At 38.1% G+C, this 71,326-nt stretch overlaps 4 protein-coding genes across 10 annotated transcripts in view; 3 read left to right on the top strand and 1 right to left on the bottom strand.

Annotated features, from left to right (window-relative positions):
- Window positions 1-14,194, bottom strand: part of ZBTB49 (zinc finger and BTB domain containing 49) — a 20,379-nt gene extending 6,185 nt beyond the window's left edge. The window contains exons 1-5 of one of the 6 annotated variants that reach the window (XM_086747338.1): window positions 14,125-14,185; window positions 13,292-13,389; window positions 12,377-12,489; window positions 9,189-10,294; window positions 2,105-2,151 (exon numbers count right to left, since the gene is read on the bottom strand). In XM_086747338.1, the coding sequence (XP_086603464.1) occupies window positions 2,105-2,151; window positions 9,189-10,294; window positions 12,377-12,447 (1,224 nt within the window). In that variant the 5' untranslated portion in view covers window positions 12,448-12,489; window positions 13,292-13,389; window positions 14,125-14,185. The other 5 variants (XM_086747336.1, XM_086747337.1, XM_086747335.1 and 2 more) reach the window with 5 other exon arrangements.
- Window positions 14,195-14,261: 67 nt separating this feature from the next.
- Window positions 14,262-25,026, top strand: LYAR (Ly1 antibody reactive). Its single transcript, XM_086747705.1, has 9 exons — window positions 14,262-14,354; window positions 14,847-15,035; window positions 15,976-16,090; window positions 18,121-18,228; window positions 19,673-19,756; window positions 21,606-21,942; window positions 22,202-22,306; window positions 23,330-23,415; window positions 23,730-25,026. The coding sequence occupies exons 2-9, from the start codon at window positions 14,914-14,916 to the stop codon at window positions 23,862-23,864; spliced, it is 1,092 nt and encodes a 363-aa protein (XP_086603831.1). The 5' UTR covers window positions 14,262-14,354; window positions 14,847-14,913; the 3' UTR covers window positions 23,865-25,026.
- Window positions 25,027-37,343: 12,317 nt separating this feature from the next.
- On the top strand, window positions 37,344-45,710 carry TMEM128 (transmembrane protein 128). 2 transcript variants are annotated; one of them, XM_086747746.1, is made up of 5 exons: window positions 37,344-37,492; window positions 38,782-38,923; window positions 40,849-41,010; window positions 42,204-42,312; window positions 43,966-45,710. In XM_086747746.1, exons 1-4 carry the CDS (start codon window positions 37,372-37,374, stop codon window positions 42,301-42,303), a joined length of 525 nt encoding a protein of 174 aa, XP_086603872.1. In that variant the 5' UTR covers window positions 37,344-37,371; the 3' UTR covers window positions 42,304-42,312; window positions 43,966-45,710. The 2 variants fall into 2 exon arrangements, with proteins under 2 accessions (XP_086603872.1, XP_086603873.1); XM_086747747.1 differs by having other exon boundaries at window positions 37,357-37,492; window positions 38,785-38,923.
- Window positions 45,711-48,195: 2,485 nt separating this feature from the next.
- Window positions 48,196-62,252, top strand: OTOP1 (otopetrin 1). Its single transcript, XM_010122206.2, has 6 exons — window positions 48,196-48,481; window positions 54,225-54,361; window positions 57,248-57,306; window positions 58,974-59,104; window positions 60,754-61,694; window positions 62,082-62,252. Exons 1-6 carry the CDS (start codon window positions 48,196-48,198, stop codon window positions 62,250-62,252), a joined length of 1,725 nt encoding a protein of 574 aa, XP_010120508.1.
- The last annotated feature ends 9,074 nt before the right edge of the window (window positions 62,253-71,326 follow it).

Raw genomic sequence — 71,326 nt, 5'->3', positions numbered from 1 at the left:
TGTCAGTGAAAGAAAAAAAATGCTCAGAAGAATCCTCTTACTGATACTGGTTGCATACCAGTCCTCACAAATCTGAAGACTAGAGAGATATGCTAGACTTAATCCAGTTGTAACTTGCATGCTTTTAAAGTGAAGGAACTAACACATAAGGTCCCCCAAAAGAAGCTCTGCAGAAGGAGGTAGTCAGGAGGTATAACGCGTTATTCTGAATCACCAACCAGAGAAGGACGACATAGCAACAGGCTGCGTACTAGTAGTAAGGGAGGATGCAGGCCTAGAAGTACAAAACAAACTTTTTTTTTCTCCAAAAATCAAAGACATTTATGATTATTTGTTCCAGACTATTAGTTCCTGTGTTAACTTTTGCTGCTTTTTTCATTTTCTGTTTCACATTCCACACACGGAACATCAGTTACCTTCAGCAGGAGCAGACATACTACTGGGCACAACAACTGCAGAGTCTCAAAAGCACAGAACATGAAGGGCTGAATAAAAAGTGTTACTATTTCTGTGCCTGCAGACTGAGAAGATTAAGAATGATATTGGAGATGGTCTTTTAAGCAAAAAGTAGACAGTAATTATCCTTGCATCTTACTTTCTGGTAGGTGGAGTCTTAGTTGCACGAATCAAAAGCAAATACCTCAGAAGTATGCAAGTTCCTTTTCATGACCAGAGAAAGAACTGCAGCACAGAAGCTGAATGCTATGGCTCATATTCCAGACATGTAAGTATTGTCCATCAATAGGTACCTACCTATACCTTCTGGAAAGTGAGGTAACAGGGAGGGAAGAGGAGAAGAGGGAAGCTGCTTAAGATTGTTTAATTAAAAGGCAGAAACTTCCAGTTTTGTTGGGGTTTTTTGTCTGTTTGTTTTTATTAGAGACGAGCAATGCACACTGCATGTGGAGGCTGTCATACCTGTCATACACTCCGAGCATGTGAAGCTTTTTTATTCCTTCTTCCCCCACAGTAATGGTACAGAATACCACTGTATTTGTCAAAAGTACTTCTAATGGAATTTAGAAATATCCATTTTTTTCTTTTAATAACCAGAAGTTCAACCATCAAAATGAATGAAAATGCACTTTCTTTGCCTAACAAGCAGATCAAGTTTTGCTGAAATGGCTTGATATGCATGATGAAACAGTACTGCTCACTGGATGCAGTGTTATATTCATAGTTAGTGACAGAATGGAGGATGCAACTGCATCCCATTCATGGGTCAAAGAAGTCCCACCAGTGGACTGCAAAACTGGAGCAAGAGAAGCGCAAGCACTGGTGGATGGATAGACAAAGACCACATAACTTTGGTCTTTCTTGTGATTTAAGGATTAAAGTTTTTCAACGATAATTATTGTTTAATCTTAGTATAAAATTATGCACCTATTGGCTCCTGTTCTTAGGTGCACATATTCCAACAAAGAGAAGAGATGTTTGGAAACATAAGACAAACCAGACACCAAATTTGTAGAAATACAAATTAATTGTACCCAGAATGGGAAGCAAACATTGAAGGGCAAATTAAGATAGCTAAAGCTTAGGCCCTGTATGTAAGTAAGGAATTTCACAAGTATTTTTTTAAATAATAGCTGAGTTTTGTCACTTCAGATAGACTGTGCTGTTCTTCACTGAAGGAAGCTGACTCAAAAAATTCTGCTTAATAATTTATGCCATTTAGGAAGATGAAACTGTACTGGGAATACAACATTATACACAACTCTAACATGTATTTTTTTCAGACACTTAAAAATGCTATTCACGACATATCCCTCAGCAGAAGGCAAAAGCACAGTTTGAGAATGAACGTCCTCTGCATTTCAAATATAGTTGTGGCTCTGTATAGTTAAACATTCATTTGAAGGTAAAATACATGACACATCTACTGAGAGCAGACAGACTCAAAGGTACAAAACATATCAAAAATCTAAAACATTTAACATATTATTTTCAAATAAGACATTTTAATATTTTATCCCTAAAGTAAAATCTGTCTTTAAACAAAAAGTATCTAATCTGTAGACTTAAAACCAAGTTTATTTTTACAACCAACACATAGATGCATTTCATTTTCAAATGTAAATGCCATAATATAAAATATTCCCACCTGTGAGAAGTGTTTCCCACAAATGTTACACTCAAAAGGTTTCTCACCTAAAAGGAGAAGAAACAGAAAATAGAACTTCTAATAGTTGCAATGAAATGCAAATATTTTAAATGGGTACGCTTCCTTTTAAAACATGTAACGTAAGAGGAAAAATATCCCCCAAAGGACACTTACCTGTATATTTAAGAGGAAATTCAAGAGGGAAGTACAGCATTTACCATTAAGCTTGTAAGGCAGACTTGCTCAGAAACAGAATTTATCTTTCAAAACAAGTAGGTAGAAGAGTTTTGATATGAATGGGAGTGTTTTGTAATTTTTTTTTTAAATACTTTTTTTCCTACATCAAAGGGTTACCATACCTCCAGGAAGCACAGAATAGATTAGAAGGTCCAACAACAACAAAAGCTGTGGAAAGTGCATCAGTTTTTCCACTTGTACACACAAAGGCCCACTCTTAAACAGAGTAAGGAATGCAGAGAAGCTAATTTGGAAGGGTTCTGTTTCTGTTCAATATGTACCACACATCTCTGATCAGAAGATAGCTATTCACTTCCAGCAAATAAATATTTGCCCTCAAATGTTCATTCTATATACGAGTATCTGATAATTAACTCAAGTAGTTTGCTCCAAAATTCTGAATTTATACATATAAGACTTGTATTCTTGGATCTCCAAAAACATACGAGCAACTCCAGTAAAAAACTAGTCTAGCCCACTTTAGCTGTTCAAAATACCTTGACTCTCAGTCTAGAATGTGACTGCATAATACTTCAATTCTCTAGCTGCAATGTGAGACATATCTTTTTCTAACCACTACTTCTCCTCTACAGTATTTCATAAAGGTATTTTTTTTTCTTCACTTAGTTCTTGGTTTCCTGGTCTGTACACTGTTGATAAAAATCTCTGAGCATCTTCTAGCATTTTTAAAACAATAATAATGCTCAAATATCACTGAATTCAATGACTGTCAGACTTCTAAAGATATTTCCATGACTCTAACTGTACATTAAAAGTATATACATAATCTAGCCCACAGGTGCAGAAAAACAAAATTAGCATAAATCCTTGTGATTTTGAATGCAGATATTTCCAGAAGGAAAAGATCTTACATTGTGTTTCATCTTGGTGCTGATTCAAAATCTGTCCAAAGACATTTATTTACTTTTCTACAGAATACCTCTTGGCTATTTGTAGCCTTCTCTTCCACCAAGCTGTGTGGTGCAGTCAACACGCTGGAGGGAAGGGATGCCATTCAAAGGGACCCTGACAGGCTGGAGAAGTGGGCTGATGCAAACCTCATGAGGTTCAACAAGGTCAAGTACAAGGTCCTGCACATGGGTCGGGACAATCCCAAGCACAAATACAGGCTGGGCAGAGAATGGATTGAGAGCAGCCCTGAGGAGAAGGACTTGGGTATGTAGGTGGATGAGAAGCTCCACATGAGCCAACACTGCATGCCCACAGCCCAGAAAGCCAACCACATTCTGGCCTGCATAAAAAGGAGCATGGCCAGCAGGTCGAGGGAGGTGATTCTCCTCCTGTACTCTGCTCTCGTGAGACCCCACCTGGAGTACTGCGTCCAGTTCTGGAGCCCTCAACATAAGAAGGACATGGACTTGTTGGAGTGAGTCCAGAGGAGGGCCATGAGAATGATGAGAGGGCTGGAGGACAGGCTGAGAGAGTTGGGGCTGTTCAGCCTGGAGAAGAGGAGGCTTCAGGGAGACCTTATTGTGGCCTTCCAGTACCTAAAGGGGGCCTACAGGAAAGATGGGGAGAAACTCTTCAGCAGCACCTGTTGCAACAGGACAAGGGGCAATGGTTTTAAAATAGAGGGAGGTAGATTCAGATTAGATATTAGGAATTTTTTTTTTACAGTGAGGGTGGTGGAAAACTGGCATAGGTTGCCCAGAGAGGTAGTTGATGTCCCATGCCTGGAAACACTCAAGGCCAGGCTGGATGAGGCTCTGATCAACCTGATCTGGTTGGAGATGGTTGGACTCCAACCATGGAGGCTGGAGTCCATGGAGGTTGGACTAGATGACCTTTAAAGGTCCCTTCCAACCCAAACTATTCCATGATTGTAACTATTCTCTACATCAGTATTCTTCCTCCATCCTTGGAAGTGTTACAAGCAACATCTACGATATCCAGGTGTTGAGGTTTCATTTTCCTTCCCTGCTGCCAAATACAGGTGATATCCTTTCAATATATTTCAAAATCAAGGACTAAATGCAGAGTAAACATACATAGTTATGTGGCTTCACAGACAGCAATCTTACAGTTAGTCTGACAGCTTGAGGCTACATCTACTTTTTCTGGAGATCTTATGGCTTTTGCTCAATTAAAAATAAAAATTAAGAAACCAGTAACTCAACTATAAAGAGCACTGAGGATTGATTTCATTATGGCTCTAAATTTGCAAAACACGAAAAATTCTGGTACTGACAACACAGATATAAATGAAACCAAGAGGGAGCCAGATCTCTGGCAGCTGGGAAGGCTTCTGACAACTGTAAAAGCATCAAGGTAATTTGAAATGGAGGATAAAAAAAACACTAGCAGCAATTTCTGCAGAAATTACCTACACTAAAAAAAAAAAAGTTACTGTTGACACAAAGACTGAACAGAACTCCACCCTGAAATAGCTAGAAGGGCAGGGAGGGAACTGGAGGCTCAAATCTCAATTTTCTCAAAACTGTTGTTGTAAGATGCATGCCTCATTATAACTGTACTGATGTACAAAGAGTTGGAGTTTTCTTCGCCATGATAAAGAAAAAAAAAAACAAACAACAAAAAAAGCTTTGTTTGAAAAGAAACATCAAAGCAGTTTTTGGAGAACAATTCTGCACATGCATAAAACTCCACCAGGCATATCAAGTAGCCTATTCCAGGAATGAACTCTAGCAGAAATACTAAATTACTCAGTGTTGTAGCATCCCTCAGGTAATGTGAGGCTAATTGCTTCCTAGGGCATACTAGTAATAGTGCAGCTACTAAGCTGAAGATAATTCTTCTCTGCCTATCACTGGTGAGACTATTTCTGGAGGCTTAAGAAGAGAAAGAAAACAGGAAATCTTACTGCTGTTTACATGGGAATGTAAATGGGAAGACAGATGCAACAAGGTTGTTCTTGAAGGTACACAGTGATAGGACAAGAGGCGACAGATACAAGCTAGATCATGAGAAATTCCAATGAGATACAGGAGAAGAATCTTCTACCCCATGAGGGTGGTCAAACACTGGAACTGGTTGCCTGGAGAGGTTGTGGAATCTCTGTCCTTCAAGATATCCAAAATTCAACTACACAAGGTCATCAGCAAAACAGTCCAATCTAATTTTACCTACCTTGAGCGGATGATTGGACTAGATGATCTCCAGAGGTCTATTCTAATCTAAACTGTTCTATGATTCTATGACTGTCATTAAATTCCAAACAAAAAACCTTATCTGAGAATACTACTGTTCTTAAAAACTACAGCTGGATCAACAGCAACAGAGAAAATTTGGAAAAAAGTAGTAACTGAACTACAATTAAGACAATGCTTAAACATCCAGGGAACATTACTTTTGAACCCTTGGACTGCCTTGTGCTTACTATCTTCTGTTGCATCTTTCTTGTTCAACACTCTGTAAGAAGAGATGAAGGTAAACTACACAGCGGTGGGATCACAGCAGTGATGCGTCAGCTCCAGAGGAGAAAGGCATGAAGGCAGAAGCAGTGGTCCTGAAGAGATCACAAAGGTGAGGAGCAGGACCCACTAAGGCATGCAATGCTGGCAACTTGCTTAAGCAAAGCTCAGAATGAAAAAGCTGAGGATCAACAGTGCATTACATGACAGTGTAACTGCCCTGTTGTATTCTATCCTGCCAACAGTTCTTTCCACAAGGCTGGCCTGGTTTGTTTTGTTGTTTTTTTTTTTTTTTTTTGTTTGTTTGTTTGGGGTTTTTTCGTTTTGGTTTGGGTTTTTTTGGGTTTTTTTTTTTGTTTTTTTTTTTTAAGATGTTTCCTGAAAGTATTTTTTTTTTTTTTTTTTTTCAAAAAACCAAAACACTGGATGTTCCTGGACAGGTAAGGACTGTATAAGAGATATACTTGCTTTGGTTTTTTTCAGACAGGTCAATCTAATAAAAACCAAATTATAACATTCAGTCACGTCAAAATCAATCTTAAGGTCAACGCAGTAAGTTCTATTTAGAGATTCCTTTAAATACCCACTAGCAATACAATTAAAACAGCTAGACAACCCAATATAGTGACTTGTGTTGAACACAGCATGCCTATCCTTCATATAGAGAACTCATCAGTGGAACCATGTTAACCTGTAAATTCTTTAGTAGTTCCTAGTGTTTAGGGACAGAGAATTTAATGTGTGGTTTTTCTTGACAACCAGGCCACCACAGCAGTTGTGTTGAAACAGTGGTCATTCATGGGTTAAAAACCGGCCTGCCAATGTGAAAGGCCCATTTTAGTAACATGCTTCCTTCATGTCTTCAGCAAAGCCAGATTTGGAGGACTTTCTGTAAGCACTGTAATACTTAAATGCTTGCTAACCCCTTTTGCTCAGTTCTAGAAAATGAATTTTTTTTTAATAAAATTGATTAGCTAGTAATTTTCTATGCTTTCTGCAGTGGCAGATGAATGGAAATGGCTTTTAGCATACACTTACTTTATTTAACTACCAGTGTACCCAATATTAATGATACAGATGTGCCCTGTACCTTTAGCTTCAGATCCTTCCAATATTAACATCCTACTCACTATCCACTGCAATTTTCCAAGTACTCTTTTTGCACTAGTTGGATATGTAAAAACAAATTAACCTGACCCAAAAATAACAGGCAAGCAAACAGGCATATCTAGTCATATTCTTGCCTCAGTTTTTCCATCCTTCTTTGGCTTTCCATTCCTCTTTGATGTGCTGATTATTTGTTAAACTTATGCTCTTCAACTTTGTCAGTTTAGCACATCTATAGAAGAACATTAATGCCACATTAAGTAACAGTCAACCCTGGAATTTTTTGAAAACTGTTGGAAGAACATAGTGTATGAAAACAGTCTGGAATTCCTGAATCCACTGCATACTCAGACTAGTACAGAAGGAGAGCAACAACAACAAAACCAAGGCTAGGATCACTTTTCTTACACAATGTACAAAGCTAGTTCATATCAGGCAGTCTTGTGGAATGTGAAACAATCTACCAGAGCTTAAGCGGAGTGGAAGCATGTGTATTTTCATAGACCTCAAATAAGAACAAAGAAATTAACTGCAACACACATAAATAACCTTGCAAAGCTACTGCAACCTTTTTCCTCTTTTTCCATTTCCTACACTTGTAAGCATTTGCTGGCTATGCTGTGTCTAAAGAAAAAAAAAAATATAATTTCTAAAACATTCGTATTGTGGGCTTTAGTCTCTTTCTTTTATAAATCTTAGTATCCAGTCCACTCTCCTGATCTTTAAGTTGCAATACATTAGAAGAAGTAAACTAAACTTTGAACCTCATGTTTTAAATGGTGTAGCAGACTCAGAAACACTCAATAATTGACTATCACTTGGGCACACACTCTTAAAAAAAACCAAGTAGTTTAATGGACACCAGAACTCACAAAACTCAGATTTCTTCCCATGATTGAGACATCTAAGGCAGGGCAAATTCTAACAGGTTTCTCACAGTTGGGGTCTCTCTCTCACATAGATTCTTTAGCACAAACTCACATGTTATTGCCTTCAGAGTGTCTCCCTCAGTTGGGACTTCTACAGATGCTCTATCTTCTCTCTGATCACCTATTTTCCTGAAATTTCTAAGATATCAAAACATACCTGATGATGTCAGCTCAAATTGGGTAACAGATTCAAAAAAATACAAGGCAAAGAGAGGATCTAGGTAAGAGACATATGCAACTCTTTCACAGGAGACCAAATTAAAAAGGAAATAATAGTGTTAGTAATGTGAATATACAGAAGTAGTCAATGATAGCAAGTGAAAACTTCAGGAAGCTAATGCAAAATGTTCATATTTTCAGGTTCTAGAAAGATTTTTCTACTAATAACATGGAAAAATAAATTCTTAATACTAAGAATCAATTAATAAAAGACATTAATGTCCGCGAAGAGGGATTCATACTTACTGTCAAAGTACCAATACATGTATGCTCATTTGCAAAGTGATGTTTATTTGACAAGATTGAGAGAGGTGTATTTGTATATTTAATATAGGGAAAAAGAAAGGTAAAAAATATTCAATAGTTTAATCATGAATAATGCCATCTGAAGAACTTGGAATCAATGGTGTTACTTGACTAGCTATGGTAATTCTTAAAAACCCTTTTAAAAAAACACATCTAAGGTTGTAATAGAACATGCTGGTTAAATTGAACAGACTAATTAGTTAACTTAAAGTTAGACTAGGTCTTGGTTTTTACTACAATAAAAAGACATTTAGAAATAAATCTATGCTAGATTTAAAAATAATATTACCTGTGAGTTTTTTAAAAAAAAGTAAATTAATTCAAAATTCTTATTTATTCTGTAGCCTACTTGTCTGCAAGAGTATTACCCTCTAGGTAAAAGCCATGAAAGTTCTTCATACATTAGGAAAAATGTATATACTAATTATAGAGCATATTTCTACAGGTTAAAAAGAAATGATGACCAAGCCCTAATCACTTGTATCTTACAACGAATGTATGATCAGAGAGAACCGAGGTTGTCAGACACTTGTTGTATCTTCTGTCCATTTACACTTTTCATTGTTACCTGACTCAGACTTCTGGGCCATCTAACAAACTGACTAGAAATGCCTATTCTAAATACAAGACAAAAATAAAATTTTAATTGAAACATCACACAATGTTATTTGAAAAAGAATCCTAAAAAAAAAACAAATATGAAGGAGAAATTTTTATTACAACTCTCAGCTAAACTCAGTGTTACAGTCTTTATTCCTGTATGATTATTTATTTTTTAAAAAAACAAAACCACAGCCTTTGGAAAGTACCAGCATCTCTGAATCAAGAGATACTGCAAGACATCCTCTTTAATTGAAAAATCTGGTCTGCAGACCAAGTTATTCATAATTGTACCTGTATGAGACCTTTTATGGAGCTCCAAGTTGCTTGGATGTTTGAAAGCCTTCCCACATAATTCACAAGTATATTGCTTCTGTGACTGAAGAGTCTGTGATTGCCCTTCTTGTTCCAAAGGACCTTGAGATTTTTCAATTTCAACAGTTTGTTCAAAATTCTCAGAATTCACTAAATCTTCAGCTTCTTTTTCATCAGTAACTCTAACATTTGTCATGTCCATAGTACTTCCATTTACAGGTTCAATTACTCCTGTTATTCTGCTGTCATCTCTTTTAGGCTCAGGTGGCTGCTCTGCAGATTTCTGAGATCTCAGAAAATTTAACTTTTTGAGATGTATTGCCTTTTTCAGCCGCATCTGCTTGGTGGGCTGCATAAGCAGGCTTTCTGTATCTTGGTCTGGAGCAGCTTCATTCACGGACTGAACCAGAAAGTTTGATGGTAAATGATCAGAGGTTTCCAGAATACACTCAGTGTGATTGACAGTACAAGAATTATTCTCTAGTGTGTTTAGTTCTGTAGACGTGTTGTAAGAAAAGGACTGTTCTGCTACTCTGTCATGATTAGAGCAAGCATTTTGCTTATAGAACTGTTTACTGTAAAAGTTGCGTAGCTTATAATAGTAATTTGGTTGTTTAAATGGAAGCTCTGTGCAGTTGCCATCTAAGGAGTCCTGTGGTTGCTTCTGTACATCACCTGTGGGTGCGTGAAGATTAACAGATTGCGATGCATGAGAATGGTGGTCAGCCAAGACTTTATTAGCTTGCGTGTCAGATGAGCATTCATGCAATAGGTTTGTTCCGTAACTGTCACTGGCACAGCTAGTATCCGCAGTCAAAGTATTCTGCAGTGAAAATACGCTATTACAAGGCATACTGGCTGTTTGCTCTACAGCTGTAGAAGATTTTAAAAAGGTGTGGCAAATGTTCAGCACATTTTGCACTTGGAGACACTGCGCGATATCCAACATGGCTTGTACATTGTCCTGGCTAAGATCCAGGTGAGAGGTGTACATGAAGTCCAAGATCTGGCCTATGCCACCTACATTTTTAATGTCCAAGTGAAAGACATCATTCTTCTGGCCTGAAGAATTCTGGAAAAGGGTCCTGATAAAATAAAGCAAACATTCAAACACAAACACAAATAATTCATAAACACTTTTATAAAAAAATAAACATACACCTCAGACAGATTGCGTGGTATGAAACAACAATTTAGACCATGTGCTCTCATCTAGATTGCTGTGTTTTTGCAGATGAATGTCTCAAAACTGCTCAATTACTTGTCTTACATATTAGTCCTACACTAGTACACTTAAAGTATAAAACAAAACAAACAATCCTTTATGTAACTTCAATTTTCCATTTTTTAATTTTCTGAAATCACACCCTATACTTGTGGTTTCCTTTCCAACCTTCTTTACATATTAGGTGCAGTGGTGCATTTATGGGCTATTTGCAAAAGTCAGACTCAAAATGGTGTGTCTCCTTCCATCATGGCAAATAAAACAGGACATGAGAAATTTTCTAGTAAAAAGGAGAAGATAGACACTGTCTAACTATTCTATTCTGGCAATTGAGCTTGTCCATCAGACTTTATCAGTAAATCTTATTAAAGTTCTTATTATTTCTTTCTCCACACATAGATGAGAGGATGGTAATAGTAAACAAGAGGATGGCTTTATTTTCAATCTATTCTCTCATATAAAAAAAAAGTACCTTTTTACTGGTACTGGATTGGAACCATGTAAAAGAAGAACGAAGAGTACAGGTACATAAGCCTAGAGCAGCAGTCCAACCAGTACCCACTGAATTGTCACTGAATCCTTAAAGCATCTGAATTTACAAGACCTCTTGATGTAAAGTATTCTTAGCATCAGAGCTGTAGCTCTTCACATGCATAACCAGCCCTAGATTAATTGGGTTCATACTCTGTCTCAGTCGGGAACTTCACACCCTTCCATTAAAACCCCCAGTCTGTAACCTGATACTCTCAAAGTAAAAGATGATATGTAAATGAGGTCAGGTCACTCCTATGCAGCTATTTTCCTACACTAGGAAATGCCCTGAACTTTATGATTCCTCTCTGTTGGTTAACTCTCAAATTAAAGGTGGGCACAATATCAATGATTTCTGAATCTTAAGCAAATAAGAGTCTAGGCTTAAACTTAAGAAATGCAGTGGCTACTCTAAAGCCAGTGCCTAAGTCCAAATTTTTTCATAAACCTAACCAATACTACCTAAATAAAACAATAACTATAATGAACAGATCTGGGTCGAGAGTCTAAATTAATTAGTCACTTATATCCTATTGAATTTTAATAAGAGTCGAGCACCTAGTTCTTTTTAACTAATTTAAAAATTCAGTCTTTAGGCATAATTTCACTTCATCATCAGAGAAGAGAAAAAGGAAAAATAACCCATCGTCTTTTTTCCCTGGTCATAACAAAAAAAAAATTCTTACATAAAAGTTGGTAGTCAAGCTTTAGAGATGTTTCAACAAGATCGGTCTAAAAACTGCCAGATGTAACAGCTTACTCATAACTAATGTAAAACAACTAATTTGGGAGATTCGGTATCCCCCAAAATTTGGAGGTCAATGAGGGCTATACAGAGGGGAAAGAAACCAGTAATGTGGCTTCATGGGCCACCTGTATAGTTTAAAATGCAATGTTGTCTCTCTGAGAATGTGTTCTAAATACAGATTCAACAATAACCTATATAGTCCCATTTTATTTTGAATATATACTTGATGAAAAAATTACTGTCATCAGAAATGGAGAATGTGAATTGTTTTATCAATTACATTCCTTATCTGTCTTTGTTCACGTACCCTAACATGCTCCTTGTAAATAGTTATCTTTTCATACTGAAATAATGAATGCAGGTCCATGCCAGAATCCATTATATGAGGCAGCGTAAGCAAATAAGGATTAAGAAAATGACAAACTCAAACAGTGTAGTAGTTAACTATGTATATCTATAAAATAAATTAGGATGGCCACAGTTTTTAATTGGATTAAATACTTGATATGGATTTGTCTCTGCACAAACAATTTAACTTTTTACCTTACACTCCAACAGTGACATAGTCTGCAACTACCAGAAAAAAAAATGCCCCTCTCAGAGAAAACCTCAACCAACAGCATTTAGTTCACTTTTTAAAAAGAATAATTTTCTATCACATACCTGAAATATTGACTGAAAGCAGCTAATACGTTTTTGTGTGCTTTGAAGCAGACACCTTTTACCACCAGCATGCAGTCACAGAGAAGACCCTGAATGCGCTGTTCATGTAGCTGCTGGAGAAGATGACAACTATGGCTAGCAACAGTGTCCATGCTAGAAAATCACTTAAGTTACCTACAATAAAATAAAACACTAAGATGAATTTTAAATATTAAGTTGCAAGATTAATTTAGAATATGAAGAACAGTTTTACAATTTGTTTTAGCTCCCAAAGGAAACAGATTTCAGTTTAGACCTGCAATGTGAGCTCTAATGACATTTTTCTGATTAAAGATGAGTCACAGTATTGCTCATTAGTAGAAATACAGCAATATATACACGAAACGGTGATTTTAATGAACTTTAGCTTACAACAAAGGTCCTCTGCAAAAACGTGCTAACGGCGCTGCCAATAAACTGAACTCCATAACCACAAAAAAAAAGCATTTTAAACAACTTTGACAATAAGTAGATTTTAAAGTAAAAACATATCACAACTACAAAATCAATAGCATCTGCAGAGGAGAATCTCAGTGTCTTCATACTCTGAACTGGAAAGGGAGAACATTGTAGTAGAATTTTTATGCCATATTTGTTCCTGTGTAGCTAAGCACATTTCCCACGTGGATCTGATTCATTAGATAAGTTAGTATAATACTTTTTTTTTTTTTAACACAACCTGAAGTCTCCTTTAAAAATCACTTATTTGAACAGATTGAAGGCACAAAATGTTCACATTCAATTCTGTACTTCCTTTTTCTGGAAAAGAGACAAAACTCCTCCCCTGTTCACTTGTAAATATGAAAGGAAAATTCTAACTATTAGAACAAGTGAGACATCTAGCTTTCTAAGTAATGAATGAAGCAGAAAAATCACCTTGGATTACACATGAGAAGAAAGTGGTTGTCTCCATTCTCAACTCTCATGAACGCTGAAGGCTCCACATTTTAATTTACTCTGCGATTCACTGCCTCCTGTTGTATTACGGTGGGCTATTATATTATACTTTTGTTTATATTTATGATCATAATTTTACCAGGCTTTAAAATAGAGAAACCACATCTGTTTGCCAGATAACGGCTCTCTTTGTGTACATCTCGTCCCTGCTCCTTGCAGGGGGGTTGGACTAGATGACCTTTGAAGGTCCCTTCCAACCCTAACCATTCTATGATTCTATGATCTCCCACCACAGCATCTTGCAAGTATTGTAACAACCTGCCAGTTCAGACTCCCTGAGCCATCGGGTGCCTGTCTCCCAACGGAAAAGGCAGAACCGTGGAGCTGCTCCCCAATAAGAGCAGTCCCAGCCAACACAGTCGCTATTTATACTTCGGGTTCCCCTCAGCCGTGCCTAGCTAAAGCTCAGGCTCGAGGTGTAGCACGGAGACGGGGGGATGGAGGAAGGGTTTGCCTCAGAAGACCGGACACTGAGGGGAGGGCGGGCTCTGCACCGAGAACGGGCGACAAGGCCGCAGCGGGGGAAGGCGTGGAGACGTCGCAAGCGGAGCAGGGCGGGCGGGGGGACCCGTAGCAGGGTCCGAGCAGCCGCTGTCGCAGGGGGACGGGGCTGACGGCAGGCCGAGCGCCAACCGCCGCGGCGGGAGAACACGAACACGGCCGCCCTCAGCGCGCGGAACGCGGCGCGGCCTGGCAAAGGCGGAAGGAGCAGCCGAGGGGAAGGAGCCGGCCCTGCTCAGCCCGGCGCTTACCGGCTCTGGCCGCCTCCCAGCTCCATCCCCGCACGACCGCCCGGCGGCAGCCCCGACACCACCATCAACCTCAGCCCGTCGCTTCCGCTGCCGCTCCTTCCGCTTCCGCTGCGAGGCGGGAGGCGGCGGGGCGGAGGCCACGCAGGCGCAGAGCAGCGGGCGGGGAAGGGAAGGGTGGAGGTGGTGGGTGCACGTGTCGCACGGGGCGGCCGTTGGAGCCGGCGGTTGAGGTGCGGGGGGGGGGGCCCGGGGCGGGCAGGTAACGGCACGGGGGAGCGGGGTGAGGCGGCGCGGCGGTGCCTGGGGGCGGCGGCGGGCAGACCGGCCTACCCTTCCGCCCTCGGGTCCCCCCCGGTGTGGCGGCCGGATCCCCCTCAGGCGACTCCCGCACAGGGGCGGCGCCGCTCTCCGGGACCCTGCGGAGACGGGTCTGCTGCGGGGAGCGGGGCGCGGGGGCGGGGGTCGCGCTGGGAAGCGGAGGGGAGCCATGAAGCGCCGGCAGCGAAGCTCATCGGCGCGGAGGAGGGGCGGCTACTAGTGTCGGGGTTGCTGGTTTCAGGGTTGCTGGTTTCCCTTGTGCTCAAAGTATCGGGCAAAAGGAGTTTTTCCTTCTGAACTTTTGCACGTGGAAATCGAACTGCTTAGCCTTTCTGTTGGTGGATGCGCAGTTTTCGGCCATCCAAGTGCTTCTTACAAGCTGTAAGATCTCCTTGTATTTCTAGGGCTGTGCTTGTGTGGGGAGGAAAAAGGTTGTACCCATTTCGTAGTAGCTACTGACCGCTCACCAGCATGGTCGTCTTCACATGCAGTGCATGTGGAGAATCTGTGAAGAAAGCACAAGTTGAAAAACATGTGAACATCTGCAGAAACTGTCAGTGCCTTTCTTGCATGGATTGTGGCAAGGATTTCTGGTAGGTAAAGGACGGGAAGTAGCTTTGCCCACTCTGCAGTCATCGTCACAAATATAAGATTTTCCTACAGTGTATTACAATTAAATTTGACAATTTCTGAATAATTCCTATTTGCATTTTAAAATTATACACGTTACTATATAATTTCAAGTTTAATAATCCAAGTTTGAACTGCAAGGACAACTAAATCACAGTAAACGGAGTTGTAGTTTCTTCTTTTATACTTAAAAGTGACAGTGCTTTCAGCTTCTGATCATTCACAGCTTACTAATTCTGCTACTGCAGAGAGAGTGAGATGGGCAGTAACATCGAAAATGCTGAATTTAGTTGTCACTTCTTAGAACTCAGAAGAAAGCAGGGCTACCATCTGCTTTTGAAATATGAATATATGAATTTGCATAAGATAATAAGATTGTCCTCAAATAATGATTATATTTCTCAATACTTCATGGACAAAAGATTAGGATCTATGTTATTCATTCCATTTTGGGGGCACTTACGCATTGGTTGGAACTACACTACCACATTAGTGAATCTGTGTTTAGGAATTTTGCAAGCTTTTTTTTCATTTGCGTTTCTAATTTTAAAACATGTCAGTATGAGTAGTAAAACACAGATATGCATTAATAGCTGTTACGTGTACAAATGTGCATAAGTTATAGAGTCATTAATAAAAGCAGGAGTATATTGAAGACTCACATCTGATTTTGCGAGTCAGAATTTTTCACTGAAGGCTGTAACATCACAGAAATGTCCACAGTCCTATAAGCCTGTGCTTTAAACATGTAAAACTTCACTCATATAAACATTGACAGTATTAAGGTTTAAATGATAGATGCTATAATCTGTTACTGCAGTTTGTTGATAACGTAAGTCTTACAATGTTTGAAGGACTAAAACACTTTAGTGAACTACAGTTAAAATTATCTCCTATGTTCAGGGGTGACGATTATAAGGAACATGTGAAGTGCGTCAGTGAAGACCAGAAATACGGTGGAAAAGATTTTGAAGCCAAAACTAACAAAGGAGATGCTAAGCAACAGGAGTGGATTCAGGTAGGGTTTGTATAGAATCATAGAACGGTTAGGGTTGGAAGGGACCTTCAAAGGTCATCTAGTCCAGCCCCCCTGCAAGGAGCAGGGACATCCCCGACTAGATCAGGTTGCTCAGAGCCTCATCCAACCTGGCCTTGAACGTATGATAACTATGTGTAATTATGTGTGTAATTATTAAAGACACAAGAAAGGCCATACGGGATCAAACGAGAAATCTGTTTTTCCCAATATCCACAGCTTGCTTTTGGCAATTCCTTGGTAAGTCTATTGCTTATGCTGGTAAGGAACACACCTTTTGTTTGAGTCGGTCTCCTGCCAGTTTGGTTTAATGTTCGCTAGTTCTTGCATACAGAGGCATTGATCATTGTCTACCTTCTTCATGCCACGTACAGTTTTTTACACCTCTGCCAGGCATCCTTCCCCATCTCCTTGTCTCTGGTCCAGGCTGAAAAGCCCTATCCTGCTCATTTGTTCTTCATATGTAAATTATATCTTTGGTTCTCTGAAGTCTTGCCAGTTCTTTTGTATCATTGTGAAATGAGGTTTCAAGAACTATATACAGTGCTCAAGATATGGATGAACCATACATTTACTCTCTGTCCTAATGATGTTTTCTGTGTCCTTCTTTATTCCTATCTTACTGATTTTTGTCAGTTGCTCTACTTTTTTTTTGACTGCTGCTGATCATTGTGCTGGCATTGTCATGGAATTGGCTGGTTTAACCCCAAAATCTTTGGTCTAAGCTCCAGTGATCAACTTAAAGCCTGCCATTTTAGAAGTGAGGTTAGGATTGCTTTTCCTATGCATATGGCTTCACATGAATTTGTCTTCACTTTTTTTTATTACCTGGTCACTCATTCTCTTAAGATCTTTTTGGAATTCTTCACAGTCCTCATCCTGAATAGCTTCATATCATCAGGAAAATTTTCCTGCTTTCTTTTCAAATATTTTGTAAATATGTTGAGCAGCAGGGGCTCCAGCATGGATGGAAATGCCTCCTAACCTTTATGTCCTACCCTTAGGTAGTTATTTCTCCTATGCAAGAATCTACCCTCTTATGGCTGTTAGTTTCCTTTAAGGGTTTTGGGAAGGAACTCTCAAACACACTTGTTAAACCCCATTAGATATAATTAGTTAGATCACCTTTATCCACAGGCTTGTTGATTTTGATCTTATATAGAATACAGTCTAACAAAGTACTAAGCTACATGCATCCTCAAGGCATATGAATACTACTGAAGTCAACAGGTTAGTGCCAGTGTTGAGATTAAACGTTGTTTGAGTACATTGTTCAAAGGCAGTACAATGTGAATGCTGCTGCTTATGAAAATTGTTAGCCTTTATCAATAGTAGGTACTTTCTACACAGAAAGGTGAGATATTATTACAGAGCATCCTTTTCTGGTAGTCTTAAAACGTCCACAAAACCTTTCAGTAAACCTTTCAGATTTTCAGAAGTGCAGAAAGGTTCTCCAGTGTCCAGCAGCTATATCTTTAAATAATGGAAAGCTCAGAGCCTTTTTTTTCCCCACAAGCAGTGGTGCTGTTCAAGTAACTGCCACAAGGCCCTTGTTCTCTTGTGCTGGCACCCGTAGCAGAGGAACATGCCGTAGCTGTCTTGTAGGGATTAATGGTTGCTGAAGCTGGCACTATTGCCAGAAGAAATGCATGTCAAACTGTGGCCTCGAAGTTAGCCTGATTTTTCACAATTAATTCTGGAAGGTTGACAATTACATTTCTTAATCCAGGTCTGTTTCACACTGCAAGAATCCCCTATTGTGATACTGTTACTTTAAATGTTTTTATTACAGGTTGTAACTTGTACATCAGAAAGCATTGGTGAGCAGTCCTGCTTGCCTTTGCTTACTATCTGGGTATAAATATTTATATAGATAACTTCCACACATCTTGTGATCTATGATAAACCCAAAAGGTAGTGTTTTTTCCCATGTGTATTGAACAGTTTTTTTCAAGCAGGCTATGCCGTCTTTATGCTTCTTTGCTGATTTAATTCTGCTTTTCTTCATTCAGAAAATTCATGACATAATGAAGAAGCCAAACATAAGCCCTAAAGTGAGGAACATTCTGGAGCAAATGCGTGTCTTTGATAATATTCCAAGAAAAAAAGTAAAGTTTCAGGTATGTTCTAATAGAGATTTGTGGTAATCCATACAGTGAGCTTAAAATTTACTTTCCTAATGAGTGCCATTCTCTTTTAACAACACTGAGACAAATTGCTTATTTGGTATAATAGCTGAGTTTCAAAATAGGCAATGTTTGTAAAATATATCTCCTTGCTTAAAAGGACTCTCTGAGTGCCATTTTCATTAAGTATTAAGCCAGAGACTCACCATTCAAGCTTAATCTCCATGTGTAGGCCTGTCTTTTTTTTTAATACCTTTTTTTCTTTCTATTTGCAATTTCTATTGAATGTCCAAATTCTTAGACAAACTTTTTAAGGATTCTTATTTCTGTGGCTTTATTTTTTCCTCATAAAGACAAGCTATTGTTTTGAGAGTTTTCCTGTTGTTCAGTATTCTGACAATCTCCTACGCTGGATGCTTCCCTAAACTTTGCATCACAGCCAAAGCAGATTCCAAATGTTTTAGGTAGTACCAGTGAAGAACTTCTGACAAGGTGGCCGTTTTTTCCTTTTTTTTTTTCTTTTTTCTTTTTTTTTTTTTTGTGTGTGTGTGTGTGTGTGTTCTGTGCCTCAGATTGTGAGGCTGAGAGAAGATCATAGTTGCCTCCAAAGCACTCAAATAGAACCTAACAGAGCTGCGGTGAAATTGCTGCTAACGAGCTGAAGGTTAGAATAATTTTCTACCAGATTAATGTTTTAAGCAGTGAAAGTGATACTGTCAAGAAGCCTCTTTCTTTTTGGCAAGATATGTTGCAGTGGAAGATCAAAAGTTTTTGCAGTTCACTGTTCCAATTTACTAATGCAGCTTTCCTGGGATTTTCATTGCAATGCAAAAATCTTTACATTAGGTTCAACTTAGAATTCCACATTCCTGAAAGTTGATCTGTTGCTGATAGTGTGAGCGTATTGTAAGTGGAAATCTACTGTTTTGTTTTCATTTTCAGCAGGAACTCCTGCAGTAGCTCCAACAACTTTCAAATGTTTGCATTGAGATATTTGCTTCAATTTTACTTTTCCGTAATAAACTAAAGTGTCTATTTAGGACCATGACCATCTGTCCAGTACACAAATAAATAAGATCAGTTCCTTAATGTTTTAACTCATAGGAACAGTCAGAAGGTTTGGTAGGGCGTTAACATAACCAGTTGTATTCAAAAGCTTGAGGGTAATATTTTCTATGTATTTACCTCTTCTGGATTACTATTGGGGAAGCAATTGAGAGGCATGATACAGCCTCCTAACAGTAGGCAGGCATTATGTGAAACAATTTAGCATGGAGGTTTAAGAGATTCATAGAGAGTAAACTTCTAACCAGACCTTAATCAGAAGAAGTGATTAGATACTCAAATGAAAAAGAAAAACAAGAACCAAATATATGGTTATCAGGAAAAAAAATTAGAGGTGCATCTTTTCAGTTATTGTTGGTTTTTTCCTGCACAGAATTGGATGAAGAACAGTTTGAGAATTACTGACAGCACTTTGCAAGACCAGGTGTGGGATATTTTCTCTGAAGCAACCAGAAATGTAAGTTAAGTTAAAGGTACAACATCATAGAACACGAATGCAGTCAAAAATGCTGGAAGGAAAACCATTCAGACTCCCTTTGTGCATGTTAACAGAAATATTGTCTCCCGTGTTACAATTGGATTATGTTATAATGTAATATTCTTAAACTAAATTGCCAGTTTGTGGAAAATACTGTTGCTGAAGTAGTTGTGCATACTGGGCAGGTTGGGATTAAAAACTTGAACACAGTGACAGCATTGTACTAGTCAGAAGGCTAATTTAACTCTATTCTATGCTATTAGTACATAAGGAAAGGGAAAAACAGTATATTTAGTTCCAATCTTTTACCACAGAATAAGAAGGAATAAAAAACCTCTCTTCAGAACTTTATTGGCCTCAAATTAATGTGTATTGGAGTGGGAAATTAGTGGAGAGAAAGGAGATCCTCCAGTTTACGGTGCAAATTCCTCCCACTTCAGATTGTGGACTCACACTGACCTTTTTGTCAGCACCTAATTCTTTGCTATTTCAGTACTAGCTTAGCATGTCTTCGCAGGGTGTTGTTTTGATTGTTTGTTTACATGTATTGCTACTACTAGAAAACTGTTACAGAAGCTTACTTGTCTGTTGATGTAAAGATTGCTTCCCCCTCTGCCCCAGCTTCTTTTGAGGAGGAGTGCAGGCATAGCTTTGACATTAATCCCTTTTTGATCATGCTTCCTGTTCCTGATTTGATTCAGGAATCAGTTGAATCTGTTTGTAGTTTTCCTGAAGAATCCAAATATAAGGGCCAGGAAGGAAAGAAGTACATACATAACATAAACTCTGAGCACTGGATTTCAAGTACATTGTCTTGCTGGAACATTAATTCTCAGTTGATACAACTTCACTAAAGCCATAAGCAGTTCCCTCTTGATTTTAACTGATTTTAAAAAAAATCTCGAATCTGAACAATTATTTTATTTAAACACAAGTAAATAATTTAAATTTTCCATAGAATATAGCATTAAAGTTAAATATAAAACACAACTTTCTTGCTTGGATTATTTCAGTGCACCTTTATGAGTTCTTAAAAACACCTTAAGATATTCTTTGTAATACATATCTTGAAGTTTATATACTCAAAGGAAGTTCTTAAGTGGAATTAAAATTGAAATTACTCCTCACAAAAACATGTTGGTATTAAGTTGCTTGTATAAACATGTATTCTCTTTCTAAATAGCCACATTAGCATTTCAGTAATTGTATTTAACTTGTAATTATTAAAGTTTAATTTAAAGATTAAAGTGTTCATTAATATATTAATTCTTCTACAAGAAAATTACTATAAGCCCAGGAACATTAAAAGAAAACTAGATATGTTAAGGTGAGAAATGTACAGTTAAAACAACTAGCACTGCCTTTGTTGACATCAGACAATAACAGTTTGTTGTCCCAGACATATCCCAAGACACGGAACTGGATAGCAAAGCTAAGATTATTATGCAAGGGCTGTATATTTGGGAATAGGTTCTGTGTCTTGCTGTAATATTCCGTATTTTTGTCTGTGTAAATTAAAGATTTGTCTCTCCCTTAATGACATTTAGCAAATATATTTTAAAAAACCACATAATTATGTCAAATAGAAATTATATATGTTGTAAGATAATACTTCTTCTGTGATGTTAAGGAAATTAGCATTTAGGCTGTTAAGTTAAAAGAAGAATCAGCTACACTATTTAGTCCTGTTTCTTGGGTAACTGCTCTTACCATGTGTAAACAATTTAATTGAATTCAGGATATTAGTGTTCTTTATGAATGATGTAGTAGAGAAAAGTTGCAGTGTCAAAGGAATGTAAAATTGTAATAATCTGTCTTTCAACAAAAGATTTCAGGTGAAAAAGAACAAGACAAACCACAACAGAAGGAAAAGAGGCAGTCTGCAGAAACTGTGGAAAAAACAATGTCAGAAGAAAATGGAATTACAGATGATAAAATTGAGAGGAAAAAGAATAAGAGAGAGCGAAAAGAAGAGAGACAAAAGAACAAAAAGAAGGAGAAAAAAGACTTGAAATTAGAAAACCAATCAGAAGTGAAAAAGAGTAAGAAGTCCAAAAAAGGAAAGGAGAGCTTGGAGAATGAATTTGAAATAAATGGAAATGGCCATCAGAGTGAAATAGAAGAGGAAACAAATGTCAAGAAACGTAAACACAAACATGCAGAAGGTATCCATCCTACACCTTATGGTTTGTTTTCAAGCTGTTTTTTCTCAATGCCTTAAAGCTCAATAATCTACTTCAGTAGAATTTTAAAAGTAGATTATTTTTTAGCACAGTCCTGTGTGGTTGCACAGTCCTTTTATAAAATCTTAACCTCTTAGCAAATATAAACTCATACTACAAAACCAGAAACTTTCACTCAAATCAGAACTTTTCTTCTAGTTTTATAATTTTTTGGTGTATGTTTATCCAATTCCATCTCTAGAGGAACCTCATATCACAACAAAGAGAATGAAAACTGAAAACATTTCAGAAGACATGGAAACAGAAGACACCAATGGCAATGAAGAAAGTGTGGGAACACATAAAGGTATTCTTGAGGGGGGGATTTAGATAGTTACAGAACTACTCTGCAAAAGACCTAGTGCAGAATATAAATATGGTGCTTTTGCAGCAAGCTACGAAATAAATTGTGCCTTGGTATACATATGTATATTCGGTATACGTATCTGTTCCGGAGTAAGTAGCCTGTGCTACACTTAACACCTGATGCTGAATTACTTCTCTCATTTGTTGCTTCTGCTGTGCTGGCAGCCTTTGGCTACACCTGCTTTCACTGGGCAGTGAGGAATTCAGCATGTGTGTTTTGCTGCAGCAGGTCTCTTCCCTGCTGCCATGCACATTGGCCAACATAGAGGAAAAATGGTGACAGTTCTCTTATATGCCTTTGTATCTGTTATATCCCCATTTTTGCTCAGTGAATCATACATTGGACTTTAGCTGTGTTTGATCTTAGTTTATGCTTAGATAAAGCTGCTTAATGCCTGTCATCAACACGCTTACTGTTGGGGAATGTCTGTACTTGAACATACAGATTGTTTGTTTGGAAGCTACCAATTCATGACCTCTGAAGTTGGGTACTGTGTGAAATTCACTACCTGTGCTCTAAGGGTGAGGAGGCAGGAGCTTCCTGACTATTCCTGTATTATATAAGAATTGTTGCTTAATACCTGAAGCACAGAAGTTAAGTAAAAGCAATCTTGACCCTAGCTGTTCAAGTAATATGTTGGTTCTTCATGGCTATCTTATTGGAATCTTCAGAAACTGACACCCTGAGACATGGTTTAGTAGGCATGGTGGTGTTAGGCTGACTTTGATGGACTTGATGATCTTGGAGGTCTCTTCCAACCTTAAGATTCTATGATTCTATGAAACAGCCTACCTGACTTTATGCTTAAGTCACCCTGCTGTTGCAGCGTCAGTAAGATAACAACGAACTGTTGTGGTAGCTGAACTGGTTCCAAAATTAGGAGATTGAAGGCTGGTGCCTACTAGAGAAGAAGACCTGGAAATACGTAATTTTACTAATGATGTACACTTAATTATTTTCTAGGTAAATTCAACTGGAAGGGAACCATCAAAGCTGTTCTGAAACAGGCTCCAGACAATGAAATTTCAATTAAAAAACTAAGAAAAAAGGTACTGTACAACATGGGTTTTTAAAATCTCCTTTGGTCTTGTGAATTTTTTTCTGTAATACATTCATAAAAACCTGCCCCACATAAGCAAAAAAAGTTTGACATTATTTAACAGAATATCAATTGACAGAATGTCAACTGAAGGACATGTTCTTTATTGCTTACTGGAGTACAGAAGAAATTCAGTACTATTTCTGCAAAGGAATCATAGCATAATAGATTCTGAGCTACTTTTAATACAGTAACATGAATGTATTATTGCTTAAAGTGGAATCATCTTTACTAACTCAAAACTGTTCCTCTGTCTTTGTGCAGGTTATAGCTCAGTATTATGCAGTAGCTGGTGAAGATTACAAATCAGAAGAGGATATTATGGTCATATTTAATAAGAAAGTGAATAACAATCCCAAATTCAAAGTTTTAAAGGACAAAGTTAAACTCCTGAAATGAGAGTTTGCATACTTTTCATAACCTTTGTATTTTAATCTTGTAGACTGAGTCAGATTCTTCTGTCATCTGCACAAATATCACACATTGGTCTCAATTTAAATTGTGTATGTGAGAGCAGAATTTAACTTTTAAGATTGTATTCCTCCTCGTTTTCTAGATTTATCACAGAACATTTTCAGATATTTTATTTTTTGATTTTATGGAAAATGTATATTTTTTGGTACAATGTTGAAAAGAATTGCTGCCTACTGTATTAAAATTCTTCCAGTAATGGATATAATTTATAGGCATGAATGTTTATCAGGACCTGGGTTGTGTAGATTTTTGCAGAAAGTATTGTAAGAGCAAATAGGATTTTCATATTCAAAACCCCACCACGGTATAAATGTTTTGTTATGCTAAAATTTAAAATGGTATGATTGATAACCCCTTTACGCACTGTAGCTAGTATATGCAGGCTTTAATAACCTGTTAATTTTGTGTTGTAAAATGCATAATTAAAGTGTCTGTCAAGTTTGTTTATGTAATATTGCACATTAATTGAAAATCTAAGGACGGAGTTACCTGTATAAGCATAGCTACTGAATGTTTTAATTAGTAATGCAACTGACTTCAATGTAAGTGGTCACGTGGACTAAAAATCGACAATCGAAATAAATTAGTTTAAAACACCACCTTAAATATAATAAGTCTTGACACTTTGATTGTATAATAAACCCACAAGTTATACAAAATTTGAAGAGGCTGTTACATTGCAGTCACTGAAACAATTTAGGCAGGCCAGAAATCTTACACGACAGAGTTGCCTGGGGAAAGTTACTTGGAGTTTATAGGTTTTAATCAAATGCAAAATAATTCCAGATATTTCTGGAATTATTCTTACGACGAAGTAGTCTGTTAAAAACAGTGGTAGGAAGCCAGTGAAAATTTCTTGCAGTATGTAGTATGGTGTTTTGGAAAACTGCATAGTGATTTCAAGCAGATACACTTTTATAAAACTCCATAGTTAAAATATCTCAATTTTTAGAAATACTGAATATATTAAAAGAATAAATATGAAAAAAATAACTCTGATACACTGGGTCCAGTTTTTCTGAGTACCTATTTGTCTTGTTTATTATAAAAGTTGTAATAAAAATACCTAATAAATTTAAGATCTCTTCAATAAGTGTTTGTTGTTAATTCATGAAAATGGCTTTAGAGATAAATAGAATAAAATTCATTTACAGAAATGAAGAAACTTGGAGAAGTTGTTTGAACACATCACAGAAGCTTAAATTTTTTTTGTTGTTTTAATTTATAAAGGCATAAAAGAATAAGTCCTTGTCAGTGAAATTGAAATTAATATACTGCTTTTAATCTTGTCACTGTATTTTATGACAAATATTGTTACACTAAGATCCTAAATAGTTTTGTTACAGTAATTGTTACAGGGTTTTTTTGGTTCGTTTTTTTTGTTTGGTTGGTTTTGTGTTTTTTTTTTTTTTTTTTTTTTTTTTTTTTTTTTTTTTTTAGAATTCATTCCAAATTAGGTTATCCTCTTATACTTTTCATCCTCCATTGTTGTTGACCGCAACACGTGTTTGACACACTTACAGAAACTACATTTGCGGAACTTTAGCTGATGATCTCGTAAGTTATGACAGCAGCAGTTATAGGGGCCGTCAGCAGCTGCTGCAGCTGTGGTGGCTAATTCTGAGCCATGCCTCCATCCTCTTCTCCCTAGCCTCAAACTAGGATCTAACCTTTCTTTCTGAATGTTCCTGGAAGTACTGTAGGATGGTAGATGAGTCTATGCCTCTAATTACAGATGTCTTCAAGTGCTACTGAAGTCTATGCATAGCAGTGTTACTGACATGCAGCTCTCCAGTTAAAAAAAAAAATTACCTCTGTGTTTTTTCATTAGACAATTAATAGATTCCTCAGAGGACTGAAATTGGCTTTTCTGCTTGGTACAGTTCTGAGCTTTAATTTACTGCTTGCAAGTAATGATGTCTCGATTAGATTGACGTTACCCTGTTCTTTAAAGCTACCAATTTAGTGGTAATCATTTCAGAGAGAGGCATAATCCCTTGCAGACCGTTCAGAATATTTTGTGAAGATACAAAAACAGTAAGACCTCTGTAATTTCTATTTGGTGATTAACCAGCATATTTACTAGTATTTTGTTAAATCCCATGGATCTGTTGCAATGAAGTTATGTGCCTTGGAGGCTCTTTTGTTTTTACATCGGGGAGAGGGTGTACAACCTTAAGATTTACCAAATGCAAGAGGGCATCAGTATCAATTTACCTGATTGCATTCAGAGAGCATGTAATGTTTAAAAATTATTATTCTGGATAGTATAAGAGAACAGCAAGGCACAACCCACAGTGGTAATGTGGAAACTTGCCGAGCACCTGCTTGCAGTTTAATTAATAAGTTCATTAAGCATTATTATCTGATCTTAGCTTCTAGGTCAGATGATTAATTTGACTGAACAGCTCTTAGGTCCTCATTTGAGTGATTTTGGGGTCTGTCACCTTCAAGAACAAATGACAGGACTGAGATCCATCTGTGCGTGCATGCATTTGAAGAAGGAAGATGCAGCTCACAGTAACTGGACTGGTTCTGGGTGTTGTGCATATGCTGACTGCACGACTGCCATCCCTCCCTTTCACACTGTCTTTGATAATCAAAATCGACTACTACAAGCCATTGCTATTGATGCCAAGCTTGATGCCCATGGAAATTTAGCTGACGTGATCCACAACTGACATTTTAAATACATTTGACTACAGGCACAGAAAGTTTGTCATCTTTGATCTAGGTTCTCAGCAGCAAAGTCAATTGATTAGGGTTATCCACGGACAGGAAAAGTGCAGGTGCCTTCATCAAATGCACTACTGACCTCCTGTTCAAATATATATATATATATAAAATACAGAATATTTAAAAGAATGTCATGGCAGTACTAAGTAGCCCTTTATTTTAACTTTTTTTTTTTTTTTTTCTGACAGAACAGCTGTGATATTGGACTTTATTTTAACAGCATGCCAGTGTACTGGGCTTGTGTTGCCCTGGAGGACTTTATATACCGAACCACTGAGTTCATTTCTTGTAGCGTTTGGTCATTAAGCCATCAAAACCACATCTGAGTAATGAGTTCAGCTGTATACATGGGGAGATTCAGCAAAATCTAGCACATAACTGCAGTCCTATCGTTAAAAAACACAAAAGCAAACCAGAGACCACTGAGCTGTTGCACACCCTTGGAATTGCTGACTTAAAACTTTTCCACTTTTTACTCTGCTGTCTTTCAAATTCTAACAGATCCTATCTTTTGGTGCGCAGTTCAGATAATTAGTATCATGTAGGTTGTTAAAATAAAACTTTGGCATTAAGTGTTTGAACACCAAACAAACGAAAAAAAAACCCTGAAAAATCTCTTCAAGTTCTTTAGACAAGGTATTTTTAGAGCATAATCATCTTTCTCACTATTTTTTTTTCCTGTGCTTTCAGGACAAAGGGGTATTGCTTTTGCAGTGATTTTGCATTGATTTTGCAGTGTGGTAGAATCATGTGGCTGATGGACATGTACCTTTTGTTGTGTTTTTCTCACTTCCAACCAACCAACAGTAATATTCAGAAAGGGACTTCACTGTCTTGCAGCTGCCTTTCTAGATTCTGAAGAAAAGAGAGGGAGCCCTTCCAAACTTTTGCAAAGGCATAAAAGGTACTGTAAAATCACATAATTTAAATAAAGATATAACATAGCACAAGTATCAATTCTATTTTGTGCATTTCCTAGTTTATTTGCATGAATTTATACCATTAAAGCTAGTATTTTAATATAGTTTGTAGAGATAGATCTCAATAAATGAGAATGTAAATAGAGTTCTGATTTTACTAGCAAGAGGTGGGTATTTAAGTGTTACAGCACAAAAAAAAAAGTAATAATATTAAATATTTACTTTGTAAATACATATTTTACACTTGTTCTGTTTCAAAGTGAGATGTGAAAACAGATGCAATTAATGTTAACAATTTACAGTTTTCCAGTATTCACTCAGTACTGTAACCACAGAAAATTTCTTTGTTGTAACAGGGGTCAGGGTACTGAAAAATTAGTGCAAGAGAATGCTTGTATGAAGCTTCACTTAGCATTTAACAGAAATCAACAAAATTGTGCTTTCCTTTCCACAAATTATACATTGTAACTTCAACAGTCACAATAAATTTATGAGAAACCATCAGATAATAGTAACATAGCATTACAAAATGTTCCAGAATATGCTTGTTTGGTTGACTTTCTAAAGAGCATAACGTATCTCCATAATAAAATATGCCTTATTGTTAAAATTTTCCTTTCTAAAGTACTGTCTTGGAAATTGAGTGTCTTGTGGGGGAGGAAGAAGTATGGTAAATTAGAACATTGTTTAAAGCTAGTTGCTTGCTTTATAAGTATAGCATAAGCATTTAAGCAGGGAGTTTAATCACTGAAAGAAAAAAAAAGCTTCAAAGGATGCCTACTTATTTATTGTGCTCAGCCCTCCACTGTACTGGTGCATTACAGTAGTTCCTTCTTCTTTCTGCCGGTGAAAACCAATCCGCCCACCTGGAGCTATAATCCGATTGCACCAGTACAATGCAGCCAGACCCTGACATGAGCCCTGGCTTACAGCTGATAACCACAGGACACAGAGACCCAAAACAGGATCTCCTTCAGAGACTTTTAAAGCTGTAACACTCACCCTTATTAAGGAAATAAGAGAGCAAATATTAAACTTTTTGTGTGAGATAAGCTAAAAAAAAAGGCATATTGTTCTATACATTGAGCTGTATTCACAGGTCACAAGATATCTCAGTCAATATATTCAACATTTACCCCTTTCTTCTCCCAATTTAGCCTTTAAGAAGAACAAGAATAAGTCCTCTAAGTTTCCTTTCCGCTCTGTCAGCCAAGAAAAGCAGCATATTACATTTCCCATTAGTACTTCTACAGGAAGTGTTATTTTATATGGAATTCTAAATTTCACTTGGACTAGAGGAAGTTTTAGTAGTAGCTTTTCTTTGCATTTGTTAAGGTACAGTTCCTCTTGCACCTGTAACCTACTGCTTTTCTTTGCACTTGTTGGGATATAATTCCTTTTGCAGCTCTATGCTCATGCTTTTATGCTTTCACAGGGTAAGGGCTGAAACACCTTCAAGCTTTTTTGCTGAGACTGGACTTATTTTCTGCAAGACTGGAGATTACAGAGCTTAGTCTTTTCTCAAACATATCTTCATCTTTTTTTTTTTTTTTTATTTATCCTTCCTTTTAAAATTTATTCTAGAAGACTTAGAATTGTCCAGTCTTCAGAGACTGTGTTTTGCCCTTCTCATTAGATCTTTTGCATAGAAACTGCCATTGCTACTTGACTCTATCAGAGTTACAGTAGAAGTAAAAGAACTGACTTCCTACAGAAGTAGTTTTACAGTTCCTGAAATGACTTGAAAGTAACAGAAAAACAGAAACTGTGTCTCTGTATGCCTACCCACTAAAGTACTATTCTTGAACTTTTAGGTAGAATGCATCAGTACTAAATCAGTATCAAAATCCTAACTGAAGCCTGATTAAAGTCAAGCTCAACTCTTACATATGTTTGTTTTATTAGAAAAAAAAAAAAGGTGGTTTTAAACATACTTAGATCTTCTTCTCAGACAGCATGAAATCTGTCTGAAAGTATTCAAGTCACTACATCTCATTTAGGTGACAAACTGAATGAAAAATGACACCAGACAAATGACACCTGCATTGCAGATGGCTCAAAACATGTGATTTTTACTCCTCCGTTCTGTTCTTTGCAGTAGCCTTGTAATGAACTCTCATGATCCAGCCATCAATGTATAAATACAAAGCCTGAAGTCCGGTTGTATACATTCGATTTTCTGTCCTTCTGACCTTTAACTGTCTGACCTTTAACTCTTGATGATGAGAAGGAATTCAAGGAGGAATACACAGCTATTGACACTGTATAGTATCCATACATGACAAAGGCTACTGTTTTTCGTGGGTCAGACAGGACCAGAATTTTCTCCTAGACTTTTATTTCTTACTATTAAAGCAAGTGCTTCTTACTATTAAAGCAAGTGCTTCACTTCGAAGCCAGTACTTTGGCCCTGCACTTCTGCCTTGGACTTCTAAATCAATTTCTAGTATAAAAGCTTTCACTGAGTTTTACAGACATCTCTTATGCTTAGAGTGTTTTATCGGTTTTTTTTTCCACCTATCCATTCTACCATTTACTAGAAGACATTTTATGGACTGTTTGTTCCTACAATTTCCTTGTCTTACACTGTGAAATGTTTCCTCCTCCCTTCTTGCTGCTACAATTCTGTCTCACCTATTCCGCCTTTGAAAGTTCAGCTTTTTTGGTGAACTCACAGAACTTCAGTGGTTTCAGAGGTTAGCACTGGACAAGTTTTCTAGAAGAAAAAACATTAACTCAGTCTCAGTTCTATGTTCTTAAAGACCTGTTCATGTTTAGCAGATTACCCAAAACAGAAACAGGAATTGCACAACCGTCCTCCAGCTACAATTTCAAATTGAGGTATTGCTGAATTTAGATTTCATACCAGCACACATCTTTCTCTCTTCCTTTCTCTCTCTGACAGAATAGCACTCTGTCAGTGTTCCTCTAACTCTGTTGTCTAATTACAATACCAGATCAAAATATACGAAAAATTAACCCTACAGGATACAGAAGTGGTAATGGACTGTGAAGGATGATGCTAAAGAAAACCTGCTTATAAACCTGAACGAAGTGTTTCGTGTTTATTTTTTTCAGGACTCTACAGAAAAGTTCTCCAGGCAAACAGCATGAGCTGAATTCCATACTATCAGTGAGATGTTCCTATGCTGAACACATTATGAAACTTTCTGTACTTTCCAATCTCTCCCACAGCATTCTCCTAGAGAATCTGCTGGCTCATGGCTTAGACGGGTGTACTCTCCGTTGGGTAAAAAACCGTCCAGGTGGCTGAGCTCAGAGAGTTGTGGTGAACGGAGTTAAAGCCAGTTGGCGGGTGGTCACAAGGCTCACTTTTGGGGCCAGTCTTGTTTAATATCTTCATCAATATCTTCAATATTGGCTTATCAATAATAAAGATATTGATCAATATCTTTAATATCAATATCTTTAATATCGAATATCTTTATCAACAATCTGGATGAGGGGATTGAATACTCCCTCACTAAGTTTGCAGATGACACCAAATTGAGTGGAAGTGTCAATCTGCTCGAAGGTAGGAAGGCTCTGCAGAGGGATCTGGACAGGCTGGATCGATGGGCTGAGGTGAACCGTATGAGGTCCAACAAGGCCAAGTGCCAGGTCCTGCACTTCGGTCACAACAACCCCATGCAATGTCAGTCTTGGTGAAGAGTGGCTGGAAAGCTGCTCAGCAGAAAGGGACCTGGGGGTGCTGGCACATGAGTCAGCAGTGTGCCCAGGTGGCCAAGAAGGCCAACAGAATCCTGGCTTGTATCAGGAACAGTGTGGCCAGCAGGAGTACGGAAGTGATCGTGCCCCTGTCTTGGTCAGGCCACACCTTGAATACTGTGTTCAGTTTTGGGCCCCTCAGTACCAGAAGTTGAGTTGCTGGAGCATGTCCAGAGAAGTGTCCAGAGAAGGGCAACGAAGATGGTGAGGGGTCTGAGAGCAAGTCTTATGAGGAGCAGCTGAGGGAACTGGGATTGTTTAGTCTAGAGAAGAGGAGGCTGAGGGGAGACCTCATTGCTCTCTACAACTATCTGAAAGGAGGTTGTAGGGAGGTGGGTGTTGGTCTCCCAAATAACTTGTGATAGGACAAGAGAAAATGGCCTCACGTTGCATTGAGGGAGGTTTAGATTGGATATTAGGAAACATTTATTTACTGAAAGAGTGGTGAAGCACTGGACCAGGCTGCCAAAGCAAGTGGTGGATTCACCATCCCTGGAGATGTTCAAAGAATGTGTACATGTGGCATTTTGGGACATGGTTTAGTGGGCATGTCTGATGGATGCTCATTCTCACAATTGATACACAGTCTTTCCTGTGCAAATTAAATCTGTGATCTTCATTATTCAAAAAAACTCCCAAACTTTAGGATTTTCCTAAACGCCCTAAGTATGAAATTCTTGCCATATTGTTATGGATGCGTGGTTGCACAGACTTTTTCCTCAGTGAGGAAATCAGTTTCAGTAATTCCCAAGTGCTCCCTTTCCCACCCTCCTACATCTGGCCATTTGTTTTTGCCTCTCCGCCACCCCCTGCATTTTTGCAGGCTTTTAAATCCAGATCAGATCCTCAAACTGAGAGGTATTATATACCACAGCTGGGGACTGAGCAGTCAAGAACAATTATAGCTGGAGTTATTGCTGCCAAATGCTTTGTATCATTAAACTGTAGTCTCAGGAAAACACTTTGAGAGCCATTGTACTCCCTAAGAAGGTAAGCATAGCTAAGTGAAACTAAACTCAATAAATTATTTAGGAGAGAGAGTAGGAAGATCTACTTAGCCACTTCTAGGAGAACAGTTTATTCAGATTTATTTAAAGTGGTTTTTTTTTTTTTTACATATCTGAAGATCCAAGCTGGAATGAAGACTCTTTTCATTTTATACTCTTAATGTTGATTATAGCAAAAGGCAAGAGTCAAACACTTAACTATGTAACATTTTTGTTTGTGATAATTGAAGGTGTTGAAATGGTCTTCCATCAAACAGATACTTCAGACTAAAGTAATGTTCTGGACCAGCTACTTTTTTTTTAATTTGCAGAGAACTTTCAAGGTGAAGAATAATGTAATAGATAAACCAGATGACATTATGTGGTGTGTTCTTTTTCAGTTTTCTTAGATGTCCTCTTCACCTCTTTTTATTTCCTGCTTTCTTTTCCTTCATGAAGTTCAAATGCTTGCATGCTTATAGGTAGCGCATTCTTGGTATCAAGCACACTATTATATGTATTGTTTCTTTCTTAAAGGGTCAATTCATGGCTGCACTGTAATTTAATACTCGCATGAGAATTCAACTTGAGTTCAATAGTTTGTATATATACCACATTCAGAGCCGACTGAGTTTTAACTTTCAGTTGTTTTTCAGTTCTGCATGAAATTATTCACACCAAGTGTTTTCAGTCCTTTGGTGATTTATTCCATTGTATTGAATTTAAAATAATTAAAGCAGAGAACTGTAGTACTATTTGAAGGCTGTTTTCTTACCTGAATGAGTTAGACAACACATTTACTTTTTTCACTCAGTGTAAGAGAGGATGTGCAACGCTTTACTCTGAGAACAATGTTCAGAAAGGAATTATAATCTCTACTCATCCTACTCTTTCACTCCTGATAGTGGAAGATAAGCAGCAGATTACTACTCAATTTATTATTTCTTAGTTTATGAACAGAAAGTACAGAGTATATTGCACAATTATTCTTCAAAATTAAGAATACGCATACACTATAGCCAATCTCCTTCAAATAAAAATGAACACAACGAGGGAGAAGCCAGCCCTGCTTAGACAAGTACTGAAGAAAATTCCAGTCAGGACTTTTGTGAACAGACAACATTTGGGCTCATTTAGTCATTCACTTCTGTAATGGGGAAAAAGTTACGAATATTTGCTAGCATACTAGAAAACTAACTCGACTTTCTAAAAGTGAGAATTTAAGTGGGAAATCTAATTCTAAAATGTACAGGTACTCAATCAAGGAACATAAAAAGCTACCACTTGTGTGTGTCATTAAGAGTTACCAGTAATCAACATAAAAATAACTAATCAGTAAACAGCAAATACTCAGCAAGCAACAAGAAAATTAATTTTAAAATATCCAACCAGATTGCAAAATTCAACTTTCCTTTATAACTGTGAAACCTAAATATTTAAAAAGACTCAAATAACTTAAGAAGTATTCTTTCTTTTTAAAAGAAAAAAAATGTCGTAAGTAACTTTCTGAAAATATGGGAAGAATTCACATTACGCAAGAGGCCAGGAATGCCTTTAACCAAAAAATTGCTGCAAACTCTACGCTTCATACATTTCCTTCACATAAACTTCAAATTCACAAATTCCTTTCACAGACTGTTAACCACATTTGTCAGATCAAGCACCACATTTTAAAACACTGCCTAACATTTCTGCAAGGATTCTTCAACTTTTACTCACAAGAATTAATTATCCGTAACAGGCCCATTGTTTACACGCTTTGTTAATTATGTTGTTCATTTTGTAACAGCCTCAGTTCAGCTCCTGATCACTATCCACTCTTTAACAGATTAATAATTTCTGAGTCAGAGAAGCTCTGTGAAAAGATCACAGAAAACATCTCAGCTCTACAAACACTGAACATGAGCGGTCCAGGTTAAGGTCAACAGTGAGTCAGGGAAGGGAAGCTCTTATTTCAGCTCTTTGCACAATACCTGCTCTGTAGGTAAACAGGAGTCTTCAGTTTAACAACACTAACAGACCTTAACCTTTTCAAGCATACGTATTTATTTAATTGCTATGTTTAAATCAAAGATATTTCCTATGAATAGCTTCTGCAAAGGAAGTACATGAAGATTTCCTTTGTTTCTTATTTCAATCACTGGCATGAAAGTGAAGGCTGAGGTAATCATTTCACTCAAAGGAAATAAAACAAAGAAACCTCTATTTCATTGCTAAGAAAGCTCAGAGGCTCCCACGAGCTGTTAACTTCAAAATATTCAACTAAACTAAATAAAAAATAATCACTGTAGTCACTAAGGACTATGATGCGGTTGGCCCTTATGTGAGACATGTTCTAGGGCTGGAAAAACAATTTCTACTCACTATGACATGGGTCACTTGAAATTCAGATGTAAATGAAGTCCCAGCTTTCTGAAGAGGGAAAAAAAATAAAATTGGTCCATTCCTATATGTTCTATGCTGAATTTACTCAAAACTCAATGCACAGGAACAAGGAATAACCAGAACCCTTGCTTCCCTTGTCCCTAGAACCTCACTCATCTATAAAACAGACAATAGGATATTTTGGAAAATATAGTCATTTTTTTTTCCCTGGAAAATTACTGTTAGCAGCCCCTTTGCTGAAAAGATAATATCTCCAGGTAGATTATACAACACAGAGTATCTACATATCAGGTTACACAACAAATGAAGAGCCAGTGCTATTTTTCTTCTAATTGCAGAATGCACAGATTAATTAAAATTCTCCATTACTTCAGATCCTACAATTCAAGCCAAATGTAATAAAAAGCTGTGATAATTAAATATATTGAAAAAATTTAGTCTTACATACTTTCAGGGTTCAGCATTACACTAGTTAAACTGATGTAAGTCTGCTCTGGAGCCCTCAACATAAGAAGGACATGGGCCTGTTGGAGTGGCCCCAGAGGAGGCCACAAAGATGATGAGAGGGCTGGAGCACCTCTCCTATGAGGACAGGCTGAGAGAGTTGGGGCTGTTCAGCCCGGAGGAGCAGAGGCTCTGGGGACACCTTATAGCAGCCTTGCAGTACCTCAAGGGGGCCTACAGGAAAGATGGGGAGAAACTCTTCAGCAGAGTCTGTTGCGACAGGATGAAGGGTAATAGTTTTAAAATAGAAGAAGGTATATTCAGACTAGATAAAAGAAAAAAAATTTTTACACTGAGGGTGGTGAAACACTGGAACAGGTTGCCCAGAGAGATGGTAGATGCCCCATCCCTGGAAACATTCAAGACCAGGTTGGACGGGGCTCTGAGCAACCTGATCTGGTTGGAGATGTCCCTGCTCCTTGCAGGGGGTTGGATTAGATGACCTTTAAAGGTCGATTCCAACTGAAACTACTCTATTCTATTCGATTCTATTCTATTCAGAGTTAAACCTACTCTAACACTGTATGAATTAGGCTACATATGCAGAAGATCTGTTATTTTATTAATACTTATCCCAGGTTTTATTCCACCCACTTCAAAGGGCATTTGATAAGGTCATTAGTTACCCAACAGGTTTAAAAGTGCTTAAAAACAGTGGAGGTCAGAGCAAGTCTAGCTTGTACCCTTAATTAGCTTCTACCAGTTAGTTGCTACCCTTAGAATGGCCTGACATTTTTTAAAGCTTACTGATAAAATACATAATTATTTATCTGCAGCCTACATTCCGTTCTTCTCATTTTTCCTGTTTTCTCAACATGAAACTATAGAGGAAGTATCTGCAAGGCTTTTATGCTGATAGATGCACACAATATGCAAAGAATGCACAGGATAAGTGGAAAATTGACGTATTTCTCATACTCACTGTTTTCATGCAAAATAAAGATTTTGATTGCCTTCTAAAAGGAAAAGTATAATCAGTTTATTAAACATTTGTTTTTTGAACTTTATTCTGTATACAGCTAGAAGAACTATAAATTTGATTTTGGTAAGTAAAATCCACATACTGTGTTTTTTTTTTCTTCAATCTATCTTACAATAATCCGAGCTTTTGTTGAATATTTCTACATTTAATTACACCGTAAAGAAAAGCGATCTGTAACAGGTGCCGTATCGGACAGGTACTTCCATTTTTTAGTCAGTGGGACTTTTGCCTTAGTAAGGACTTTATCCCACACATTATTTTGTCCAAGAAAGCACAGGATTTTTAAGTACCACACATATAATCTAATTAGCCTAATAAATAATTAGAAACAATTTTCAATTTTGAAGGCCATGTTACTTATTCAATGAACACACCCCCAAAAGTGCAGTACATATATTCACAGCATTCTTATAATGACCACACCTACGATTAATCTGTCAATATAATTCAGTAGTTTTGAATTTGTCCACGTGAACAACGAGAAAGCAATACTAATCTAGTAAATTCCAAGGTTTTGTTTGCAGAAACATGCCGATGTGACATTACATCTAGTTACGCAGAATTCAGCTACAGAGCTGAAACGGTCTGTTTCACCACTTAATTATTTATCCAGTTTGCCTTGTAAATATCGTTATTATTTTCAATTATGAGTTGCAGTATGCATCATCACAGGATTCCTATGGTTCTTGAAACCTCTGAGCTTCGTGTTTGACTCCCGTGCCATCTAAACCACCGCTCTGTGTCACAAAAACTGAGTTTTTCCTCACGTCTGTCCTCCAGAGCACCTGGTTTGCAAAACGTGACAAGCAAAATATTTGTATGGTACCCGTTTTTCCTATTTTTCTTATTTTTAATTATTTTGACAAAGCAGCTCTCACTTCTGCACTTGCATTTGCGTCACACTGTTCCCTATTTTCAGCAGGGCTTTGCACGACTCGCGACGCTGGTGATTTATAGATTACCGGGCCAGCACTTGCTACAGCCCTGCCCACCACCCTCCGTCTCACTGCCGCCCGACCACCCGGGCTTCGCACAGCTGCGACCGGCTACAACGGCTCTGAGGGCGGCCCTCCCGCCCGCCGCCTCCCTCTGCTCCGCCACACAACGTGCCACCACCCCTCACGCCCAACGGCCGTACGGCCGCCGCGCTTCCCGCCCCCGCCCCGGCGTCACTGCCGGAGCGGCCCAAGATGGAGGCCGGCGGCAGCGACTGCGACGCGCTCCCGAGGCTCAGGCGCCCTTTGCGGCGCGGAGCAGAACCCCGCGACCCACTGCTGCCGCAGTCCCCTCTCGGGGGCGGCGGGACGGCCGGTGGGTGGTGCCGGGGACGCGGAGACTGCACCGGGAAGGGAGGGGAGCGGAGGCGAGCCGAGCCGAGCCAGGCCCTGCTAGGGGGGCGGTGCGACAGAAATGCCCGGGCTGGGAGCGGTGACGAGCGGCGGCTGCCGCAGCGCTGCCCCAGCCGCGGGAGCGGGGGAAGGGGACGGACCCTGCTCGCTGCAGGAATGAGGGGGCTCCCCGGGTCGGCGGGCGCTGCCCTGCCCGTGGAACACTGCCTGCCTGCAGCCAGCAACGTCTTCCCTCGGGAGTCTGGTTCTAACGGCGAGCTGGATGTGAAAAGGGAGACGTGAGTTGTGTAAAAGGCTTGCAACTGCGGATTTCTTGATGGAGGTGAAGTGCCTAAGTGCTTCAGAGCCAAGCTCTAGTAGATGACGAAGAATCGAGGAAATAAAAAAAATAAGAATGCCTGTAAAATCCAGCAGAGCTGTTAGTAAGCTCAGCTGGTGATAATAATGTGTGTGGAGGAGCCAGCATATGTTGCACTGCTGGAGGCACACAGGCCACCAGTAACTTCTAGTGATAAAGTTCCAAGTATGAAACATCAGAGGCGCCTTTGACACCTTTTTTTTGATAGTGTGTATAAGTATTGAGAGTGTTAGTTACTGTCATGCACAAAAATACGCTTTCAAATCTCACTCTGTTGTCTTCCTTTCTCTAAACCAATATATAGTGATGAGGGAAAAAAGAAAAGATACTTCTCTGCAAAGTAATAGTTTTAGTTTACTTGCTGAAGGGATGCAGCGTGAATCAAGCCAGCTTCTGAAACTGAAGTTGAAAATCTCTTGGGAAATAACTGCAGTCAAGTACAATAAAATTATTTATGCCTGAAATTGATTTGCAAATATTAAAATTAAGAAAAAAAAGATACAAATAAATTAGTAATCAGAAATACCAACCTGACTTTCTATATGCTAGATTAATAAAAATGCTTTAATAACACCAGGAGGTTTTTAATTAGTTAAATAACCCTTTCATAATCTAGTCAGCTGTTAATGTTCCAAAAAGGTACACAAACACAGTATGTGCTGATTTTTACTGCTTTATCGTTTTATCAGAGTACCTTGCTGAGTCTGTTTTATTTCAGGAAATGCACTGAGCTTTTTAGAATACATCCTCTGTAATACAAAGTGTATTACACAGAGTATAATAATCTCCAAAGATAAATGAATTAGAAGGATAAAGCATCATGTTTTATGTAACTATAATCATACTCCATTTAATGACTAGCTTTAGTGCTATAATTATGTTCTTATTTACAGAAGAGTCTACAGCTGTAGAGAAGAAGAGGAAGCCTCTTACCAGACTCAATATTCATTCTGCATTCTGGATTTCGGCATCGATTGCTGTGACATACTACTTTGATTTTTTAAAAACTATTAAAGAAACTATTCAAGCAGATAGGTAAAGTGCCTTTTCTTATAAAGAAAGAAATGTGTTTTCATCTTACAGTCATGTTCAATTGGTTACATCTGAACATTGTGTTTTATATCTTGGATAAACAAGATCTGCAGTAGGAACAGAGAGAGCTGGCACTGTTCAGGTTGGAGAAGAGAAGGCTCGGGGAATCCTATTAATGTATACAAAGACTTGAAGGGAGGGTGCATAGAGGACAGAGCCAGGCACTTTTCATTGGTGCCCAGTGACGGGACCAGAGGCAATGGGCGCAAACTAAAACACACGAGGTTCCCTCTGAACATCAGGAAACACTTTTTTTACTGTGAGGGTGACCAAGCACTGGCACAGGTTGCCCAGGGAGGTCATAGACCTCCATCCTTGGAGATAATCAAAAGCCATTTGGACACAGTCCTAGGCAACAGGCTCTAGGTGACCCTGCTTTAGCAGGGGGGTTGGACCAGATGACCACCTAAGTCATTATTATGAAATAAATTTTTAAGTAAATACAATGCTTAAAATTTTTCTGCAATTATTTTTTTTTTTATTTAGGTTCTACTGAGCCACCTGTGTACATGCAAAATTTGTTCTAATAGCAGGATGTTTTAATACTGTACCTTCAAGTTTACATTTAAGTACACTGCCTGTTTTGTTGAAAGTGTTGGGGTTTTGATTTTATTTTCATCAAAAAAGCTGAAATTGATCTTTAAACATCAAAAGGAACTTCATTTCTCTAGAAGTTCTCTAGACTTCTTTGAGAAGACCAGTGAAAGATTAGTGAAATAATTTCTATGAAATAATTTCTATTTATTTTCTGTTTCTTTTCTGTTAATTATTTTCAATGGGATTGATGTATGGTAAATATTTTTAGATAGCTTCACCTGGAAGTGCTTTTAAAACTCTCTCATTGTCATTGTCATTATTGTATTAATACATGGAAGCTGAACAGGGCCTCACTCTGTGCTGTGAGGTTCTCTGGAGCTGTTGCTCCAGGCTGGTCTGTATAACACTGTACATCCAGTTGGCTGAGGATACAAACTAGTGACTCCAGGATGTGATAAAAGTTTTGGGTGGCCCTGTCTGCTCTGTCCAGTACCTGTCTTCATGCATTGGTTGTTAGGTAGCCTATGGCAACTGCTCTCTTGATGCAGGTTACCTTATTGGTAGTACTGAGGTACCAAAATAGCATACGGTATTTACTGTACCATACCAGAGCAGATGTTATTTGAGTAGGAAGATGCTTGATTACCCTTTGTAATTCAATAATCAAACTATGGTAATAAGAATTCAGTTTTAATTTTTTTTTTATTTGCTCAATACGTATTCAGATAAGTCCAAGATTTTATTAAAGTGCATCTTGCTCCCAAATTGTTTTTCCATCTTACTCTTGAAGTATGTCCTCAAACAGGTTTAAAAGTACATCTTCTTAAATAATCAGATGCCCTGTGTTTTCTTCATTCTGTGTTTGAAATCCTGGATTTAATCTCATACTTCTTGTCTGTTAAATTTGAGAGTTCATAAACTTGAAACCTTATTAAAGCTTTCTGCAACAATCTGTTGCACAAAAATCAGTCATCTGATTTATAGTGAGAAGCACAGTTGCAATGGAGCCTATTTTATTTCATTACTGACAAAGTATTTTTGGTGCAGTAGTATAGTAGATCACTGACAAGATCTGTTGCATTGCATTTCCAAAATATCTGAGGGAAAAATAAATTGACAGGAATGTTGCATTGCAAAATTAAACTCAATTATATATATTAGACAGCTTCAGAAGGGTAAAAAGTGTTTTGTGAAAGTGATTTAAGAAAAAAACTACAGGAACTCTAGGCCAATCTGTATAATTAACACATATTGTCTGTTCTGTTTCTAGACTAGAATGAAGATTAATGTGGTTCTGTTTAACATGCTTTAACGTGCTTTCTCCCCCACAGTTGGTGGTTTGCCTCTGGCATTTGTTTACTGACTGCATGTTTATCTGTTGCCTTTTACTGCATACTCTATCTCGAGTGGTACTGTGGAATTGAGGACTACGATACCCGGTATCCAGCACTGATACCTATCACAACAGCCACCTTTATTGCAGCAGCAATTTGGTAAGTGCAAATGCTGTGTACAAACTTCTGCTAAACCTGTGCAAGTCTAACTGTGTTAATGGGTTTATTGTATAAAAAGTATAATTTCTCTAATTCTACTAAGTGTATTCATGACAGTACCAGTTCTGTGTCGCATAATTTCTTCCCCTTTCAATGTTCATCCACAAAGCAAGACTTGCAGCTGTCAAAACCGTCTATTAAGTTGCAGATGTACTGGATCTTTTCTGTCTTGAAAATTTATGGGAAAACTGAAGTCCTTAGCTTTCTTAGTATAAATTGCTTACCTCTGACAACTATTTGTGAAGTTTATAAATTAAGACAAAGGTGTGTTCCCTAACTGAGAAAAAATTATGCCTGATCAATTTCTAATACAGAGTTCTTCATTATCAAACAATCTATAAATAGCAAGCATATTCTGAAATTTGTACTTCTGACTATAGTTATGTGAGCTTTAAGGGTTTGTATCTTGTCAGAGAATGGTACTTTTAGTAAGAGCTACTTCATTTATGAGATTATAGGAGTCAGAATTGAGCAAGCGTGCATGTGAATGAAAAAATTACATATGTGTGTGCCAGAATATTTATTTTCTCTCTGCATGAAAGCTGGTTCTCTCTTTATGTTTAGATGTGGTATCTGTATAACATCAGTCATTATTTGTTGCAGTGCTGGGAAAAAAAAAGAAGACTGAAGGAGATAAATGTTCCCTATAGTTTAGAATTAGTCAAATCTATAATCCATATAATTCAGTTGTAAAATAAGTTGGTTTTCCCCTTTCTCTTCAGTTAACTCAAATCTGCTTGGCTGGAGGTGCAAATCAAGGCTTTTCCCAGTTGCCACTTATGCCCAAAATCAGTAGTTAATTTTCAGATGGTTCATATGCAGAGATTCTGAAAGTGAAAGGTATCTTTATCTTTGATGGGACTGAGTGGACTTGCTCAGTGTAAAATCTGCAGCAGCTACTGAAGTTCTAGGATGAGTTGTCAGAAAATAAACAGTAACCTAAATGACTAATTTAGTAAGTAGGTGCTGGGGTCTTTTTGTTTTGTATTTTCTCAAGTTGTAAAGAAACAAGGATTTTTCCAGATTTAGTAAGTTAAATCTCATTTCTCCTTGTGCCATGTTTTCTTTGTGTGGCTGGTGTTTCCATAATATGACAACTGAATTTACCAAAAATTTCCTGCTTTTATTCCCAGTTTCAACATTGCCTTGTGGCCGGTCTGGTCGTTCATGACACCTTTGTTGCTCTTCATTCAGTTTATGGGTGTTGTGATGCTTGTGTCACTCCTCGGATAAGTCTTTCAGGTAAATAATTGAATTGTTTAAGCACAAAAGCATAAAAATATTTCTCTTGTTGCATCAGCTGCTTTGTTAGACATTTAAGGATTGTAAGACCATTTAAGGATTCCTTCTCTATGTTTTCTGTACAGTTTTAGAATATGGATATTTTGTGGTATATAGAGTAACTGGAGAACATGCAAGTATCCTAAGGGAAGAATATATTTTTTCTCTTCTCTAAGATTCCATTCTAGCCAGTGAAAAGAAGTGATTGGTGAGAATGGATGATTTTGCGGAGTACAGGCCGAATACCTGCAGCTTTCATCCAAACTGCGAAAACCTCTTAGGGAAGTTGCTTGACCTGATAATAAAGGGGAGAAGCTATTAACATATTGTCGTAGTTCAGCCCCGATCGGACCAGACTACGCAGTCTCCGACACATATGTATCAACCGTCTTCTCTAATTTTTTTTAATTCAAATTATTTGTCTTTTAAGTATGCTGTTTTCATTTTTTTTTTTTTTTTTTTGTGATGAACAGTCCAGATCAACCTGCTACCTGGAAAACTGCCAGATATCAGAAGTTCCCTAAAAAAACAAGCTTTCAAAGGCAAAACCAGATACTTTATTAACTTCAAAAATTACTTCTCAGTAACTGCCACATTGAAAAGGGTTTCTCGCATCTTTTGTTAGGATATACTGTTCAAATAAGTCCTGCGAAACTGAAAAAGCTTAATAAGGAAGACATCAAAGACAGCTCAGTAAATAGGGCAAGGGATGTCCCCTGTATCACAGATGTCTGTGTCATGCAGTGAAGTGATTTCCCACAGCAGGTATTGTTTGCTGTACTTCCTTCTCAAGGGAATGTGGGGAAGCCTGTTTGGTTTTGCTTGCCATCACAAATCCTTTCCAGTGAAAAAGGCCTCCAGCATTTTCATGAGTGCAGCAAGAAGAATGAGTCAGTGCTGGATTTTGAGTGTAGCCTCTCGAAGTGCCAGAGCTGTGGGCAAAAAATACTTAACGTCTGAGATAGCAAAACACAGCTTTTGTTTCCATAAACAAACTGAAACCAGTGTTGCATGTTTCCTTCTAATTTCTAGATATCAAGAAACCTAATTTTTTTAAGGAGGTAATTAACTTAGGTCATACTCTGACACCACCTATAGACTTTTGAAAAATACAACACTTACTTCAGAACCTCTTTACTGTATTATGGGAGCTTCAGTCACACTTGCTAATGCAAACTTCTTCAGATCGTGTTTGTTCGTTCTGTCATTAGCTATGTTCTGTCTGAGCACTGGAGCATGTGGGGAAAGGACGCATTTCGGTGTGTTAGAGCTGATGGTATTAACAGACTAAAATAACCATTCCGCATTAATTTGTAATTAGAAAGTAAGAAGTACAAGTGAATTACAGATATCCTGAACAACTGAACCTTATGAAAACATTCTGGTTTTCTATATGAACAGCCAAGTAAATTTAGAATAAATTTAAATACAGAATTTATTAACTCTGCATTAGGTGAAATAATTATTGGCGTAATAATTAGGGACAAATTATTATTTGGTGATGCAAAATTATTAACGAATCAATATCAAATTAGTACAAGATACAGTTTGTGCAGTATATACAACCTTACAGCATTTTTGTTAAAGTTGGATTTGTTTTTTCTTTTCTTTCAGCTTCATGTGAGGGACTCAAGTAACTGTTATTCTGCAACGTGGATGTCACTTTGTTACATTCCAGTACTTTTATTATTTCTAATACTGCTTCTTTTCTCTGATACCATAATTCTTAGACTACCTGATTTATAAATCAAATGGACATAACTGTAGGTCAGCCAGCGACTGGGAAAAAGCAACTGACAGTGGATAATTAAAGATAGATAGGTTTTAACTCTCTTACTAACATAAAGCATTTCATCACTCCTTTGTGAAGCTTTTCTTTATATTTCAATATTAAGCAGATGGGTAATAAGTCAGTTATATAGCCCTAATCCTATTTGGGGACTCCAGGGATCACCTAGTCCGACTTCCTGCTCCAAGCAGGTTGGTTGGTTATGAAAGTGTTCATAGTTAATGAAAGTGTTGTGGGTTTTTAATACTGTATTCTTTCCATTTGAATTGACAGCTAAAATATTGTTATCTGGAATCTGTGTTTGTACTTGAAAACTTACTCATAGATGACACAGGAGACATTTCCATGATCTGTTAGATTTCTGATGTTATGTGTGTTATGTAGGAAATATTTTATTACCTAATCTCTCGTCTTCAGATCTGCTAGTGTTTGAAAAAAGATTCGAAGTGGGATAAGGGCCTGGAAAGCTGGTTGACGTTTACATAATTTTGAATTTGGAAGTGCCATCAGTGAAATAAGTAAGTTCTACTTGTGCTGATATAGTTTGTCCCCAGCCAAAGATACACGATTAAGCTCTGAATAACAATATTATTGGATAACAATAATATGAACAATATTAACACTACACAAGAAATTAAGAGCACAAAGTAAATTATTTTGATATATGCACTATTTTTCAGTATTCAGGATGTTATTCTTCTGTAAATTAACTTTTAATTCTCAGCAGTGCCTGTTAATGAAGTTGCCATTTTTCTTCCTCAGCAATAAAGAGGCTGATACTAACTGAAATGCCATTAGTCATACACAGTTGGGAAAGTTTTAACTTTACCTGTCTGTTAGCTTTGTCTGAGATATCTATGTATGTGGAAACCTGGGCACCAGGTAGTTGCTAGGCCATTTTATATAGATCTTTGTGTTAAATACGGTCACGCCCAGACCTTTTGGAAGATAGGAAAATGTAGAAGCTGGGTATTGAAGCTTGTTAAAATTTATTCCTTGTGACTGTTGCTTGAAGTCTGGACTGTTAGAGGAGAGTGTTCTTCATTCAGACTTTCAAATTCACACCATTGCTGAATACACAACACATGAAATGTTTAGTAATGAAAAAAGTAGACATTGTCTTAAGCTGCTACATTTTCATTAAGGAAAAACTTTGCTGTCAGTATGCAATAGAAAGGATCAGTCAAACCAAAATTAAATACATTTAGGACTACCGTTAAGTAGCTTGTAGAGTAAGTTAATAGCTCAATTTGTTTAAATACAATATTTAAGTTTTCCAAAACCATTTGTACTTCACATCTTTAAAGGGCAAGTTGCTTATCTACAGGTCTTCATCTTTTAAGAAATTTTAAGTGCATACCAAGGTACATTTGAGTAACTTTGTTTATTATGATATTTAAATATACTGTTGCTCAGGGATGGTAATTATCACTGTATTTTTATTTGTCAACTATATAAATGCTCTAGGTGTTTTAAGTCGTCTTGTGCTCTTGAATTAATATTACTATTTGCTACATGTTTTTTCAGATTTATTCTTCTGAACATCTTAATAAACTTTGTACAAAAGTGATCAATTATTGTTCAGTACTTAATTGTTTAACTGTCCAATTCCACTGTTCTTGGGGACTGTCAGCCCACCATTTTGCCTGTAAAATAGATGTTCGTGTAGATTTTAAATACTGTACTTGACTTTGAGTATGTTTGTCTGTCATGACCTCCCAGCTTTGTTTATGGAAGGTGTAATACCTGTCTGAACACCTTTGGAGAGCTAAAATCCCAGGTAGGTATGCTCATCGTACAGAAGTCCTGCGAAGTCTTTCAGTAACAGTTTTGAGAATCCAGTGCAATATTTAGTCACGTACTTGCTCAAAATGAAGTAGTGGTGAATGTGGAAAGAATTTAAAACAATGTTTGCTGTAATTAGCATCCTGACAAAACGTTGCTGCCACCTCCAGTTCTGTGAACTGCCTGCTTTTGTTATTTTGCTTACCACCAAATAAAGAATTTAGGCAACAGATTAGAAAGGGATCTCTTAATAGTTTCCTGAAAACAATTATTAGGCAGTCAAAATCCCTGCCTCTACCAAAGCTTGAATGTATTAGCTGGCTACAGACCACCATAGATATTTTTTGTATCCATTTACATTGATTTCATTTGAGGGTGAGAATGTGCACAGCACCAAACAGCTTTTCTTCACAGGTGACACGGGATGCTCTAGAATAATCTTAAAATAACAGAAATAAAACAGTATAGCAGTGAAGATTATTTGTCGATTACCCATAGAAGCTCTGTAAAATGAAAGTATATTCCTTAGTTGTTCTTTAAAGGTTAGACAGAAGTAGGACTTAGCATTTCCATAAGCTTCAGATAGTAATGGATGTAGCTCTGAGCTAGAGGTGGTTGAAGCCTTAACTATTTGACTAGTTATGCTTTTTATTTATATTGCTGTTATGGGCTGGACAGAAGCATAGGGCTTGGTTTCAGCTAAGTGCATTTTTCAAAAGAAAAATGTGTAGATGGCTTAAAATACCTGTTTCTTGAACAGGACAAAATGAATAAAAGACATGAGCTGCTATGTCCTTATGCTTACCTAAATAGGGGATTGTACAGAATTCACTCATTCCACCCTTCTGCCATTTTGTTTTCCTTCCCTGTTCTTTAAGAGGAATGCAAACCTCAGAAATTTACATGTAACTTCAGAAATGTCCTATGTTACTTTAATAATTTCTGGCTTCAGAGGAGAAAAAGCTTAAGAGAGTTTTTAAGTTTTGCCAGTGGAAGTGGACTAAGATAGATGCAGTCTTTCAATTTATTCAAATTTTTTGATGTAGTGGCTTAATTTCATGTGAGACATAGGTCATTCACTGTAAAAAACAATGCTTTGGATATTTGATATCCTACCAACAGATACAGGGTAAAAATGTAAGACTTGCCTGGCCAGAGCAAGGACTGGTCCATCTTGGTATTTGGCCTCCAAGCTATGGCTAGGTACCTGAATACCTAGAATGAAGAGAATTTGTATTGTACGCAAACAAAATAACATTTAAAATATTTAGGGTTTTACACTGGGCTAAATTCTCAACCCCTACAGGCAACCAACTGGTGCTCCAAATCTTGCGGTTTGCATACCTTTATCTCTTATGACCACAGGTCACAGTTACAACTAAGCAGTTTAAATAAAAAAGGTTGATATTTAAAATGTGTATAAAAGTGGACTAAATCCTGCAGAAGTCTTTGCAGCTCTGAGCTCAGTTGTTGCTACTCCGACTAGCAATCACTCTAACCCTCTGTTGTCAGAATGGGACTTGCTAAAAAAAGTTCCTAACCCTTGAAAGGTCTAGAAAATTCCTGAAAGCAAAGGGCTTTTATTACCAATCGAAGTGCCAGTTGCCAAAAACGTGGTGTACTGTGAGGCCCGGAGCACAAAGGCATGGCAGGTGGCCTCATGGCTGCCCCTGTGCGAGGGGACTGCATCTGCCTCAGGGCCCTGGCTGCCCTGGGCCGCAGGGTGGGCTCTGTCAGCTTCCTCCCGTTCCCCGGTTTTCCAGCCAGCCATTATGGGCCAGGGGTGCTATGTTCACTGCTCGCCATCTTTCCCGTCTCCCTGTCTGGAGAAGGCGTTACGCCGTGCGTGTCTCTGTCAACACGATGTCAGCTCCGTGTCCCACACTCAGCGCAGGGCTCACCTCTACCTGGGGTCATGGCCACCCTCACGGAATACCAGGCTGTGACCACCGCCGGGCCAATCTGCCGCCGAGTAATTTCTGCCTTACCCCTAATCTCGACCCCAGCTGTCAGTGGAGCTTAAGGCAAGTCCCCCTGCCCCGCAAAGCCTTGGCGGCCTTGCCCCCACCGCCGCCAGCCCAGCCCGCCCTCCCTGGGGTCGCCTGGCCTGACCCCACTCCTGGCAGCCGCGGACCCCCCGCCCAGGCGGAGAGGCACGGCGAGGGCCGGCGGCCCCGCTCCGCCCCCGGCCGCCGACGGGGGCCGGGCCTCGGGGATCCCCGAGGGGAGCGGAGCTGCCGGCCTTCAGTGCCCGCCCGGCGGCGTGGGAGATGGAGAACGCCGCCGGTTCCCCCTCCGTGGGCGGCAGCTACCCGCAGAAAAACGCCGAGATCCTCAGTAGCCAGTACGGCATCAACCTCTTCCTGGCCGGGCTGCTGCTCACCTTCGCCTGGGCCGTGCATGCCGTGGGCATCAGCAAGAGCCACCTGCTCTCCTACCTCATCACGCTGATGCTCATCCAGCTGCTGTGGATGCTGTGGTACCTCTGCAGGAGCTGCACGCAGAGGAGGCTGATCCGGGACAAGGACACGCACGCCGGAGCCCGCTGGCTGAAGTGTGAGTACTGGCTGGCGGCACCCCGGGTGGAACCGTGCACAGGACGTCCGTGCCATCACCTGCCTCTGCTGCTGCTTTGTTATCCTCTCCATCCCTACCAGGAGGCATCCTGCTATTCATCACCCTGTGCACATGCAGCGCACTCTAAAGTCAATATATGCATAAGCTGAACACACTAGGAGGTTGTATGGGAAAGCTGTTTGCTGAACATCCTCACTTTCCAACCTACCATTTACTCTGCTGAAAGCTCCAGCGCCTTTTTTTCCCCTACCAGGCTGGTTTGGTGGCGCTTGCAAAATAAAATATCGCTAATGGAAAAGAGAGTTTTGCTGGCGTCATGCAACTCTCTTGGAGGAATTATCACCTTTTCCAGGCAAGATAATGCAACTTACTTTAGGCTGGTACCAGGCAGAGAGCTCCTCAAGTGCTCTCTATACCAGTGTATAGCAGAGATTCCCATTTACATGTGCACAGTGATGCCTTACAAACATCTGGAATTAGATGGAAGAGGATGAAATCCCTGACCTGATCAGTTTGTAGGTTAGTACACCTACAAAACATCTAAGCAAGGAAGCTAAAGCTCGCATGAGTTTGTAGGAAAAGTATACAAGTTTGCAAGGGTAGTGGTGGGATGTGATGGCCCTTGTTCTCAGTCAGGCGCGTACTGGAGTAAGGATGTAAAGGTTTATTGAGAGAAGCTGTTTGGGGAGCACATCACAGGGGCACAGTGACAGCAATGCTGTGTTTCTGGGTCCCAAGAAAAAGAAACATCGCACATCAACATGGTGTAGAGTAATAGGCAAGCCCGGTTTTACTGACCTGTTTTCCAGTCTCGCCACTGTAAACGATAGGTTGGAAAGTGAGTCTGTTAAGTGGAGTGCTGTAAGACAGCTTTTCTGTAAAATAGTTCCTACCTACTAGCAACAAGACAAAAGTTAATTATCACAGCAGCTAATGAAATACCTAAATTAAAATCCCAAGAACATCTAAAAGCTGATTATTTTGGAAAGTAAAGTTTGCTTTTCAAACAGGGGACTTCTAGTTTGCTCTCAGTCTCAGTGCTTGTATGTCTTTTATTTTCTTTGCAACCGTTAACAATTGTGCCGTATGAATTGCTGAGGGAAATTCTTTCTTTTAATGTCTAACACTTTACAGCTATGGTCTGTAGACTGTTTCCTAGAATGTATGGAGTTCATGTACCAACTGTTGAATTGTTCTCTTTGATTATTCACTGTTTTCTAAAACAGTATTCAGGTCTCAGGCCTTTGTCATTTATTAGCTTATGTGGCTTACAGCCTTCTGAGATTCATTAATGCAAGGCTTAATTTGATCCTATTTTGGACCAAGCTATGCTTTTGTAACTCAGAGTAGCTTTTCCCTCCTAAGTATGGAATAAATACTGCTTAACATGGGTAAGTACAGCAGGACCCCCTGCCCTTTTTCTTTTGGCACAGCGTTCACAGCATTTCATTTGTCCTACAGGATATAAGGAGTCACAGAAACTTAGAAATAAGATACAGGAATGAACTACTAGGTTACCTTATCCATTTCTTTTACCAGCACAGGATGGCTCTTTGTACTGGCTTCTCAAGTGGTGCAGCTTCCACGGCTTCTCTTGGATGTCTAGGCTGCAATTCAACAAGTTCGCCCTTAGGGAAAGACCTACACTTTCCTATTCTTAGGAGTTTCTTGTAGTTACAACAAGCCTGTACAACTCCATTATTCTCTATTAGCAAAATAAAACTTATTTGAGCTAAGGAAAAACTCTGTTGCCCATTTCTCTGCCAAGGTCCCCCTTGCCCTCCTCTCTACTAACGGTTTTGTCATAGAAGTCTTTTATCTGAAACACTAATAGTTCAAAAAGGAGGAGGGGAGTCAGGACAAATTTTCATCAAGTCTTCCCACAGAAAGCTCTCTGCAGTTTTTTACTAGCTCTGTCAGCTGCTTTTGAAGAATATCTCCTTGCTTTCATTGTGAGAGTAAATGCCCTTGTATTAAGCAGTATAAAGCGAGTATATTTTCATTATTCCCTTCAAACTGTGACTATCATTTTAGTAAAAGTGATGGTAGCTGGCTACTTAGAGCATTTTGCTATGACAAATGTAGAAAAAGAATGATTTAACAAAACCCTCCTATGACTGAGTCCTGGTACATGGTTAACAAAGCTAAAGGACAGATGGTCAGTTTACAAGAATTGCTCACAGAAAGGTTTCCTTGAGCCTTTTCACACCTAGATGTCAACTGTGTGAACCTTACATCTTCCTGCTTGCATGGTAGACCAAGAACCGCTCTTATAGTCTGAATGTGGGAAAATTTTCGGGAGAGCTTTTTCTGTTATAAGGTACAGTTATCCCCATGCAAATAATCACAGGGAAGCTTAGGAAGTTCTTTCCTTGACTTATTCCAAATGTTCTCCTGAGTACATTCTCCTGTTAGCAAAAGGTCTCTGACCATTATTTGGAAGATCAGCCAAGTGAGCCAGAGAACTCAAAATCAATTGGCTTCACAAATGCCTTTATTTTATTATGTTCTCCAGCAGCACAGCTTCTGTTTAAAGCGTAGACAGCTAGTTGGCAGACTTCAACTTGGATCTTTTTTCCTGCTTGCACTAAATTGTCTATTATTTAAATCCAAAGAATATTTTAAGTTAAGAGTGGCATTTTCACAACTGTATTGATATGGCTTTCTTATTCCTGATTTCCTAAGATATGCAGGTTTCAATGACCATTTGAAAAAAATCCCAATTTTTAAAATGATGCTCAATAGCAATAATTTAATATTTCTTTGAATTTCAAATAGAAATAACAAAATATTGTAATTATCTTCATAATTTATGTTACGGATTTATATTTAGTATTAGTATATAATACTGAAATTTCCATCAGGAAAAGTTAACATGGAAACATTAGCATACCGTATGTGTGATCATTATAGTTGTGCTTTGATTTTTGCCTAAGCCAATCAGTACAGTCATTCTCTTTTGAAGCCACTTAAATATCCATGTTGGACACTTTGCATATGCTTACAGTGTGGTCATCTCAGTGATTGCCAGAAACATCTAGATATCACTTGAATGAATGAAATAATTGAACGTTAAAATAACTCAGTCATATAAAGTCTTTTAATCCCTGGAGGACAATGGCAAAACTATTTATTGCAGTGGGAACAGATTGAAGGCCACCTCATCTCTGATGAAGGTAAAGGAAACATGAAGAGAGGTGCTAAGGAATGAAAAAAATACTCCATGTGAAAGAAACTTTATTATGTTTTTTTTGTTGGTTGGGATTTTTTTTTTGCTGTGTGTCCCCTGCCACAATGGTCTGCTGAACATTGATGTGAAACTGTAAAACCCTACAACTGAAATACTGACCTTGTGAAATGCCAGCAAGACAGAGTGGAACTACAGTACAGGGCATCCCTGTAAAGACAAGATGGACGTATGGTGGAGGAGACAGATCAATAATCTAAGATGCGTTTGCTTTTTATTTTAGTGAATTTAAACCTGAGCCCCTTGCTTTGCCTTCACTTCCCTCTTCCCATTTCTAGTTAAGAAGTCCCTTGTGATCCTATTCTCCTGAGCTACTCTCATGAGTAATGGAAGCAAGGATGTAGAACTTTTACATTATAAAATACATTTTCCACCCATTTTGCTCTGACATTACTACTTCACTGAAGCAGTTCCTCAGGGCTTGATCCTGCACCATGAATTCACTGGGAAATTACCTTATTAATGTAATGAATGGGAAATTAAATACCTTTCTAAATACTCTGTGAAGTCAACATTGGCACAACAATTCACTGTGGAGTAATTGTGGAAGATTTTTATGATCTTATTACTCTAGAAAATACCATTTTCCTTCTCATAATTATAATACACATTAAGTCCCTAAGATTGACATCTTTCAGATAAATAGTGAAACAGACTGGGTTTCCTGTGTACTTTCTAAATAAACCATGAATCACAGAATCAATCATAGAATAATTCAGGTAGGAAGGGACCTCTGAAGGTCATCTAGTCCAACACCTTGCTCAGATCAGGTCCAATTACCTCAGGTAAAATTATTTCAGAAGAATTAACAATTCTAATTTATTTTAGAATAATTTAAATTCTTCAAATAAGGAAGGAAACATATTATTTGATCTCAAGAGCAGTCTGAAATTTTGCATTTTGTGATGCCACTTACTTTTATGCATACTGAAAATAGCACATCTGTTTAAATGTGGGCTCCAGTTCTGTTACATGTGTTAGAAATAATAGAAATCAGCTGACATAATAAGCATAAATAAAAAATGTATGGGATTATACACATGCATGAAGTGCAGAGCTGAGGTTTTAGATTTTGAAATATGAAAGCAAAAGTTTCTGTCCTTTGGTAGAAATTACACTCCATCAGTAATTTGACATTGTTTTTATTATAGAGAGATTATAAAACAGAAACATAAAATCTTACTGGAATTCATAACCTTGTGGTTAAAAAAAATTCTGAAGTCTATTTTTGTTTCATTTTAAAGGATCAATGAAATAACAAACAAAAATATATTTATTGTATTTTTATCATTTATACTTACTTTTCATCAATGCAGCTTCAATAATAAATGTACTATGTTAAATAAATTACTAAATTAGTGATATATTTTATTAACACAAGTAAAATGGAACATGATGCTTGTAAGGAAGTTAGGTTGTGGGCCCTTATAAAGAATAAATATTCATCAAAGTCAACACTAGTGATGTTATTTACTCTGTGAGGAATTACAAAGCAAGATTAAGATACTGATCTTATATCTGAAGGTCCAGTTAAGGTCCATGGATAGATTTTTGTCTAGTCTTAATTACAATAAGACCAAATTAAATCCATTGGATTGCTTGAATAAAAGCCTAGAGAGAAAAAAACCCAAGCAAATGAAGACTTTAGAGTTTGGTTCAGTAATTTTATTGCCAGTTGTGCTTTGTCATACAGGTACAAACCCAATAATTAATAATATACATTGTGTTACCATATAGCTTTCCAGAATGAGTTTGTAACAAGCATTTACATTCCCAAAAGAAAAATAAAAAAGAGGGGAAGTATGTATTTTGAAAGATCTTTAGATTATAAAATACAGATAAATATATTGGGGTTTTGTGCATGTGGGAAAATAATAGATACTGAAAAGAAATCTTTGGTTCCTTTCTAGAAGAAGAAACCATACAGCCCATTGTCGTGTTGGTCTCAGAGTTGAAGCGTAACCTCCTGAACCACGGGGAAGGCATACCAAGTGATTGTGTTACTTCCCACTGTTGAGCTCTTGGGCCAGGAGACTGTAACATGATTGTTCAGCTCCCTGGAATTGTATAATTTGCTGTGTGGCTGTATAGAGCATTAATTCATGCACTGTATGGCCAATTCAGTGCTACCGTTACTTGAGAGGCTGACCTTGTAAGGAGCTGGGAGCCATCTGCAAGGTGCTGAGCGTCTCCGGGTCCTGGCCATCGCTGGACTGGCTCCTCCGCTCTGACTGTGCAAGGCGTGTATGGGGACGTGCTTTTGTAATCTATTGGGCAGAGGCTTTCACAAGTTAGAGAGACTTACTACACTGGGCCAATTATCTTCATGAACATTGATCTACTTTTATTTCCTTAAACAAAAACGTGGGTATTGATCTCCTTTTATTTCCGTAACAGATTTCAGCACATTATACAAATTGTCTCTAGACACTGTAACTGTACACTGACATTTTCTAATATCTTTTTCATTTGTAGGTGGCATTACATTATTTGCAGTGATTACTTTAATTCTGGACTCTTTTAAAATTGGATATTATATTGATTTTTCAAACTGTTTATCACCAGCTGAAGGCGTTTTTCCTGTTACACATGCCGTGCACACCATCTTACAGGTAAAAGTCACTGGTTGCAGTTTTATATTATATCTGTATCTCTTACCAAAAATATCTTTTATCTTCTCATCATCAGTGAATTTTACACTAATTTAATTTCTAAGCATATCATAGGATACTTCTGAGGGTTAAATTGTTGTACATGTGTATCCTCTCTCTGTGTAAATTCAGACTGTGCAACCTGAAATTGCTCAGCCATGAAACTCACATGGGTTCAAAAAGAAATAATAAAAAAATGCTCTCCTGTAGTTGAAGTTACATTTTTTTTTTTAGTTCAAGTTACATATATAACTTTCAGAATTTTCAGGCTGAAATGAGCAATTTCAATTCACTTACTTCTGTATGTAGGACTGGCCCCGCAAGTTCAATTCAACCTGTCCGGGCTGATGTCCTGTTGTGGTTAGGGGTGGAGGCCTGATACTTCAAAGGGGAAAAAAACCCTTCTCTAGCTGGTTATAAAATACTTGCACATCTTTCCTATAACAAATGAACACAGGATTTCCTTCTAGAAGCATGTGGTTATGCTTATCAGGGGCTGCACAGCAGCAAACAGTCAGTGACTCCGGTAAAATATTGCAGCTGCTTGTTTATTGTAAGGCTTTGGGTCTGTATTGCATGGTGATACGCCATAGCTGATTGTAACGTGAATTCCTCTGAGCCCCTGTCAGCAGATTTGTAGGAAAGAAGGAAAGAAAAAGCCAATCAACTACGATACTCAGTTATAGCCAGGTCATTTAATGCACTTTACAAGATGATTAAGTCATTCAGAAAGAAAAGAAAGATTTTCCTAGCCGATGTGGTTGCATGTAAATGAGCATTTGAACAACCTACATTTTTCTCCTTTCTGTAACAGAAAAAGCATTGAATTTTAAGCAGTTACTCTGACCTCTTCTATCCTTTTCTCTGAGGGTGAAATTCTGATTTGGTTGAAGTAATCTTAATTTCACATTCTTGTAATGTCCTCTCTCCATGTCTCCCAACTTTTTTGCTTTACCTCTGAAAAACAAACCAAATAAATTAAGCCCTTTTCCCCTGCTGATCTACATGTAGCATTTTTCATTGCATCCAGTGACCCTGAGCTGACAGGGTTTCCAGCTACTGTAAACTGGAGTGTGAAAGAAACAGTGTATAACAATGTTGAACAAAGAGAACAAGAATTCTAATTTAAATTTTACATCACCCAATGTTGCTGAATTTATCATCTACTTAGCTTAAAATAATGGAGTCTTGAATGTTAGCCTAAGCAATCAAATAAAAAGTAAAAAAGTCATTTACCAGATACCTCCTACCTAAGACAAATCTTCTCCTGTCTTTGAAACACAGGATGAAATTACAGCAGAGAAGATTCCTAATTATGTGTCATCTAAAACACAAAGGATTTTTTTTCTACAGAATATGTGTCAGATTCTGTTGTATTTTACTCTAATGAGGCATCCTGATATGTGCCATTAAATTAATAAACATATACATCCTGCACGTGTGCAAGCAATGAACTAACACATACGTACCTGCCCTTCAGGACAGGCTCAGCATTACGCTCTTTTTGCCGGCAGAAGTCCCTTTGGGGCAATGAGTACTCTGTGAGCAAAAATTGGATTTTATGCTATTTCTTTACCTTACTGACTTCTCTTCCTATTCCCTCCCACTTTCTTGACTTTAATGTCTGAACAGATCTTCAAAACTTAAAAAAATATAAGTTTGGAAGAATGCTTTTGTATCTGTTGTTGGATTTTACTGCACCTATCCTAGAAATGGGAAATTGAACATGGCATTAGATGAGACTGAGGTGCTAATTTCAATTACAGTGGTCACACCTCCTTTTGATAAATGCTTCATTAGAGGAGTGAGTGAACATGTTATTGCTGAGCAATGCAGGCAACCCACAGAAAACTGCATTTTCCTAGCTTTTTCAAAAGTCAGATACAGAACGTCTCGGACAACACCAGCTGTGATGTAGGGCGCCTACAGTAATGGGCACAGTGGTAAAATGGGCTTCCGGTTACTCCAATTGCTGAAGAAGAACCCAAAGTTCTTTTGCACTTTTCAGACCATTTCTGGAACACCAAACCAGGCAGGTTCCTAAGAGAAACCTTTTGGACCATTTATCTTCTGATAGTTCACCTACTGTCAAGTTCAGTATCCTAGGAGCTATTCTGAGTAAATAGGACACCCAGTTTCACTCTAACATCCCTGATGAATATTGGTATTGTTCTCCTTGCACTTATCAGCACTTGGAACCGGTTTTGTATCAGCAACAATCTATATCCTGAGGTTTCCATTATCCTCCCACAAACAGAGATTCCCACTTTTAATACTTCTTTCCCCTTTACTTGCTGTCTCAGTACTGTTCGCTCTCTCTCTTTTATTCTCCAGCTTGAGCTTTCTGCACCATACTTGAGTTCCACTGCATGTGCTCCTAATGCAGTTGTCTCTCAAGATGATAGTACAACCTTTTCTCTTGCTTCCTAGGTGTCTGTTTGTTTTATTAGTCACATCTGGCATCCTTTCACTTATCTCTCTCCCTCCCTAGAATTTAATATATTTAATATATTATTTAAACTTAGCGTCACCACACCATGCAGCACTCACACTGCTGTCCACAGCTGGTAGCTTTCTTTCATTTGAAATAAAAGCGTCTCCAGATACAGACACAAGGTACATTTTGATGAGTCATACTGAGACTTTCTACTGTTGAGCCACTGACTTTGCATATAAGAAATCTTAAGATTCATCAAGCCAGAGAAGTTCTGAGTGCACATCAGAGTGTAAAGATGGAGCTACCTCAGTTTAAATCATCAGAGTTTCCATCTACAGATGCACTTTCCTTTTTGAGTGTCATACGTGCTCATTAGTGTAATGACATTTCTCTGTGTTCCTTTCATTTAGGTGTACTTTCTTTGGTGTCATGCAAAGGATATTATCCAGTCTTTCAAAACACTTGAAAGGTAAAGTGGATCTGATCCTCATCTGGAATGCTAATAGGTGTAGGTCTGCAGAGGGCTTTAACACCTATTGTATGAGGGACATTGAAAACTTACAGAGTTTGATTCTCCTCTTAATTGTGTTAATATAAATTAAAAATAGCTCAATTTACCCAAGTGAGAAGATAATAGTTTGAATTATTTTTTTCTTATTTAAACTGTGCTTATATTTTATAATATAAAACAATCACAGAATAAGTATATTTTTATCATGAGAGAGGGAAATGGACAATGTATGATACCATAGTGACACTTGCTTTTTTTGAAGGAAGGAAGCACCACATATGTGTCTTAGGACAATGCACTATATTGTGTTTTCTTTATTTAGCTACTGAAAGGGAATCTGCATCAGCAACCTGCCATCAGTGCAGTATATCTGAGGTATTTTATATTGATTTTTATGGAAAGCAGCTTTTGGAACTAGATGTAGATGTGCAAATTCACTGGGAAATATAGCCTCCCCTGCAGTATCCGATGTACCCAAATCAGTAAGGGTTGTGCACATTTCTGACACCAGAACTTGGTTCTCGCAGTGTGACTGATGTATCCTCTGAAACAGCTGAAAACACACATTTCTTATAGAACTGAGGACTAGTCTTTGAGGCAGCAGAGCCAGTTCCGATGTATTTTTGGTTTTGTGAGAAAGTGTAATAATGTAGATTGCTCTGTCTGTACCTTGAATGTAAATAAACAAACAAGGTAACTTTTAAAATGCTTGTCTCAAAGGATCAATGAGCTGACCAGTTTCTGTGGTGATACTCCATAGCTGATTGTTTGCAACATGATAACTATCTATCACATAATAGTAAGTTTCTATAGGAGGTAAAATACCTTTACTCAGAAACCCAATTTATGGAGAAGGTTCTCCTTTTGTTTTCATATCTTGGTTAAGTGTTCAAGCCTCATGCTAATAGGAAGGAGATCATAGAAGGCTTTGCAATGTCAGCTGGTGAAATCAACTCTATGAGTAGAATTTTAAAAATCCCTAATGGCAAGTCTATCAGTGAGAACAGTGCAGTAATGAAGAACTGTTTCTTGGTGAAGGAACATTACCAGCCCCAGGGGCAGGAGAAAAACGCATGGTTTATCAAAAACCAGGAGTCTCAAAAAGACTTGGAGACCTACCCTTACCATACCAGTAGTCCAAATGGGATAAAGCCCTCTGTTGACTTCAGCTCTCTCCAGGAGACAAAAATGCAGGGACTAGAAGTTAGGGAAGGCAGTGGTATCTGTAAAGAAAGACCAGCCACAGTGAGCACCGCAGAAGGCTGTGAAATACAACTTGCAAGCAATTAACCCTGTTCAGACTGTTCAGTCACTGTCATTAACATGAAGCTTGTCCAGCCCAAAGAATAACAACCATCACATAAAGGAGCATTACAAATAATAACAGCATGCTATTAATGCTTTAATACATTAAGCCATTGTGTTTCTCTAAAATTTTGGAAGTCTAACATTCATTGTGCTCCACTGAGGAACATCTTCAGAGAGATCAGTTATGATTTTATTTTCCTTGCACTAACAAATAAATAGCACCATGTAGCACATCTACATAAAGTTAATCCGTTTTATTTAACATATATGGAAGTGTACTCTGTGCAGATTCTTTCAATAATTAGCTTATTTTGTAGGTTTGGGGTTATCCATTCCGTGTTCACAAATTTACTCCTGTGGACAAACGGAGTGTTAACAGAGTCAAAACATCAACTGAACGAACATAAGGAAAGACTAATGACACTTGGTTTTGGGAACATAACAATAGGTAAGTGAAAGGGTTGGTACATTTTGGAATTCCTGCTCTAATGTGCTCCCATACAAAATATTGTGTCACTGTAAAATGGAGCTGGGTCATTCATGACTGTGTCAGCATAGTCATTCCCGGACAAATGGTAGTGAGCTGCTATGTGATCAGTTCAGATCATAACTGAAATGTTATATGATCATTGTCATATATGTGATTCATACTGTCGTTTTCTGTTTACTCATCTCCCCTTTGGATGAGGTCCAGAAGAGAAATAAATTCCAGAATTTCCAAACAAGCAGATTTAAAAAAAACCCCCACATTTTATTTGAGGAATAACATCACTGAGGAATCCCTTTACTAGTAAATCATAGAAGTAAATTGAACACAGCAGCGTTAAAACCTGAGTTCACTATTTTGTAAGTTATTCATAGCAAAACAAGTGTGGATAATCCTGCAGATCCCTCCCAGGAGAGTGGTTACATGTGGTGTGTGGTCCTATGAGATTCAGTGGGATGGCTCAGAGGGACAGGAGTTACCCATTAGTGCTGCTTTACCAGACAAGGATTATGCTCTGGGTGTTTTTGTTTTTGTTTTTGTTTTTTTTTTTTGTAACAAACCATTTTCTCCATTGGTAAGATGATGCAAGTTAGAGTGAACAAACATTGACTGTAACTGCTGGGGATGCCTTCTGCTTTCAAACACCACTGAAGCATAGGGAAATTAGGAGTGCTTAACTTGAAAGAAGAAATAAAAGTTCTCAGCAGCTATAAGTAATTTTCTTCCCATTTAAATTTACTGGTACAGCTGATAAATTTTGATTGTGTTCACTGGGGTGAAGATATAGACAGACAGCTTTTGAAGAGGAATTCAGTAGTGCTCGTATCCTAAAAACTCCTGATTTTGCACCTACAAAGCCAAAGTCTGAACTATTTTTTTTTGCCTATTTATAGTCTGTATAAAATTTTAGGCATTTTTAATAATTCCTGCCAAAGTCCACATATAAGTGAAAACTTAATTTTAAAATCTGTAAACCAGTATTTTCAGCATAACTGTGTCTAAAATTATGGCCACAATTTTACATCTATTTGCAAGTGTTACCCCTTAGATGTATCTATGGAAACTGCCTACTTTCCATGAATGATCAGGCAGCTGAATTGATAGTTCAGAGATTTCATAATCATGGAGCATTAGTGGAGAGCAGGCAAATCACAAGTTAGTGGCTCTTCTTGATACTTCTAATAGAACGGAGCCCTTCCCTTGTTAAGCTTGCTCTTGGATCCACAGAGCCCCGGGCTTCTATAAAAGCCTTCCAAGCTGAAGGGCTGAAGACTCAAAGCTCTTGGGATCAGGATTTTCCTATTATAAAAAAATATTTTTACCAAGCCCCTGCTGAAGTTTGGTGCACTTTGGTGCAGCGTTTGTTCATGATGTGATTATTGCTCAGCAACTGAGCTGTGAAGTCAGCGCTCATAGTTCAGTGCATGTGCAAAAGCTTTGTTAGGTTAATGACTTCAATGACGAGACCTTTTCTTAGGTGGCTAACTGGGCGGCATGGTGTGTTGTTTGACTGAATCTTACCTTTTATGTTTTATTATTTATGTTTTATTTATTCACTTTAAATGAGAAAGCCTTATAATGTGCATAACTAGTCTCTCCCTCTCCTTTAGTTTTAGATGATCATGCACCTCAATGCAATTGCACAACAACAACTCTCTGTTCGATATTTTCTCAAGGAATATATTATCTGTACCCCTTTAATATAGAGTACCACATCCTAGCATCCACGATGCTCTATGTCCTGTGGAAGAACATTGGCCGCAAAGTCGAGCACCACCAGCAACACAAAACTCCATTCAAATTCCATGGCATAACTGTTGGAATGATTTTTGGACTAATGGTGTTAACTAGCACCATAGCCATAGTTGTTGTCTATTTAATTCAGATTGGAGGTTCAAAAATCAAAAGCGAATTAGCACTTACTATGTTTTACTTGCATGCGATCTTTGTATTGGCTCTGATGTGTACAGCTGGAATTGTTGCCCTTCTCATCTACAGACTGGAAGATAGATCGTTGGATAATTCAAAAAATCCCGCTCGAAAACTTGATGCAGAGCTGCTGGTGGGCACAGCTGCAGGGTCCTGGCTCCTCTCCTGGGGCTCAATCCTCGCCATTATCTGTGCCCAAGCTCACCCAAAATACACATGGTATAACCTGCCCTACTCTGTCCTAGTTATTATTGAGAAATATATTCAGAACCTCTTTATCATTGAATCCATACATCGTGAGCAGGAAAAGGTGAATGACGATATCAAAACTCTTCGAATAGTGACTATATCTCGGGGGAGCACTTTGTCACTTACCCCCTCATACAAAGAGATTTACAATGGCAGAGCCGCTCGTGACAGCGGAGAGGTACCCTGCCTGTTCAAGGGCAGCGTCTGTGGGAGAGACAATGGTGGTGGAGCCAAAGAAGAAATGAGTCCAGAAAATAGTTCGGTCATGCATTCAGCCTCAGATTTCTCATTTTACAGTAGAAACTCAGTTACTAACAACAAGAGGAGAATTCTGAAGAACATCGCTGCATTTTTATTCCTGTGCAACCTTTCGGTAAGACATTTTGAACATAATTCACAAGTTAATACCCAAAAGCTTCCCAACCTTTCAAGCCTGATAAGTATATGAAAATTACATGGCTCTATAGTTTGTAGCAAGTAAATTTTACTTCTTCTGGAAGAATAAGTGAATATGCCTTTGGGGAACACAGTTTATTTAAACATAGAATCTGGGAGCCTAGACTTGTTTTAGTCAGAGCACAAAAGCTGTAGCAGCAGTGGAAGCTGAAACCCTCTTCCACCAGTGTGCCCCAGGAGCAACAGGAAGGGTTTTCTCAGGGATTTCTGAAGCCAAATTGCAGTTTGGTGGAGTCACCGTCATGAACGGCTCGTCCCTCATATTGCTGGTGATTAATATTGGCCTTGCATTCTTTTCTTGTAGCTTTGGATACCACCAGCATTCGGGTGCCGCCCGGAATATGACAATGGACTAGAAGAAATAGTTTTTGGCTTTGAACCCTGGATAATTGTTGTGAACCTTGCAATGCCTTTTTCTATTTTCTATCGGATGCATTCAGCTGCCTCACTCTTTGAGGTCAATTGTAAAACATAGATCATATGCGGTCCCTCAGTGAACAATTGATTGAATAATTAATTAAATAAATAACAGTTGAATGCATGCGTGAATGAATGAGTGAACATAGCAACAGCTGCTCAATAAATAGAATATTCAATAATTTTTTTTTTGAAAGAAGGGACTATAGCTAATAGCATGTAATTTAAAAAAATTTTTCTTCCACATATTTTGTTATATGTGTGGTGTTATTGTGTAGGTACACTTTTCAGAATCATTAGTCTTAATATGATTAACACTACATAGTCAAGTTAATTAGATCTCATTAATCTTTTTTTAGTAATCTGGGATTTGTCCTCTATATAATTTGTATTGCTTTGTTTTCCTTCATTGTGCCTTGTGAAAGGAGTTTAAACAAAAATCTGTACGACTTCAGAGGGAAAATCCCAGGGGCAGCTAAACTGATGCTCCTCAATCACAGAGACACTCCAACTCTGAATTCCTAGCCATGTTTTTACAGTAAAACCTGAAAACATTTGCTGTTTAGTTGGGATGTGGGAATAATTTTAAACTTCCTGAGTACTGTTAAAAAAAATCAATATATAATAATTATTTTCTTAACTATACAGCAAGAAATCCAAGTAAATAACATGTATGGTTAGATATCATGCTGTATATAATTTCTTCTGATAAAATATATTTCTATTAATGCATCCTCCTTGTCCTACATTTACTGTACGACATACCTGAGAAATAAAGTTAATCCTTTTACTTTATTCACACATCCTTGAGAGAAAACTAGGCTTATAGCCTATGTTTAAGTATCTATGGTAGAATGCCAGAATGGTATATATTCCCTGTACAATTTTTTAATGATCTGCTAATTTCTTTGTACTTCATTCTCCTGGTTGGAAGATAATCATGTATCTTCATAGAGGGATGCTGTAGTGCGTAGCTGATGCCTCTAGAAATCTGGAGGAACGTTGGCCAAGGATTTCATAAGCATGGTTTACAAGCTGTTAAAACATAATCTCAAATCCCTAGCATATCTAGTTGCCTGAATTCTCACAGAAAGCAGCAAAAAGTTGGATGTATGAGTAGTCTTAGAATCTGTGACTGTCAGATTGAAAGACCAGAGCAATGACCAGAATACTAAAAGCGAGTGACAGATCAGTTATTAGATAGCCCTTGCTAACTCACTAATGATCTAGTCCGAAGACTGGTGGGTCAAAGGCTGCAAGATTTCTGCCCCTAGTTCCTATAGGGACAGGTTTACAGTTGCCATCACCATCTGCCTGAAAGCAACCGTATTTCTGCATGGGAGAGGTCTGCTGCTGAGAGAGATTTCAGCTGTCTTGTCTGCTCTCACGCATCAGAACAAAAATTTTGGTTTTGCGCCACTAGATGGCAAACACAGACCATTCGATAAATTACATGATTATTTCTAGGAGTTGCGTCACATCATAATTAATCTTCAGTTCTATTTTGTGGTACACACAGCCATAACCTGCCTAGGAATTTTTGCTACCTTCTTTACCTGTTGCAAAACCCAGATCAAGTAAATCAACTTTTATCTGAAGTCTCAGGTGAAGTCTGCATTAGATGAACCATCAGTGAGGCTGAGCAGGAGAACTCCTATGTTCCTGCAAAGCAGTTTCATTTGTTTGATTAAGTGGTTCTTAAAAGAGTCACCATCTGATCACATTGCTGTAATCTCTGCCTTCCTCTAGGGCTGCTTGTCAGGCTCTTCCATCACATCTCTATGACTTCTAGATGGTAACATTTTCTAACTTTCCCCTTGAACAGAGTAACTTTATCTCATTGTCTTCCAAGCAAATACCAGCTCTTTGTCTCTCAGACTGGTTTCAATTCAAATAGAGTGACTAGGACCATCCAGATGATCAAATAAAGCTTTAATCTTCCTTCCAAATAAACTCTTGGACCAACTCTCCAGCTACTTCTGGTATCAGAAAAAAAATTCATTTCACCAGGTAAGCCCACAAATTCCACTTCATCTTTTAAGTGCTCATAAAAATGGCTAGAGAAAGCCTGTTTCTTCTTCCTCCCCTTCTGTGGGATGGGTCACATGATGTTGTTCAGCTAGAAATGGTGCCCTTTAGCTGATTCCCAGCATTTGTGTTCAACCAAAGCAGAGCTAGCTGATCCCTAGGGCCAGGAAGGGTCCATATGCTCTGTTATAAACACTTAGCACACTTTCGGAAGTTTCAAAAATAAATACAATCCTTATTTAGTCATATTTCATCTGTACTTCCTTAGCCCTTTCTGTTTCTTAACATTACTATTGAAATAATTTCATTTGTCCACAATATTAAATTCATTTTGAGTGCTGAAATAGAAGTTTATTCAGGAAAGTGAATTAAGGCAGCACTCTGGCAGGGAGCAAGTGCTTTAAACATGCTAATGGGCAGATTCTATTCCGAGCTGCACTGATGAAACCCCACTGACTTAAATCGTTGTGTTTCAGGACCAGAGACTTGGTTTTGGTCTGAGAAACATAAGAGGTTTTCACAACAGGACTTCTCCCAAAAAAGTATTGTTTCATCCAAATGCAGGTGATTTTACAGAAGCAGGCCATGGTGGGTCATGAAGTCCTGGACACTTTAGAAACATAGATTTTTAAGAAATACAGATTTTTAGACTAGGAAAAATAATCAGATTTTTTAATGTAGTATGACCTCTAGCTCTCTGATCAGTGTTAAACCTGGTCTTTCTCAAACATCCGCTTTCAAACTTTTTTTTTTGTTTTTCTCTAGCACATGTCTACAACACTAATTTATCACAGTTTTTAAAATACAATAAATAGCACAAAGTTACCCCATTTCTGCCTACCTATCTGCTCAAGCATGTGACCGGAGGCATGAGAGCTGGCTTACCCTGGAGAGAGGTCTAACAGCTGCTCATTTTTATGTTCCTGAGCTGCCTCTAGGGGACAATTTGCCTACTTTGACATCTCCAGGGAGTGTCTTTGAGATCAATGTAGTATTATTTAATTTTTTTTTTTTCTTAAGGAAATTTCTTTAGTCAACTCCAAAATGCACTTGATATGTAAAAGATTCTGAATTTTTGCTGCATAGTCTTAATTAGGAAGCTATTATCTGATGTTCATTATATCCTTCTGTTAGACTCTTCCACTCTCTCCCTTGCTCCCTAGACTATTTTATTGATTCAATAATACATGCTTGGATAGCATTTAAACTCATATATGTACAGGAATAAAGGCTGCTAAGGTGCAAAAAGATTCCTACAATCCTCAAGCATTTGCCTGAAGAGTCAAAGACCATAGATTTTTCCAGGGTTTTTTTTGGTGTCAGTGACATTAACTCTAAGATGGAAGAAGGTGGAGGACTCATGGCTGAGTCTTTCTAAAAGAACTTAATTCCTTTTACCAGTATGTCTCAATACTTGGCATTTCCTCTTTTAATCACTTAAAACAAAAAGTTCAGTGACCATTTTGACAGTTTTGGAAATATTCCTGTGTGTGGCCCATTTGTGGTCCATAGACTTTGAGTGTACTATATCAGTGCAGGGAAGTAGATGGCTCCAGAGAACATCAGAGAGGGAGCCATGCTCCTCTGGTGGGATTTTCCACCACTGCCTGCTTGAATCAAATAGCTTACTTACAAAGAAGTCCTTTAATAAGACATACACCAGCAGCTGCCATTAGGACATTGCTACGAAGCTGTTGCTTAATACCTGCGATGCTGCCTTCCTAGAAGGGTCATTGCCTGTTAGAGGCAAAGTTGCTAAATTCACAGAAGATGATGGACTCAAGTCTGAACAAAATACCAAGTGTAGATTTAGCCTTAGATATGTTAGGAATTGTTTCCATGCATTTTGAAAAAGCAGTCTGATCTTCAGTTAACCCTGGTGAACATTGGATTGCAAGACAAATCAGAATAAAGTGGTTACGGTATCCTTGATAATCCTGACTGTGTGGACAGGAGCTGTTCTTCACTCTGCTTTGGTTAAAATGCTGCTATGGTTCCCTGGAATTAATGGATCTATGTGTGCTCTTCACAAACTGGCTTTTAATTCCAGGTATGTTGCAGTGACATTCAAGCAAATATTTATTTGAAAATAAACATGGAGGACTCACTGCTTGTGCATGTTTTGATAGAAAATGTTGTGTAAAGATAATAAATTGTGTTTATTGCAAGTGAAGGAGAGAGATGGAAACTGTTTTTTTCTGCCATCCCTGTTCTTACACAAATTTCCACCTACTACATCTGTCTTTCTTTGATAACGTATTCTTAGGCCTGAATTGTGATCCATTTGCTTCTGGGAAGAATTTGAAAATGTGTTGGTAAAGATTTTACCAAAGGACTTATTTATAGGAATGAAACTCTGTTCTTTCTTAGGTGAGATATAGTAGCAGAGGAAGACCGGAGACATGCTATAGAAATCTGCTGCTTTAAATCTCAGCCAGATGAATCTTATGGGAAATAACATACACATACCTCCTAATAAAAAAAAAAAAACAACAACAAAAAAAAACCCACAAAAAACCACAAAAAAACCCCTCTAACTATTGACTGCTGACATAAAAGTGAGATTTCCCACTATCATCAACTGTAAGATCAAATCCATCCTTTAAAGCTAATAGACTCAAGCCTGGTTTTTAAGGTTCCTATTAACAATTGCAGCTGCTTGAATTCTGTTTAAATCCAGATCTCATTTTATTCATGCATGCACAGAAAGAGGTCAAATCCTTTGGGGCAAGAGTCTCAGGGAATAAGTGATCCAATGAGCCAGCTGTATGTACATCATCTCTAATCTGACAGAGCAGGGGAGGAAAATTTTAAAAATTAATGTTTGTATTAATATCTTGAAGTTCAGTGATCTTTTTTATTTCATGGATTTTAAGTGCAATTTACTGAGTGCATGTTTGGTTTTGATAATACTTCATATAAGATATGGTCAATGGTATCCACAGAGTCATTTTTTCAGGATCCAGAAATGAATAATTTAAGGGTATTTGTACATCACTACACACAGATACTCATATCTCCTTTCAACCTGTGTTTTAGGTACTATCAGGTCACATAGAGACTAAATAACACCAGCCAAACATACTTTTGAAAACATTCTTGAGTCCTTTTCCAAGCATTGGAGTGTCTGTCTTCTCTTCAAACCTTTAATTTTCTTTTCCTTGCTCACCTTTTTGGAAAACCTTTCCAGTGCAATGAGAGTCAAGAACTCAAACTTCACTAGAGCATCTGACACCACCTCTGCGCGTAGGTGTGGCACCGACACGGAACCTGTGAGATGTGGCCATCAAGCACAGGCAAGACCTGACAGTGGCAAGCCAGTCCCCACACTGCTAGACGGGGTGTAATTAGTAGATTTAACAACCCAAGGAAGGAAACTACCTCACATTCTGTCCAAGCAGAAATGAATGTGCAATTATAATGCTTTTGATTATATTTTATGTTAGCATAGAGGTACAATTAAAATAAAATAGCTTGTCCCTCTTCAGGCCACAAATCTCAGTCAATAGTACTAAAAAGAGCTGCATTAGCTAGTCATTTTTAATCAGGAAGTCCATGGCAGCAACAATAAGTATTTGCAAATTATTCTAAAATGAAAATTCATATTCAGAGCTGGGTATCATTATTGCAGATAATTAGTGCAATCAGTGCAGCCTATGTGCAGCAAACAATTCACAAATATCAGATCATTCAATCTGCAATATTTTTTTTTTATGAAAGCAGCTAGGTGATACTTCAATTGATAGTTTCTGTTCTTGGCTTTGTTTTCTGCTCTGATGTTCAGGAACCCGCTGCTACTTATGGCTTTTTTTTGTCTCGGATCAATAGACATTTTACGTTTCATGAAGACTGGCCTGTGTACAGTTAGTTACCTCTGCTGAATCTCCAAGGCAAAAATAGTCTTTCAACATATCTTGAAAGTTAGTATATGTAAGAGTCTTCTGATTGACCAACCCTGCTAAAATAATATACAGAAAATCTTGCTGGGTTCAGTTTCAGAAGAAACCAAGAGAATGGCAAACCTAGATACAGTGCAGGGTGAAATGCCTCTGCCTAGCATGCAGGCGGCCATTCCCAGTTCCAAATAAATAGCTTTTGCTGTCTGATGAATGGACAGAAGAATACACTTTAGTTTGTCAGCTCCAGTACAACTCCTGTGTCGGCAGAGCGATGTCTTCATCAGCTGTTCCTCTGTGTTCTGTAATAGCACTCACAGTCCTAAGGATTATTGCAACAGGTATTTAATGAAGAACTTTCTAATTCCTATTGCTGATATTCTGCTACAGAGATGAATGAGACCTGTTGATTTTAAAGGAGCATTTTATTTTAAGTCTTACTTAAGGAAAAAAGAAAAGAGGCAGAACTAAGGAACAGCAATAATTTACTGCTGTTTATCTCAAAGTGACAAAATTGCTTATTCTTACCACTAGTGTTTACAAATTTGAAACTGGAATTCTTCCCCCACATAAATCCTGAACTACAAAATCTAGCCCTGGTCCTATACAACTCTTAAAAATACAGACCAAAACTCCATCAGCTCTAACTGTTGACACACTTGTAAAATTACCTTGCATGGTAGTTTTCTGATTAGCATTTCACAGTGCCAGCGAAGCCACCGAGATCTGGGGTCCCTCTTCCTAACCCCATTCCCTTCCATCCAGCAGCTGCCTGTTGGAAGGAGGGAAGCCCAACGATAAGTTACTGTCCCACCCTGTGAGACATCAGCTGCATTCCTCAAGAGGCTGAGATGCAGCTGCTGAGTTTAATCTTCCGAGTCTCCTTTTTCTACCAGAGTTATAAGTCTCCACAATAGCATCTGTTTTCATTACAGAAATTACTGTTTGTTTGATTCCATGAAGGATTTAGTTTTCCTGCTCATTTTGTGGAAGACAATCTCACAGTAAGTTAATGAACACGGTAAAATCCCAAGATAAATGATGTTGATTGCAAGTGTTCCAATAAAAATTATTAACTAAAAAAGCCTGTAACTTACACATTCAGTAGGAAATCCATAGGTCCTATTAATACACAGTGGGTTAGAGAAAGAGAGAAATCAGAACACTGAAAAGAAAGTTGTTTTCGAATTATTCCACAGGGCAAATTGTTATACAACTTAAGCCAGAGACAAAATTACAGCAACTTCTTTGGGAATTAAGCCCACCTGATTCTTATCTGCAATTTGGTAATATAGTTGACAGAAAACAAAATAAAAATCTTGAAATGTTCGGCATTAGAAAACTACAATAGCTTTTTTTCTTCTTGATCGTTTTCTCAGGACAGACGTTCACCTGGGATGCAGCCAGGCATGCCCAGAGAATACGAACAACATATCCAAACTGTACTATTGTATAAATCAGTTTCTTTTCTTTTTCCTTTATCTTGTTTCAGATGTCCCTGATCTTTAGTAGTAGTTCATCATGTGAGCTTTTGCTGTACTAGCTGCAACTTTTGTAGCCCCTGAGAAATAATGGTAGTAAATTTTAGTACATAATTAAGAATGTCCAAAAATAAAATATAATATTTTATAAGACAAAATGAACTAAGGTGGTCCATCAGGAAATCATATTTACAATCGTATTCCCTTTGCTTTTGGTCTTAGCTAGCATACATCTCTCATCTTCTACCATAGATTTAAATGAAGTCAGGCTCAGTATGAATAAAAAAAAAAAAAAAAGAAGAAAATTTTGGAAATCTCTTCTGGTAGCATCAATTACTTAATGATTTCACCCAGAGAGTGATCAACAGCTTATGCAGGAACCATATCACACTCATTACAGAAAAAAAAAGCAACACATACTGGGAGGGCTGTTCATTCTGTTACATACGGTTAACTCATCCTACCCATCACAGTCCCAAGTCAATAAAAACTTGAATAGATTTTAAGGCCAGCAGGGACAACTGTAACCATCTAGAATGATTTTTCCCACGGAAAAAGTCCCATGCGGACTACAGAAGGCTGTTTGGTACCATCTGAATTAAGACAGAGCTGGTGGGTGAGCTGAGGTGCAGTCTCTAAGAAACGCATTCAGCCGTGGCTTTCTGGCTGCAAATGATGGCAAATCCATTACAACCTGAAATCAATTGCATCAGCCATTAATCATCCTCACTGTTAAAAATGTGCACCTTATCTAGACCCTGATTTCTCACAGATTCCATTCCTAGCCACTGCAGTTTTTATAACCTTACCTGAAAGATTAAAAGTCATCTATTACCAGAAAACTTTTCCCTTTGTAAGACATCGCCAGCTGTTTCTAACCCTTCTGGTGCCCTCTGCTCAGCTAAGGAAGTTTCCCAGATATAATTCCTGTAATGCTTTTCTGATCATTTTCCAATTGCTCATATTTATTTTTATTTGAAACATGAAGAGCAGAACCCAAGCTAGACTGCAAGGATTTTTCTATGTTGAATAAATTGATACCAGTTCTCTCCCTTCCTTCCTCAATATTTTCAGGTGGCTATATATACATCTGCACCTTTGTCCACCCCTGTGCCACAAAGCATTTCAGCTTCAGTGAGTAAAACCGATGGACCTTACGCATATATTCAACTGCGCTCTTAAATACAGCTCTGCTTGAGTTACTTCTACAGTTATGTGTCCAGCTACTTTGCTAAATTGGCCTTGGGTACAGTGACTTCCCGCCTCCCTCACCTCTACCGCTACCTCTTCTTCCCTGTTTTAGAGCCTAACCGTAATGGGAGCTTTTGATGGGATGCTACTATAGCCTAAACCTCAGCAGTATGTCTGTGTCTATATATTTTAACTTCCTTTTGGCATTAATTACTTTTTATCTCTTTACATTGAGTAGCTCTTAGAATGTGTGAATTTCTGAGTGTTGTCTATTTTTAAATAAATATCATTCGGCAGAACGGTGGGTCTGTGTATTTTGAAATGGAAACAGAATAAGTGGCAATGAAGGGAAAGAGTAAGTAAAACATACATTTCTAAAATCACGAACTGCAAAGATTTTTTTTACGCTCAGAACCTTTGCAATAGCAGTTAAATTCCATTACTTCCAATCTGCCAGCTGTGAGAGAGAAGTGCAATTTTAACAGGTGAATAAAAAAAAGAAAAATGAGACAAAGCTCTGAAGGAAAAGCACAAAA

The sequence above is a fragment of the Chlamydotis macqueenii genome, chromosome 4, assembly GCF_036417535.1.
Source record: "Chlamydotis macqueenii isolate bChlMac1 chromosome 4, bChlMac1.mat, whole genome shotgun sequence".
Taxonomy (NCBI): Eukaryota; Metazoa; Chordata; class Aves; order Otidiformes; family Otididae; genus Chlamydotis; species Chlamydotis macqueenii.
The sequence above is the reverse complement of the archived record's forward strand: the minus strand, read 5'-3'. Positions and strand labels throughout refer to the sequence as shown.

What these genes read in the sequence shown, in the direction of transcription:
- LYAR (XM_086747705.1), top strand. Translation starts at nt 14,914, where the DNA reads ATGGTCGTCTTCACATGCAGTGCATGTGGAGAATCTGTGAAGAAAGCA. An exon ending in AGCAACAGGAGTGGATTCAG is followed by an intron (nt 16,091 to 18,120) that starts GTAGGGTTTGTA and finishes TTCTTCATTCAG; the next exon opens with AAAATTCATGACATAATGAA. An exon ending in GAAAAAAAGTAAAGTTTCAG is followed by an intron (nt 18,229 to 19,672) that starts GTATGTTCTAAT and finishes TTTCCTGCACAG; the next exon opens with AATTGGATGAAGAACAGTTT.
- TMEM128 (XM_086747746.1), top strand. Translation starts at nt 37,372, where the DNA reads ATGGAGGCCGGCGGCAGCGACTGCGACGCGCTCCCGAGGCTCAGGCGC. An exon ending in CGGGGGCGGCGGGACGGCCG is followed by an intron (nt 37,493 to 38,781) that starts GTGGGTGGTGCC and finishes TCTTATTTACAG; the next exon opens with AAGAGTCTACAGCTGTAGAG. An exon ending in TTTATTGCAGCAGCAATTTG is followed by an intron (nt 41,011 to 42,203) that starts GTAAGTGCAAAT and finishes TTTTATTCCCAG; the next exon opens with TTTCAACATTGCCTTGTGGC.
- OTOP1 (XM_010122206.2), top strand. Translation starts at nt 48,196, where the DNA reads ATGGAGAACGCCGCCGGTTCCCCCTCCGTGGGCGGCAGCTACCCGCAG. An exon ending in CCGTGCACACCATCTTACAG is followed by an intron (nt 54,362 to 57,247) that starts GTAAAAGTCACT and finishes CCTTTCATTTAG; the next exon opens with GTGTACTTTCTTTGGTGTCA. An exon ending in TTTTGGGAACATAACAATAG is followed by an intron (nt 59,105 to 60,753) that starts GTAAGTGAAAGG and finishes CCTCTCCTTTAG; the next exon opens with TTTTAGATGATCATGCACCT.